This window comes from Tachypleus tridentatus, chromosome 1, assembly GCF_004210375.1.
Source record: "Tachypleus tridentatus isolate NWPU-2018 chromosome 1, ASM421037v1, whole genome shotgun sequence".
Lineage (NCBI taxonomy): Eukaryota > Metazoa > Arthropoda > Merostomata > Xiphosura > Limulidae > Tachypleus > Tachypleus tridentatus.
This window is the reverse complement of record NC_134825.1, coordinates 19790861-19862949: the sequence shown is the minus strand read 5'-3', so window position 1 is coordinate 19862949 and position 72089 is coordinate 19790861. Positions and strand designations below refer to the sequence as shown.

The 72089-nt window shown below is 33.3% G+C and overlaps 1 protein-coding gene across 3 annotated transcripts; it reads right to left on the bottom strand.

Moving 5' to 3' along the window:
* Positions 1-19744: 19744 nt before the first annotated feature.
* Positions 19745-67104, bottom strand: LOC143244171 (uncharacterized). 3 transcript variants are annotated; one of them, XM_076488367.1, is made up of 5 exons: positions 66854-67104; positions 45708-45794; positions 40430-40582; positions 29092-29258; positions 19745-22495 (listed from the first exon to the last, which is right to left on the bottom strand). In XM_076488367.1, the coding sequence occupies exons 2-5, from the start codon at positions 45772-45774 to the stop codon at positions 22415-22417; spliced, it is 468 nt and encodes a 155-aa protein (XP_076344482.1). In that variant the 5' UTR covers positions 45775-45794; positions 66854-67104; the 3' UTR covers positions 19745-22414. The 3 variants fall into 3 exon arrangements, with proteins under 3 accessions (XP_076344482.1, XP_076344502.1, XP_076344491.1); XM_076488387.1 differs by having other exon boundaries at positions 19745-20723; positions 66854-67101; XM_076488376.1 differs by lacking the exon at positions 66854-67104 and adding an exon at positions 50550-50685.
* Between the last annotated feature and the right edge of the window lie 4985 nt (positions 67105-72089).

Here is a 72089-nt window from a genome sequence, read left to right as displayed (position 1 = left end):
TACACATGAGTGTCTCTGCTTATATAATGTTTTATTTTTATTAATGTTTATTTCTCTGTCTAACAGACGTGTACATCTGTTTGTATGCTTTTGTTTTTCCTGTTTAATATACACATATGTTTTCTTGCTCTGTTTGACAGGCATATTCTTGTGGATGTACAGTACACGTGTATTCATTGTGTGAGGTAAAGGATGTGAATTTTCAACCTGTCTACATGTATATGCATTTTATGAATTTCTGGAAGTTAGTGCTAATATACACAAATGGCTATTTGCACATAACAATCTAAAACTTTGAACTAATAGATTAGGGGGAAATCAACTGGTAAACAGCACTCGCCGCCAACTTTTGGGCTCATTTTCTTTCACTGAATTGTGATTGTTACTCTTGTAGAACACTGAAGGTTCTAGGATGCGAAGCCTGTTTTTAGAGTCACAAACTACAAACTACAAACCCTTCATGTTCAGAGTCTGAACAATGAAAACGCTAGACCACTTCTGCAACACCTTATCTTTTTTAATAACGAATGATTGATTGAATGATTGTTTTGAATTTCGCTTAAAGCTACACGAGGGCTATCTGCGCTAGTCGTCCCTTATTTAACAGTGTAAGGCTAGAGAGAAGGCAGCTAGTCATCACCACCCACCGCCAACTCTTGGGCTACTCTTTTACCAACGAATAGTGGGATTGACCGTCACATTATAACGCCCCCACGGCTTAAAGGGCGAGCATGTTTGGTGCGACCGGGATTCGAATCCACGACCCTCAGATTACGAGTCGAACGCCTTAACCCACCTGGTTATGCTTGGTCCGCCTACATCTAGAATTGTTGAATTCGACAATTATCAAATAAGCTCACAATTAGTATAATTCACAATATAAATCTAACGTGTTGCTAAAGCCTAAATTTTTGTATTATCCACAGATAAAACGTTTGCTTATATACATGGGGAAGATATATTTATTTACTATCACAAGATAACTAAAGTTCGAACTGTTTGAAATTATATAATAAAGTGACATAAACGAGTTTCTTATTAATCACAAAATTCAAAGCTGCTTTCACAATATCTTTTAAAATGATGAGTTAACTTTATTAAATTATTCTTATCGACACTCATGACCACCTTTGACTTCAATATAAACGTTCATAAACTGTATAATGGAACGAGGTTCGCAGTTAAAATCGATTAGTACAGTGGCCATAAACAGATGGCTAATCTTAAACTGATTAGTCTTGAATTTATTAGCACAGAGACCACACCCAGATTGATAGTTTTAAACAGAGTAGTTTAGAGGTCATAGCCAAACTATTAATCTTAAAATGATTAACAGAGAGACCTTAGAGAGACTGCTAGTCTTTAATAGATTATATATCACAGCCAGACTGATATATAGAGGCTATAGCGAGACTGCTATAGAGACCGTCGCTGGAATGGCATTTTAAAATCGATTAGAGACAACAGCAGTTTGACCATGGTTCCTATGCTAAGACCAACAGTCTTAAAACGGTTAATTTAAAGGCCTCGGATTGCTGTAGAGACTACAAGTCTCGAATCGATTAGTATATATACTTTAGATATGCTACTCGTCTTAAATAGATTAGACCATAGGGTACTATAGAGGCTATAGCCAGATTGCTGAACTTATATCAGTTGTTATAGATGTCACAGTCAAGGGTTTTTACTGTCAGGAATACAATAAAGAACATGAAAGATGTGGACATGCGTGACGTTTCACCTTTGGGTGAAATACCAAACATTTTTATAATTATTTTGTTTCTGGAGAGTTTTCAACAAAGTATTTAAAAGAAATTTTTATATTTAAAAGAAATTAAAATATTTTATTTAGTGCTCATTAGAAGGATTGCCAGATTTTATGAAACTTATTGTATATATTTTTACTTTGACGTCCCTGATTGGCTCGACTTTAATATTTATGTGAGTTTTGAGTTTGTTTTCAATTCGCCGTGTTATAATTTAAATTATTTTAAATATTCAACTAAGCCTAATTTATTTGTAAATAGTATACAGCTTATCAGTTGTTCAATGATTATATTATAGATTTAATTTCTTTACAACAGCGATAAAAAAGAAATTATAATGTGTGACGTAGAGATCTAACGCTTTCTTTAATTCTGTCTATCATCTGCTATGAATTATAGTTTCACCTATTTGAGTCTCTTTAGCATAGATTGGGTTAGTTTGTGTGTGTGCTTTTTTTATAGCAAAGCCACTTCGGGCTATATGCTGAGTCCACCGAGGGGAATGGAACCCCTGATTTTAGCGTTGTAAATTTGCTGCCACACTGGGAGTCCAGACTTACTGTTTCTGTATATGGACTTGGTAGTTCGATATGGACTTTATATGAAATATAACATATATACAATAAGTGTAAGGGTTTATGAAAATGAAACTTAGATTTCGATACCCGCAATGACTACAGCACTGCGTAGTCATTGCTATCACAATGATACAAACATTGTATTAAACACACTATCATCACGTGCATTATCGGTTTCAATATCCCTTGGATACTGCGATTGTGTTCGCATTGTCAGCTGGTACATATAACTAAAATTATAAACTTTTAAATATATCTTCTTAATTAGTTGTTTGTAATTACAAGTTTCTTTTTATTACGAGTATGTAAATATAATAAAGATGTTTAAGACAAATATAAATATGCCATTAGTTTTTAAGTTTTCAGCTTTTCAATGTACCAAGTAGACGTATCAAAATGGAAGCTGAAATTTAGGCCTAGCGCAGCTGCGCTAATAAACCTCTATTGCTTATCCCCCAAGGATATAACTACTAAATATTCGTGTCTGGACCGCTCGAAGCACGAGGTCTTACCCCTTTCTGTGTAGCGGATTTCCCCCTATTTCTATGTAGAAACATCTATTGATTTTATTTAGCTAAACATGGATTTTTCAGTGGCAGTCCTTCCGATAATATAACAATTTTCTCGAGTATTTACATCCTGCAAGTCGTAAATTGTAATTTACTGGAGTTTAAACACTCTTGGAAAGTTCGTAGGATTATAATAATTTACTTGATCATCTGCAGGGTGGCCCGTAAGTCCCTACCCATCCGTATGTTATTATGTTATATTCAATTACGCATGTATTATAAATTTGTTTCTTTTTTTTTGTCATATAAATATGGCCGATGTAAGACCATTTACACTTGAAGATCGTATTGTGACAAGTACGTGGGTACATGAGCGCAAGAATACATGTGATAACTCTCTTTAGGGAAACATAAAGGACATTGTGTATAAACAACGTTATAATAAGAGCGAACAACGTGCTGGTCATCGTCAGGTTCACAAAGAAAGCTGACCGGAAGCTGACCACATGTTTGACTGTGTGTCGTTCGCTCTTCCATGCATTTGAACAAGTGGGTTTCAATATACATTGTGTCCAACGTTATAATACTGATGCTGAGTTGAAGGCAGCTTGATTTGAAACAATAACCCCTGCTATGTTGAGGAAAATGTCTCACAGAACATGGCGTCGCATAATATTATGCAGCGAGAATGAGGGACAGCACACAGATACACTGGATACATAAGATATGTGGATGGGCTGAGACTTACGGGCCAACAGCCTGCAGTACATAAGCGATCAAAAAAGAGGTAATCAGTGATGACGAGAAACCCACTTGTTGAGAAAAGTATAATCAGTTAAAAAAACAAAGAAACCTTTTTGTGAACCTGACGATACCGTCAAGGTCGAAACGTTGTTCGCCTGCGATCAAAAAGAGGTAAGTTGTTCAACAAAGATACAACTACAGTCAATAACGATAACATACTTTGAGTTCGCATTGTATCTACACTAGGACTATCAAATCTTACGGGAAAAACTAAAAAGAACGAACCGAATGAAATAAGTAATGAGCCGCGAACTACAACACGGTTCGTTCCTTCCGATCGGTATTAACAGCTTCCAGGCATTTAGTGAACGTTCTGTGTGTGGGCTCAATTTAAAGGAAGCGATTGGGCCTATAGCAACTCTTCCCATGCACATGAATTGTGTAGGTGGTTTAGTAGACTAAGCTGCTAGCTACACTTCTATTATTTTAATTCATTTTAGATTCTTGTTTATTGGGGAGAGAATTTTGCAGGATGTCAGTTTTCTCTTCGTCAGCAAAATTACTATAAACACAAGAGAGAGAGAACGCTCTTGAGGGTTACATAGCTTTAAATAGGCGTTTCGAGCCAAACGTCAACAACAACTAGATAACACAAGTCTTGTTAAATAATTCAGTAAGTAATAACCAATAAAGTGATGGCATGCTTAGGGTAAACATGACTATTTATATCGGAAACTGATACTTGTTTTTTCTCTCTTATTTAAGTTTTAATTTTTGTCATTTACGCAGGATTAACTTTTTTTTTGCACTTGATCTGTTTTTGCGGTATAATATGGCAGATACTAATATTGGAATCGACTAATGTAATATTATTGAAACCGATAATGCACGTGATGATAGTGTGTTTAATACAAACTGTCGGAACAGTATAACTATTAGGGGGTGTTCGCAGAAATTCAACGTTACGAGGTGACTATTGTTTATTCGACAAATATTAAATTGACTTTTCAAGGTAGTTTGAAGGTAGCAAGTAAGAACCTGTTTGTTTCTTTGAATTTCGGACACGAGGGCTATCTGCGCTAACCGTTTCTAAGTTAGCAGTGTAAGACTAGAAGGAACGCAGCTGGTCTTCACCCTCCACTGCCAACTCTTGGGATACTCTTTTATTAACGAATAGTGGGATTGACCGCACATTATAACGCTCTCACGGTTGAAAGAGCGAGCATGTTTGGTGCGACCGAGATTCGAACCCGCGACCCTCATATTATGAGTCGAGCGCCATAACCACTTACCTGGCAATGCTGAGCCGTGTAAGAACAAACAACTTTGATAACCGTGTAAAACAGTAGCGGTTTCTTTTAGCGGGGCTTGAGAACATTTTTCCAACAAAGTTTTGACTTCAAAATTGGAAAGTTTCAAAGCTAAAGTGAATGACATTAAGTTTGAAAAATAATCGAAGGAATTCTGTAGGAACTCAATCGTGCAAGAGTCAGGCTTCCGTCGTTGGTGTTGTCTTTCTTCATATATTTTGAAAAACGTGAAGACTATTTCTTAAACGTAATTATCATTACGAGATTTGTAATTTGTTGTTCCTGAAATACACCGATAGGGGCATGTCGCCCTCTGTCGTCAGGAAAGGAATGTGTATAGGTGTGTGTGTGTTTTTTTCTTATAGCAAAGCCACAAAGGGCTATCTGCTCAGCCCACCGAGGGAATCGAACCCCTGATTTTGGCGTTGTAAATCCGGAGACATACCGCTGTACTAGCGGGGGCTAATGTGTATAGGATTTGTTCTAATACTGCGATAGAATTAGAAATCACCAAGTAGGAAAAGATAAAGAAAATAGTTAATTTGTAGCAACGAAAAGAAGACGTCTAAGTTTTCGTATGCCTGTGTGAAAGAGACTGAGTTCTTTTAGGTTATTGGAGACTCAACCTGGAAAATCAACATGTATTTAAAATAATTCGCGAGGTGGGGGAGAATTAGTCACTAAATGTGTAACTATGGCTGATTCTCTGAACTGTGATGTTTGTTAATGATGGACTGTCTGGACCATGCTCACTGAGATTATTTAAACCCAGATTTTAGCATATGATCTCTTAAAAGGTACCTCTGAGCCACTGGTGGGTGTAATGAACATGGTTTAAACATATAGGTTTTAAGACTGGAAACACAAAAACAGGGTGGATAAATAAAAGTCAAAATTAAAGTAAAGCCTAGAAAAATATCTGTATATATTTTTTGAGTAAATTGCTAAAAAAATTAATACAACATATTGTTGTTGTTTTTTTTATTTCGCGCAAAGCTACTCGAAGGCTATCTGCGCTAGCCGTCCCTAATTTAGCAGTGTAAAACTACAGGGAAGGCAGCTATTCATCACCACCCACCGCCAACTCTTGGGCTACTCTTTTACTAACGAATAGCAGGATTGACCGTCACTTTATAACGCCATTACGGCTGAAAGGGCGATCATGTTTGGTGCAACTGGTATTCGAACCCGCAACCCTCAGATTACGAGTCGAACGCCTTAGCCCACCTGGCCATGCCGTATTAATACAACATATAGTTCAATTAAAGGAAAAATATATGGAACAAGTTTGTTATTACACTGTTAAAAATGTATTGAATAAAGATATTTATAACAACAAATCAAACGAAAACGGAAACTGAGAATTTAGAATTTTGATATTTTTACGAACTGTTCAATCAGTTTTTTCAAACAGTAATGGGAGGATTGGGTGTCTAGTTTGGAATGAAAAGTTTTTCTCTTGAAATATATGCGAATAAATAATACTAATGTTCGTTGAGAAAGATTATTATTATTTTATGATTTGTTATTTTTATACCAATATATCAGGGTTTGAATACTGTTATTTTATGAGTTGTTATTATTATCCCAAATGATCAGGGTTTGAATACTGCTATTTTATGATTTGTTATTATTGTACCAAATGATCAGGGTTTGAATATTATTATTTCATGATTTGTTATTTTTATACTAAAGGCTCAGGGATTTGATTTAGCCATACTGCTATTATAAGTTGGACAGATTCCATTACGTCACTATCTGGGTGTTTATTGTGGAATTTTATTTGAAGTGTTAGGTTTGAGTTATTTCTGGAATGTTTTCCTTTTTTTTATTCATGGTGAAAAAAAATAGTTTATTTGATCTTTATTTTGCGGAAAGAGTGAGTCGAGACTGTAATTTATGATGTTTTGTTGAAGTATAATGACTCCTTATGTTTCACAGTTTGGTTATGTGATGATGTTGTGTTGAAGTATAATGACTCCTTATGTTTCACAGTTTGGTTATGTGATGATGTTGTGTTGAAGTATAATGGCTCCTTATGTTTCACAGTTTGGTTATGTGATGATGTTGTGTTGAAGTATAATGGCTCCTTATGTTTCACAGTTTGGTTATGTGATGATGTTGTGTTGAAGTATAATGACTCCTTATGTTTCACAGTTTGGTTACGTGATGATGTTGTGTTGAAGTATAATGACTCCTTATGATTCACAGTTTGGTTACGTGATGATGTTGTGTTGAAGTATAATGACTCCTTATGTTTCCCAGTTTGGTTACGTGATGATGTTGTGTTGAAGTATAATGACTCCTTATGTTTCACAGTTTGGTTATGTGATGATGTTGTGTTGAAGTATAATGACTCCTTATGTTTCACAGTTTAGTTATGTGATGATGTTGTGTTGAAGTATAATGACTCCTTATGTTTCACAGTTTGGCTATGTGATGATGTTGTGTTGAAGTATAATGACTCCTTATGTTTCACAGTTTGGTTACGTGATGATGTTGTGTTGAAGTATAATGACTCCTTATGATTCACAGTTTGGTTACGTGATGATGTTGTGTTGAAGTATAATGACTCCTTATGTTTCCCAGTTTGGTTACGTGATGACGTTGTGTTGAAGTATAATGACTCCTTATGTTTCCCAGTTTGGTTACGTGATGATGTTGTGTTGAAGTATAATGACTCCTTATGTTTCCCAGTTTGGTTACGTGATGACGTTGTGTTGAAGTATAATGACTCCTTATGTTTCCCAGTTTGGTTACGTGATGACGTTGTGTTGAAGTATAATGACTCCTTATGTTTCCCAGTTTGGTTACGTGATGATTTTGTGTTGAAGTATAATGACTCCTTATGTTTCACAGTTTGGTTATGTGATGATGTTATGTTGAAGTATAATGACTCCTTATGTTTCACAGTTTGGTTATGTGATGATGTTGTGTTGAAGTATAATGACTCCTTATGTTTCACAGTTTGGTTATGTGATGATGTTGTGTTGAAGTATAATGACTCCTTATGTTTCACAGTTTGGTTATGTGATGATGTTGTGTTGAAGTATAATGACTCCTTATGTTTCACAGTTTGGTTACGTGATGATGTTGTGTTGAAGTATAATGACTCCTTATGTTTCACAGTTTGGTTATGTGATGATGTTGTGTTGAAGTATAATGACTCCTTATGTTTCACAGTTTGGTTATGTGATGATTTTGTGTTGAAGTATAATGACTCCTTATGTTTCACAGTTTGGTTATGTGATGATGTTATGTTGAAGTATAATGACTCCTTATGTTTCACAGTTTGGTTATGTGATGATGTTGTGTTGAAGTATAATGACTCCTTATGTTTCACAGTTTGGTTATGTGATGATGTTGTGTTGAAGTATAATGACTCCTTATGTTTCACAGTTTGGTTACGTGATGATGTTGTGTTGAAGTATAATGACTCCTTATGTTTCACAGTTTGGTTATGTGATGATGTTGTGTTGAAGTATAATGACTCCTTATGTTTCACAGTTTGGTTACGTGATGATGTTTTGTTGAAGTATAATGACTCCTTATGTTTCACACTTTGGTTATGTGATGATGTTGTGTTGAAGTATAATGACTCCTTATGTTTCACAGTTTGGTTATGTGATGATGTTGTGTTGAAGTATAATGACTCCTTATGTTTCACAGTTTGGTTATGTGATGATGTTGTGTTGAAGTATAATGGCTCCTTATGTTTCACAGTTTGGTTATGTGATGATGTTGTGTTGAAGTATAATGACTCTTTATGTTTCACAGTTTGGTTACGTGATGATGTTGTGTTGAAGTATAATGACTCCTTATGTTTCACAGTTTGGTTATGTGATGATGTTGTGTTGAAGTATAATGACTCCTTATGTTTCACAGTTTGGTTATGTGATGATGTTGTGTTGAAGTATAATGACTCCTTATGTTTCACAGTTTGGTTATGTGATGATGTTGTGTTGAAGTACAATGACTCCTTATGTTTCACAGTTTGGTTATGTGATGATGTTGTGTTGAAGTATAATGACTCCTTATGTTTCACAGTTTGGTTACGTGATGATGTTTTGTTGAAGTATAATGACTCCTTATGTTTCACAGTTTGGTTACGTGATGATGTTGTGTTGAAGTATAATGACTCCTTATGTTTTACAGTTTGGTTATGTGATGATGTTGTGTTGAAGTATAATGACTCCTTATGTTTCACAGTTTGGTTACGTGATGATGTTGTGTTGAAGTATAATGACTCTTTATGTTTCACAGTATGGTTATGTGATGATGTTGTGTTGAAGTATAATGACTCCTTATGTTTCACAGTTTGGTTACGTGATGATGTTTTGTTGAAGTATAATGACTCCTTATGTTTCACACTTTGGTTATGTGATGATGTTGTGTTGAAGTATAATGGCTCCTTATGTTTCACAGTTTGGTTATGTGATGATGTTGTGTTGAAGTATAATGACTCCTTATGTTTCACAGTTTGGTTATGTGATGATGTTGTGTTGAAGTATAATGACTCCTTATGTTTCACAGTTTGGTTACGTGATGATGTTTTGTTGAAGTATAATGACTCCTTATGTTTCACACTTTGGTTATGTGATGATGTTGTGTTGAAGTATAATGACTCCTTATGTTTCACAGTTTGGTTATGTGATGATGTTGTGTTGAAGTATAATGACTCCTTATGTTTCACAGTTTGGTTATGTGATGATGTTGTGTTGAAGTATAATGACTCCTTATGTTTCACAGTTTGGTTATGTGGTTATTTTTTACAGATTATAAGAAGGCATCCTTTTCATTTTTCTAAAGAACATCCATGTTTCTGTTTACTGAAATTTTAATAATATTTTACTTCAGAAGGGGCGTGTGTGTTTTTTTTTTACAGCAAAGCTACATCGGGCTAGGTACTGAGTCTACCGAGAGTCATCGAACCCCCCTGATTTTAGTGTTGCCAATCCACAAACTTACCACTGTACCAGCGGGAGACTATTTCAGAAGCAACTAATTAAACAGTTACCTCATCGATGTGAAGACGAAGAAAACTATTTGTTTGTACTTAAGTAAAAAACTATACAATGTGTGTCGTTACGGGTATTGAACAATATGTGTCGTGGCTGTTACGGGTATTGAAACCTGTTACGGGTATCGAAACCTGCTACGGGTATTGAACAATATGTGTCGTGGCTGTTACGGGTATCGAAACCTGTTATGGGTATTGAACAATATGTGTCGTGGCTGTTACGGGTATTGAAACCTGTTACGGGTATCGAAACCAAGTTTCTAGCATTGTAAATCTGCACTGAGCTATGGGGGAGAGTATGTGTGAGAAAGTCTAATCAGATATAACTGGGGTTCTCTAACCTTCACATAAGATGAAAGCTCGTCAGTTTTATGAACTTAGAAACAACATGTAGGAACCTTTATGTATGTTTCGCGATAGACGGTCTCAAAGTTGTGGTATTTGAAATGTTAGTAATAAGTAAGTCGTTCATTTATTATATTTAATTGTAGGGCGAGTGTTGGTTATTTATAATTTGTGAAATGATTAGTGTTCCTCAGAACGTTGTCTGAAAGAAGCTATGAACAGATTAGAAATGTATTCCATACTTTCGCGAGTTTTCTGTACGTTTACCATTGCTCAATAGTTACATGCAAAACTGACGGATACAGTAAGTCAACAACTTATTATTGTTTTATTGCAGATAATGAATTTTAACATAATTAAATATAGACATTAATAACTTGTAGAAGTACTGCCACATTATATCTGTTAAAATCATACGTTAATAATAGTGATTAAGTACATGTGATACTCTCTCTTCCTTTGTAAAACGTGTAAATTATTTTATCACAGATTAGCAAAACTATTATTGTATAATATACGTTTTATTGACGATGTAAATTGTTGTATAAAATCAAAGTACAAGCTTTAATTATTGTATGATATTTTTATAGCGATCTAAACATAGAGTCATGAACTGTTTGCGTCAGAGTGAGTACGATATAGTCCTTTAAGACATGTAAATGGTAAGGAAATGTAATGTCCTCGTCATATTTGATGGCAACTTCCACTCCTTCGGCCCCCTAGTGGCTCAGCGGTATGTCTGTGGACTTACAACACTAAAACCTGGGTTTCGATACCTGTGGTGGGCAGAGCACAGATAGCCCATTGTGTTGCTTTGTGCTTAATTCAAAACAACAACCACTCCTTCGACACGCATGTGGCGTCCTCTTATGACATTATTTGGACCTATTATCTTCTCATCTTTCCCTCCTTCAGGCAGTCAATTAGCGTGAGACGAAGTCCTTTGAGCAGTAAAGTGCAGGCTTGTAACTTACAATGTACTTCTCATGTGGTGTGACTGTCGTGTAACACGTACGTGTGCCAATCATGAACTCCAAAACTTTTGAAAACTAGTTTAACCTCACATCTGAAAAATAAATATGAACAGATTAGAAATGTATTCTGTACTTTTGCGAGTTTTGTGTGCACTTACTAGTGATAAATGGTTATTTAGAAAATGGACGAAGTAAATGAATAATTTATTATTTTTATTGCAGTACATTTTTATAAATATGGTGGTGTGACAGTCGTGTACATGTATGTCCTGCTCACCAACTGTGAAACTTTTCGAAAACAGTCTAACCTCATTGCGTTTTCAAATGAGGTGTATCCCTATTATAGACTGTCATTTGATATAAATTGCCAACAGATTAAAGCGTATGGAAATGTTTCCTAATGGGACCATGACGTCTAGATTTCAAGATCTCTTGCTGTTTATATCAATCAGTACAATTGTTTTGTCACTAAAGACGTTCAATACCAGACTGTGTTGATTAATGGTGATTGTAGAACCAGAGTCAATCAACATGTTGCAAAACTTCCCCCTCACTGAATAAATTCACACGTGGACACTGTTTTTTAAATTGTTTGAACCAGAGCTGATTAATTTTCTAATTTTCATATTTTCTCTCTAGTTTATTATGAGTGGTTGACCCATCGGTCTCCATTATACATTTAGTGGTTTCTACTCTTATATCAGTTTCTTCTTTCTGTTCACCTTTGGAAACAATTTCCATTTCTTAAAGACCATTGTCTGCAGTTCCTTATTGTTAGATATACATGACTGTTTAAATGGTAGCTTAATGCAAATATTATTTGATTTACATATGATTTATATTTATTTTCAGAAGCGATAGTTTATTGCAAGTTTGTTTACGTAACTGTTTAAGAATTATACATTGTGTAGCTCAATAGCTATGAATTGGTGATTGTTATATAATTGTGTCATTTTATTAGAACCTCCTGAGTGTTCTCGTTGTTTCAACTGGGTATTACTGCATCTTAATATTATGCAGTGTTTGGAATGTTTTAGATCTCTGTCGGGGTATATATGCGCGTTGAACATTTAATTCTAGACCTAGACTGAGTGATTTTGCGTCTGACCATAAGGAGCGTATTGTGTCAATTGTTAAGGTAAAATTATCACAGATTGTAATGTAATAACAGAGCAAAAAAGAATAATTCGTCTTGTACATTGCGTTATAAAGTAATTGAACCAGGCTGTGTGGACTTTGACAAAAAAAAGACAATTATTTAAAGCTTTGGATATAGATGTCCCAGCAAAGAGTTATAGTGATTATTTTAAATTGAAATTACAACAAACAGTATTGTAATAACAGAGAGAGAGAAGAAGAATTCCTCTTGTCAAATTGTGTTTAAAGTAACTGAACCGGTCAGTTTGGACGTTTATTAAAAAGAGACAATTATTTAAAACGTTGGATGGATTTATGATAACCAACAGTATAACGAATACTTGTATAGACGTTTGATTTGTTTTAATATATTATTTTAGAATATCTAAACTACATACTGTTTGTTTATTGATGAAATATATCACCAAGAAGTCGCAGATTCCTAAGGAAAAATCCAGGCAATAACTAAAATCAGATACTTATCTCTTTATTTGATACTTTAATTCATACTTTGATTCATCATCAAACAGAGATGTACAAGATTCCTCAAGAGATGTACAAATACCTTGATTTAGCCTATTTAATATTTATTCATCCATTATGACATATATGATTTTAACACGTGTTTAAGGATCCATCACTTGATATGGATTCTTTTCTAGTAAATAATTCTGCAAGTTTCATTTTTTCTCAAAGCTTAACCAACTTTGGTTAAGGCCTCATACATTCTTGTTGCTCTGCTCCTAAACGTTGCTTTGAAACTTCCAGAATGACAATACAAATATTTTTTAAGGCAACCACCAATAATTGAGAGTTGTGATGGCTCTCTTTGGAACTTTTTAATATTGTAAAACTGTTCCTTTTAAATAGTAACAATACGAATAGCTCAGTGTTCATTATTCTACCCATTCATCTTAACATGAGTTCAAAACATGCTTGACATGCCTGATGTGCTTTTCATAATACCTTTCCTTAATATTTTGTTATTTTCTCAGCTGGTTATTGCACTGTCCTGATAAATTTTATAGTGATATGAGGTAAAAGACAACAGTGACAGGTAGTACAGTGTTAGTTGTGGCATATGAAAACTAAATAGGTTTTCTATTTATAGAGCACAGTTAATAATATACGAGAATGGAATTTTTGAGTCTATGGAGAAAAAAAGAAATGGGGTTGATTTTATCTCTACACTTGCAACTGAGCGTTCAGACATTTTATCCTGCTGTTAATGTTCTTTTGTGCATCATTAATGTTCTTATTGATGTTGTTATAAACATTTTGTGACATCATTGATGTTCTTATTGATGTTGTTATAAACCTTTTGTGCATCATTAATGTTCTTATTGATGTTGTTATAAACATTTTGTGCATCATTAATGTTCTTATTGATGTTGTTACAAACATTTTGTGCACCATCAATGTTTTTGTTGATGTTGTTATAAACCTTTTGTGCATCATTAATGCTCTCATTGATGTTGTTATAAACATTTTGTGCACCATTAATGTTTTTATTGATGTTGTTATAAACCTTTTGTGCTCCATTAATGTTCTTATTGATGTTTTTATAAACATTTTGTGCATCATTAATGTTCTTATTGATGTTTTTATAAACATTTTGTGCATCATTAAAGTTCTTATTGATGTTGTTATAAACCTTTTGTGCATCATTAGTGTTCTTATTGATGTTGTTATAAACATTTTGTGCATCATTAATGTTCTTATTGATGTTGTTATAAACATTTTGGGTACCATTAATGTTTTTGTTGATGTTGTTATAAACCTTTTGTGCATCATTAATGCTCTCATTGATGTTGTTATAAACATTTTGTGCACCATTAATGTTTTTATTGATGTTGTTATAAACCTTTTGTGCACCATTAATGTTCTTATTGTTGTTTTTATAAACATTTTGTGCATCATTAATGTTCTTATTGATGTTGTTATGAACATTTTGTGCACCATTAATGTTCTTATTGATGCTGTTATAATCCTTTTGTACTCCAGTGATGTCAGTTTAAAGTTCAAGCAATAACTTAGTTGAATTAACCATTTGGTTCAGCTCAGACTTATTTATATTCATTATAAAATCTTTAATCCACGGTTACTTACTCTCGTAAATATCCTGAACTGTTATTTAGTCATCACTAGAATGATTGCTGTTCTTGAGGGTATGAAACGTATAGTAGTTTAATTTACGGGTAGCTTTATAGTGAATCAAACTGATGGCGCTACTGAGCTGCAGCTGGAAGTTTAGTATGGGTTTATTAAACTGAACTCTTTGTTATCTTTTGTTATTTATATCGTATTGTATTTGCTTTGTTTATGTCTTTTTATATTTCCGTTTTGTTATTATAATCTGTACATCTTGTATGGTGTCATCGACACTGTCTTTGATCAAATTGGTTTTTGTTTTCGTTCCTCTCTTAATCATTTTAAACCATTTTTTAATTTTGTGTCTCTTTCTTCCCATCATCTTCTCATTATTTCTATAAAACTTTCCAAAAACATTCAGACGTTAAACTTAACACTCATGTGACCAACATTAATAAAAACATGTTAAATTAGAGAAATACTCAGTAAATCACGTCCATCCGCCACACAGCGCAGATCATATATGGTCCTCAAAAATACAAAAATTTGGGACACGTGGACAGATTTTGGCAGGACAATGAACAATGACAATCTACTTACTTCCACTAAATTTCATCAAAATCTGATCGTTTCTGATTGAATTATAGAGCAAAAACTGTATGAAAAGTCGATACCCATTTCAACAAGTAGGATTTTCAATGACCTTACTGTGACCTTTTCCTTTAACCTTGACTCCCAAAACTAACCACTTCGTAGCTGCGTTATAGTCCTAATGTATATTAACTTTGTCACAAATCCAATTGCCTAGTTCAATATCCGTAGTTTCTTAGTTAATAAGCGTTTATCACAATTATTGTTTCAGAGGATTACAGTATACTGATTGTCGCGACCCAACAATATGTTACAATATATTCCCGCATGTTACGATGGCTACCTTTTATACTCATTAGACAAGATTCTTGAAATTTCAGCTGGCAATTGTACTGACAATCATTAATATTTTACATATACATATCGTATGTTATTGATTCTTACGCTCGAGAATCTTTTACAAATTTAGAGAATAAGCGGGAATTTCGCAATACAGATTTAACCATAGACATTACATGAATTAAACTGAAACAAACGTAGATATTAAAATTAATGTATAATAGTAAATCCGTTACACCTTCCTTCTTAGAGAATAAAAAAAATGGCGTAAGACGTTTTGTAACTAAGATATTATATATATATATATATATATATACCCACTGATAACCATACACTGAAAACATACACATGAAAATAAATCTATAAGAGTAAACCCGTAATTAAAATTCATATAAAAATCTATAGTTTACTACATTAACTTGTATGTGGGTGTGTTTTCTTACAGCAGAGCTACATCGTGCTATCTGCTGAGTCCACCGAGGGGAATCGAACCGCTGATTTTAGCGTTGTAAATCCGTAGGCTTAGCGCTGTACCAACGGGAGACAGTAAGCTGTTGTTACTGTTAGTAAACAGTATCTTTATTTGTGTGTTTGTGGTCGTCAGTGTTTTAAACAAATATCATAAACCTCGTGATTTCTGTTAACCTTATGATGTTTTTAAAATAAATTGTTTATCACGATGTTTGTCATAACTAATATGTATTAAAACAGGATAAAAATTAAATAGAACAAATACATTTTTAACTTTTTCAAGATATGACGATATTTTAAGGGTTATTTTATAATATACTTTAAATTAAAAAGAAAGTTAACCGCCTGATTTTTACATAACTTTTTTTAAATAAATGTAATTAAATATTTTTAAACAGACAAACACTGACTGCATGAAACTCGTGATGCATTATTAAAAAGTTCTAGGATTATATTTATAAGCTTTTATGTAGGAGAAAAAAAAAAAAAAAGAGAGGGCACCACAAAGTTGAAAACACGAAATCCCTTTACATGACCTCCTAGTAGCGTCATCTAGTCATAGTACTGGACATTAATTAAACATAAAATGCTTGGTACTCAAAAGGTATTGAAAAGGCCCGGCATGGCTAAGCGTGTTAAGGCGTGCGACTCGTAATCTGAGGGTCGCAGGTTCGCATCCCCGTCGCGCCAAATATGCTCGCCCTTTCAGCCGTGGGGGCGTTATAATGTGAGGGTAAATCCCACTATTCGTTGGTAAAAGAGTAGACGGTGGGTGGTGATGACTGTCTTCCTTGTAGTCTTACACTGCTAAATTAGGGACGGCTAGCGCAGATAGCCCTCGAGTAGCTTTGTGCGAAATTCAAAAACAACCAGGTATTGAAAAAACAAATCAATTTACTGTTAATACTGCAACCATTCTATTGGAAGCATTTCAAAGTTAGATTTATTATAGCTACTTAATGTGGATTTTCCACTGATTTATTAATATGCATATTCATACAAATTTATATAAATTATATCTTTTATTGCATAGTGAAGAATTGTTGCGATCAGTTCAAGTAATGTTTCTTCCATTCTCTTTCGGTATGTATCTCTTCATTCTTTTTCAGTTAATATAATAGCTGAGTTATCCTTACATTTTGTTAGACACTTATTTATTAAAGCGGTTTGTCACTATAACAATGATTAGAACACTTTCCCACTGTTTCTTGATAAGTAATCTCTTTGTTTGTTTGTTTGTTTACTGAATTTTGGGCAAAGCTAGTCGAGAGGTATCTGCGCTAACCGTCCCTAATTTAGCAGTGTAAGACTAGAGGGAAGGCAGCTATTCATCTCCATCCACAGCCAACTCTTAGACTACCCTTTTACCGACGAATAGTAGGATTGACGGTTACATTATAACGCCCCCACGACTGAAGGGGCGAGCATGTTTAGTGCGACCGGGATTCGGATTAGGAGTCGAGTACCTAATCACCTATTAGGTAAAATCCAAACACAGATGAAAAATCGCTACGACCTTAATCTGTTTGTTTGTTTGTTTTTAATTTCGCACAAAGCTACTCTGTGCTAGCCGTCCCTAATTTAGCAGTGTAAGCCTAGAGGGAAGGCAGCTAGTCATCACCACCCACCGCCAACTCTTGGGTTACTCTTTTACCAACGAATAGTGGGATTGACCATCATATTATAACGCCCCCACGGCTGAAAGGGCGAGCATGTTTGGCGCAACGGGGATGCAAACCCGCGACCCTCAGATTACGAGTCGCATGGCCATGTCGGGCCTTACATTGTACTAATGCACCATCTTTGTAATCGCTGAGTTGCAAACTCATCCTGCAGTCTCAGTCGAGATGATAAATAAGGACATTCTTTGTGATCTGTACTTAATTTATTTCTTAATTTAATTGATTCTTTTTAATAGAACCGGAAAAATTAAAACAATTTCCAAGGACTTTTCGAACAAGACAAAATTTGGATTTTTTTTTATAATCTTTAATTTCTGAATGTTTTCTGTTTTTGATTTATGAAATTTACTTCCATAATTTTCTTTTCACATCTTCGTTTTCTCTGTTCCTCTTTGTTCCAGGGAATCTGCTTTTGTTTTAGTACATTATTAAATACTTCTGGTTTCGGTTTTCTTCAAGCGTAATTGTATGATAAAATAACGAATCTCCCGTTTAATCAACATGTCCAGCAGGTGTCTCTTGTAGTTTGTGCCAACTTTTCTTCATATCTAATTCTCTGCTGAAGTAACACGTTTTCAGTTTAATAAGGATGTCCAGCAGGTGTCTCTTTGTCATTGTATGTATTAAAATAGTTACCCATTTGCATTTTTTTACGAAATTTATCCTCATCATACGGAGTATTTTATGGACTATCCATGCGTATATGAATGTATTTCAGAGTACTCTTGTTGTTTCTTGAGGAAATGTTTATTAAAGTAGGGTTAATATCTTAAAATGATCAATTTTTTAGCCTAAAAAATATAAATAAATTAAATCCTCACATATACGATTGATTATATGAAGCCTAGTTTTGTTCTTTCAAATTATCCTTGGTCAGAGTTATAGATGACAGATGGAATTACCCGAAACATATATAACTCAGTGACCAGTGGTTAATCGAATGATACATTGGGCTTCATTCTAATTTTTTAGTATGCACAAACAATGTTAGAAAACGTACTTAACTCTTACTATGAATTACATGAAATATATAGCACGCGTGACTTGTTTGACAAATCAAGTACGATATGTTAGCACACGTGACTTGTTTGACAACTAACACGCCTCTACTTATAATCCCACAAAGTTTGGCTCGGCGACATAGTAATAGTTAGATAACGGACAGACAGACGAAGATACACAGATTTTTGTGCTTTATGTAGTTATAGTATTAGCAAAGTTTGATCAAAGTTTCGAGTTTTATTCACGGGTGAAAAAACGTATTTTGTAATGTAACGTTATTGTTACCTTTCCTGAATTACACACTGAAATTTACATTAATCTGTGAGATCAGGTATAAATAGATAAAGTTCAAAAAGTGAACCTTTGAAAAATCAGGGGTTATTTTAATTTTTTTCTTTCAAAATGAAAAGCCAGTTGGTTAAAGAGTTAAAAAAAATCGTCATAGAAAACTGATTTTATCAGTGTCTTGGGCTATAGCTTGCTTAACAGAGATAACGTTAGCATTAATTAAATAATAATATTAAATTATAATTTAAGAATATATATTTACTCAATATTCAGAGGTTAAAACAATGAAAATAAAGTAGCAGTGTTGAAAAAATGTGTTTCCTTTAACATAAACAGAGATGCCAACTATTTCTAATGACTGAGCGTAATGTTTGTAGACAGATCGTGATTATGAATGATCGCATTGGTGTTTCTGTGCCGCTTAGAAAACGAGAAATACCCATCTACGCGAGCGCTGATTGGCTGACAAGCACTGATGACGTAACTATGGATTCTCCCACGTACCCAGTATGGAGAAGCACCGCACTCAAACTATTGGTAGACGTCGAAGAGACAAATATTTTTTATTATTTCAAGCACAAACATGATTATCGCAAGTAGCCATTTGGACTATCTCTGTTATTTATTATCAAAATTTATTTGTATCTCACTAGAAATTTTCTTTTCACCCCTTTCAAGCCCTGGGGGAACAATTTATCACTTTATTGTATAGGTCTATGTAATATATAATAATTTTGGAGTTGCAACAAGTCGTAATATTTGTCTATATGAGCGTATAGTTGCAATGTATACACCAAAATTGTAATGATTACGCTCAAATCGTAATGGTTGGCATCTCTGTAAAATATTTGGCTGCAAAAACATTTATAGACAAACAGTGAGACAGAGAACCCAATGAAACATAAAATCATATCAATTTATTACATTTCAGCTTCAAGGAAACATATCACGACTTGACAACAGCGTCTTTTTACTACACACATAAAAGATATATAATTATAGGTAAGTACACAACAACATTGAAATCAGTAGCAATTCTTCACTAATGGTACATATCATATGAAAGGCAAAGCAAAAGGAGGATGACATATAAATAGAAAACGTTCATCGCTACACAGAATGAAATACCAGAGAATGTAATTCGTATACAACAGTGTTAAAATATGATACGGATTTCAACTAATGACATAACCAAAGACCACATCTTCAAAGCCAAAAAACAACAACATTGTAAGGATATCACTTACGACAAATACTAAATGATCTTTAGTCGAAATAAATATTTTTATGAACTAATTCAATATTTCGAATGTTCGCGCAGAGATAAACAAGGGCTTATCTACGCTAGATATCTATTACTTTGAACTAATAAATAAGAGGAAAAGTACCTTGTCAACAACGCCCACCAACATCTCTTAGGCAAAGTACCTTGTCAACAACGCCCACCAACATCTCTTAGGCAAAGTATCTTGTCAACAATGCCCACCAACATCTCTTAGGCAAAGTATCTTGTCAACAACGCCTACCAACATCTCTTAGGCAAAGTATCTTGTCAACAACGCCCACAACATCTCGTAGGCAACTCTAAGCTATTGGTTAGTTTTCAACGTCACTTTTTTAACGCATCAAGACTCCAAAGTGTCATGAGCGATTGTTGTTGTGGTAACGAGACGCGAACAGGGAACCCTTGAATCTACAGCTAGACATGCTAACAACTAAGCCCAATCAGGTCCTATTTATTTAAGACATCCTCACCCCGCACCCCACACCAACAGTGGTATAATGGTATATCTGCGGACTTCCAACGCTAGAAACCGGGTTTCGATAGCAGTAGTGGGCAGTAAACAGATAGTCCATCATGTAGTTTTTTGCTTAGCTACAAACAAACATTTAAAACATTTTAATTCCATTTTGAATACATATTTATAATAATTTGAACATTAAGTTTCTTTATAATAATAATAATAATAATAATAACAATTTGTAAATAACACCAGTTATAATTTCTATACATGTTTTACAAATTCTATAGCATTTAAAGCACGCATACTAATAGAAAGCTCCAAAGCGCATGATAGTACACTTAAATTATTATCAACAACGTATGATAAACTTGTGATACAACACTATAAACTCCATCAATAAATAATCTTGCCATATTTTCTTTAGTAAAGAAACATATTCTGAGGAAGGAGATACTGAAATTATGTTCTTAAGAACATGCCTTCCTCATAATAAAGATCCAATGTATCTCTCTCGCATTGTCAGAATAATGCGTTAAAATACTTTATAAGCAAATGTAATAATATTTGAAAATTTAAACAACCAATACGAAGTGTTAGTATGTTTTAACTTTGTCATACAAAATTGTTTGTACATTCATTAGCGATTTTTTGGTTATCAGCTGAAGTGTATAATAATTATTAAATTCAACATATATATATATATAATGAAGGTATAAGTCATTTGTGGAGTCAAAATTACACGTCTTATTAAGGCTCTATAAAACTGGATATCATAAAAGGTACAAGGTTTAATACTTCTGCGGTCTTTATGGAAACAAAAATCTACGTATATCTCTTTTTATACGTGTATGTTATAAGGCATTAAATATAGTAATGTATAGCTTGATAATATAAAAACACCTTTTTATTGAACGCCTATTAAAAAAGCTAAAAGGATGAAATGGTTTTAAGCTACTGTTAAAAAGAGTTATACATAATGCTAACACCTCTTCAATGTTCAAAACTAATAGTAAAATGTATTACGCACAATAATAACATCTCTTCAATGACCAAAACTAATGATAAAGTGTATTACTCACAATAAAAACATTTCTTCAGTGTTCAAAACTAATGGTAAAATGTATTACGCACAATAATATCATCTCTTCAATGTCCAAAACTAATGGTAAAATGTATTACGCACAATAATAATATCTCTTCAGTGACCAAAACTAATGGTAAAATGTATTACGCACAATAATAATATCTCTTCAATGTCCAAAACTAATGATAAAATGTATTACGCACAATAATAATATCTCTTCAATGACCAAAACTAATGGTAAAATGTATTACGCACAATAATAATATCTCTTCAATGTTCAAAACTAATGGTAAAATGTATTACGCACAATAATAATATCTCTTCAGTGACCAAAACTAATGGTAAAATGTATTACGCACAATAATAATATCTCTTCAATGTCCAAAACTAATGATAAAATGTATTACGCACAATAATAATATCTCTTCAATGACCAAAACTAATGGTAAAATGTATTACGCACAATAATAATATCTCTTCAATGTCCAAAACTAATGATAAAATGTATTACGCACAATAATATCATCTCTTCAATGTCCAAAACTAATGGTAAAATGTATTACGCACAATAATAATATCTCTTCAGTGACCAAAACTAATGGTAAAATGTATTACGCACAATAATAATATCTCTTCAATGTCCAAAACTAATGATAAAATGTATTACGCACAATAATAATATCTCTTCAATGACCAAAACTAATGGTAAAATGTATTACGCACAATAATAATATCTCTTCAATGTCCAAAGTTAATGGTAAAATGTTTTACCCACAATGATAATACTTCTTCAACGCTCTTTATTTCTTGAAGTGACAACTATGAATTATAAAAAAACTGTTTTTGTTAATAACAACCAAAGTTAACAAAAAAGAAGATAAAAAAGTTCAAAAATACAAGTCAAAGAAAATGATATATTTAAAAATGGCGTATCCTTATGAGGAACTCCACAAATCAATGGTTGTCGCAAAGATATTTGACAATGAAAATGTTAAATTTCCTACAGAACAGCAAAACTTCATGTATATATAACTGTATTCACATTAAAAGTACAAACTTTAACATCATGTTTTCATAGCATTATTTAAGAAATGTAGTTGAAAAATATAGACTATATAAATATATCCTTTGGGCGATTGCATGTTTAACCCTAATGGCCAAGTCAGCACAGATTTAATGCTATTTATACATATACACACATAGAGCGTACGATCAGCCTTCATGAATCGTTTAATATGTTATAGCCATAAATTCAACTTGTAGAGTACAGAGACATTTACTGAATGTTGTTAAACTTTGTAATTACGTTCAAAATATATTTGAACACACGCCTAGGTAACTTGAAGCTGTAAATAAACATTATGTACTAGTTTCATATACTACATTTACTAAAGTATAAAAATAGAATATTGTATAATATTTTTAGGTGACTCAATCTATTTATGGTCTTAACACTTGCCCTTAAAAACAGGGACCATATTCTGTTACATTTATAGCAGTACGTCTGTGAGTACTGAAAATTGACGAATGAAAACAGCTATGTTCGGTATTCTACTGTGTTAATATGTGCATATACAAGTCTATACATTTTGGAGGGCTGTTATATTAAATACATACCAGTACTTGAAGCATAACAATTGAAGAAAGGACGCCAGAAGGTTTAGACAGAAGTTCGACTTAGAATAAATGCCAGTAACAAAACAAAAGATTCTGATGTTCTATGTTAAAAATAAAGTCTGCATCAAAATATAATTTTTTAAGCTAAAATAAAATTTTAAAAAAATATAAAAGAAAATAACTTTGAATAGTTTAATACTGGAATAACATTTGGAAATACGAATAGAGCAATTATATAACACAAATGAAAAATAGTGATTTCTTATTGTACATATAAATAGTTTTCTTGTACATACAAGGTAAGAAATACGTGTTTTTTCCTTTTTTTTCTATCCAATCAACAATATTGTAAACGTATGAACTATATTAGCTCAATATTGTAAACGTATGAACTATATTAGCTCAATATTGTAAACGTATGAACTATATTAGCTCATTTTACAAAATAAATATTGCAAGTTTGTTATGCTTACGAAACACTAATGCGTATGTAAGTATTGCGATTATCATAAAAATACAGCCACGATTTATAGAATGAAGGCTATTATGGGAAAATAATTTATGAATATCGAGGTTTTATTTTAATTAAAAGTAGGACTAAACCTTATAGGTTGAGGGTATGTTGTGCTAAAAAACTAGTGTAAAAATATTTAAGTTTTTTTATAATTAAAGTACAGCCAACTTCTATAAATTAAGTGTTTGTTACACAAAGAAAGACAAACTAGTCTATAGATTTCAAGTTATAAATTTGAAATATATATCATACTTAAAAGATTTCAGGAATTATCTTCTCGACTTGTAATCTGGTATTCATTATAATGTTATTTTGATCAAAAAAGATAAAAACGGTGACATTACAAGTCCAGAATTTTCACTTACGTATTGTTGTCCAGACAACACGGTTTTGAATTATTTGTTGGGTTACTATTATCTGGAGAATATTAGACCTATAACTGAAATTCTCTTTACAATGGTTTTTAAGATTAATAAAAGAAACAAGCTGTTGAAATATCAAAGCCGTTGGGTTTTGATTGGCTGCGAAATCGGAAATTTCATTTCATCATAAAACGATTCTGAGGCCACACACAAATTTATTGAAATATCTCATTTAACATATAAATTAAAATATTAATATTTGTGTCTTATTACTAAGTTTTACAATAACAATGTATGTATTAAGTATTCTAACACGTTTAATGTGTAAATGATGAAATTTTAAGATAAATTGTTCACAATGTACGTTCGAAATATTTGAAGTATTATAAAGAAGAAGAGATTTGGTTTCAAGATACTGTATGTTAATCTAAAGTTATAAGTGATCATACAAGTACATATAACGAGAACAAAAAATACATTTTCACTTGTTAATTTTCACGACAGATCGCATTTATAAACTCTGGAATTTCTCATACAAGATATAATTAACGAAAATTCTTAAATTAAGTTTTGTAAGTAATGTAAATATTTATTTGCTGAGTTATCAGAATGAGTAAACTTAAAAATAAATAAATCGAAAGATCAAACTCAGGTTCATGCAGTTTTTTCTTCCCCACAAAATAACCTTTGAAGTTTAGATGTTATAAATACCAACCAGCATAAATAAAATATTTAACTCTTAGTGTAAAGCTATTCTTAAAACTTTAGAAGACTGGATTCTCTTTCTTAAGCAGTAAGAACTGAGTCCACAGTTTAGTTAAATTATTTAATACGACGATTGAGAAATATCCAATAATAATGGAGGTGAGACATCGTAGGTTCATTTAACGACAATGCATAGAACTAACAAAAAAATACAGTTTCATTTAACAAAAACCACTTCCATTAGTAAATTAAAAGTAATAAAAAGCACCTATTATATTGTATTTAGTATTATATTATATGTATTAGTATTATTATATTGTATTTAGTATTATATTATATGGTATTTAGTATTATATTATATTGTATTAGTATTATTATATTGTATTTAGTATTATATTATATTGTATTAGTATTATTATATTGTATTTAGTATTATATTACATTGTATTAGTATTATTATATTGTATTTAGTATTATTATATTGTATTTAGTATTATATTATATTGTATTAGTATTATTATATTGTATTTAGTATTATATTATATTGTATTAGTATTATTATATTGTATTTAGTATTATATTATATTGTATTAGTAGTATTATATTGTATTTAGTATTATTATATTGTATTTGGTATTATATTATATTGTATTAGTATTATTATATTGTATTTAGTATTATATTATATTATATTAGTAGTATTATATTGTATTTAGTATTATTATATTGTATTTAGTATTATATTATATTGTATTAGTATTATTATATTGTATTTAGTATTATATTATATTGTATTAGTGTTATTATATTGTATTTAGTATTATATTATATTGTATTTAGTATTATATTATATTGTATTTAGTATTATTATATTGTATTTAGTATTATATTATATTGTATTAGTATTATTATATTGTATTTAGTATTATATTATATTGTATTTAGTATTATATTATATTGTATTTAGTATTATTATATTGTATTCAGTATTATATTATATTGTATTTAGTATTATTATATTGTATTTAGTATTATATTATATTGTATTTAGTATTATTATATTGTATTTAGTATTATATTATATTGTATTAGTATTATTATATTGTATTTAGTATTATATTATATTGTATTAGTGTTATTATATTGTATTTAGTATTATATTATATTGTATTTAGTATTATATTATATTGTATTTATATAGTATTATATTATATTGTATTTAGTATTATTATATTGTATTTAGTATTATATTATATTGTATTAGTATTATTATATTGTATTTAGTATTATATTATATTGTATTTAGTATTATATTATATATTGTATTTAGTATTATTATATTGTATTCAGTATTATATTATATTGTATTTAGTATTATTATATTGTATTTAGTATTATATTATATTGTATTTAGTATTATTATATTGTATTTAGTATTATATTATATTGTATTTAGTATTATATTATATTGTATTTAGTATTATTATATTGTATTTAGTATTATATTATATTGTATTTAGTATTATATTATATTGTATTTAGTATTATATATATTGTATTTAGTATTATTATATTGTATTTAGTATTATATTATATTGTATTTAGTATTATTATATTGTATTTAGTATTATATTATATTGTATTTAGTATTATATATATTGTATTTAGTATTATATTATATTGTATTTAGTATTATATTATATTGTATTTAGTATTATTATATTGTATTTAGTATTATATTATATTGTATTTAGTATTATATTATATTGTATTTAGTATTATTATATTGTATTTAGTATTATATTATATTGTATTTAGTATTATATTATATTGTATTTAGTATTATTATATTGTATTTAGTATTATATTATATTGTATTTAGTATTATATTATATTGTATTTAGTATTATATTATATTGTATTTAGTATTATATATTGTATTTAGTATTATATTATATTGTATTTAGTATTATATTATATTGTATTTAGTAGATCTAATTTGTTCATAGCCCCGTTTCTTTAGAAGAAAAATAGAAAACCAACATTCAATACAAACGATTTTCAGGAAAAGTAACTCACGAACGAGTTAATAGAATAATTACTGTAATGCCTAATGTAATGGACCACATTCATTTTAATAATCAAATCATGTTACACTGGTGGATCAAAGTAACTGCGGCTCTCTCTGAGTTTTTGTTCAATTTCTTGAATACAAATAATTTTAAATACATTGATTTTCGGTGCAGCAAATTCAGAGGTCAAATGTTATTAATGTAACTATTGGGAACATATTTCGGAATCTATTGGAGCTATAACACATATATTTTGGAAGAAAAGTTATATTTTGGTCATTAAAGATGCCCACATTCACGTATTCATTTAACTAATACAGTTGTATAAAGGCTCAAAAACTAACATTCACAGGCTTGTAAAGGCAGTATCTAAATATGATTTTTACAACAACAAATGTTTACTGTTCTTTCTTCTATACTGTGTACATGTGTAGTACTCATATACAAATTCATCCAAATTATCTCATCGTGTGTCTTACCTGAAACAATTTACCTTTGGAATAAGGCTACACAAATTGAAAGACAACTTTGTTTGTGTATAAACTGTTTAGGTTCAATCAAGGTGTAACACAGTATAACTAATAGTTTTATGTTTTCTGAACTACAGAAAACGAATTTCAAGCTAACACATTTGTCCTTTTAAAAAATCTATCTTTTGTTTATCTTTATTTCTTATTTTGAGTCAAAATATATATAAAAAAGTGACTAATGATATATATCTGTCGAAAAGATTTACTTTGAATATATTCTTGAAACTATTGCATACAAACTTAAGATATTAACTACCAGAAATATTATGACAATTTCTCAAACATCAGATGAGCTGCTCCAAACAATGTTACAAGAGAGGTAAACGTTCCGTTTTCTTCAGACACATCCTGCCTGTAACATTAAGGGGTTTCCAAAGTGTTGATCCTTTAACCTGTTCAGTGCAGTAGACGAGATAACTTGTCCAAGCCGATCAGTAACACAGTGCCACGGACTAGTTAATTCTTTCTCAATAATACCTAACTTCAACACTAGATGTCAGCACCATACGTACATTTGACCTACTTACATATTGTTTCACTTTCGATCCAAAATGGCGTCACGAAAAAGGTTACAAAATGAAGAAGCATTAGAGTTGTATTTTGAACTTGGTTCAAAGTTGCCGTAGCAGCTGAAATACTTGGCAGTCAACAGGTTAAAATCAAAACTTTCGTTATGATATTTTTATGATTATTATTGTAGTCTCAGTACGTTTCTTATCATAACCTTCTTTATTTTGTTGTTGCTCGAAATATCATTCCCAACTCTAGTGTTACCGGAACGTTTGGTATTAAAACATAAATTACTTTTGTCCCGTAAAGTAAGTCATGTTTACAACAAAATAGCATTCCAAGACAATAAGAAGACAATATTTCGGTATTAAGAAACAAATTAAGCAACATAATATCAGACTAATTTACAGCAACAATACTTTACGTAAGGGAATCTTCTAAGAGATGATCTACGACACCTCGTGGTTAAATTTGAAAATCAAAATCAAACGTAACAGAAATAATATTTTTCAGAGAGTTCATTCTTTAACAATACTAGTTAATTTCGGAGAGTTATAATATTCAAGCCTTATGGTGTTAATGGGAAATTTCACCTTTTTATAATCTATTTTAAAAGTGTTTATAATTTCATCTATAGCTGCTTTATCAAGTAAGGAAAACGTGCCAAATTTCCTGCTAAGGATACTTCCGTTTGTTTGAATAACAATATTAGACACAAATATCGTACCTGAATAATTAAGCAACCTTCACAATAAACGTAATGAAGGATCAATTGTAAAGACAGATAGCCCCATCTGAGTTTTATTTTCTGATTTATCCAGTCGTTTATTTCAATGTACTTTGAATTGAAATAAGAAAGAGTATTTAAAATATTGACTGGTAAAAGGCTCTTATTCAATATTTTGTAAAAAAAACAACACATAATTTGAAATGAAATGAACGACAACCAGAAGAGGGCACTAGTAAACATTAGATCTTGATCGAGTACAAAACGCCAACACTTGACATTCAAGGGCTATTTAACTTTTTTCCATACTAGTTTGCCGTAGTGAAAGGCTCTGGAAAATTAATATCTTTTGAGAAATTCCAATACAATTATACTGACCACTGAATAATACGTTGTTGACAGCTGACCTTCAGCTGCTGTGTTACAAAAATCAGAGTCACACGTGCAGCGTTTGGAGCTCCAGCCCTGCTTGGTGTCGTTCGTACACGAATGTGTAATAGCAACACCATTCTGCACGCAGTTCCTTCTCGAGTGTTCCAAAATCCCTAAAATAAAAACAAGCCAAGAAATAAAACATTAGCACGATAATTTCTGTCTGACCTTTTATAATGACAGCTATAAACACTTAGGGAGAAAGTGGTGGGAACAGTCTTTTTTTTTAGCCTACTTAATGTGAGTACTCACGCTTATTTATCGCAGAAGGGCAAACTCAATTGGTATATTGCAATACGTGTAACAATTATCAGCAGCTTAACCAGGATAATCTGTTATAATAACAGCAGAAATACTTGCTAGTCAGGCAGGTGTAGCCACTAGTACCTGGAAAGGCTACTGGTCATGCGGTCTTTTCTGGGAGTGTTTCATAGTTGTACAACAATGTAGTCATACTTGACATTCAGTAACGTTCACTTTTCGTGAGAAAAGATATTAAAATTTGAGTTTAAAAATGAAACATTGTCACAACATTACATCACAGAATACACTGTATTAAAGTATTTCTTTGTATACACAGTTATCAATAGACCTGTCTTGCTTTCCTGTTACAACACTCATGATATTTTCAGTAAAGAAAAACAATTTTTTAAGTTTTTTTTATTGTTTTATAATTGAAACTTCCTCCTTTTTTGTAATTTTTATCGGTTAAATCTGAAACATGTCATTTGTATTAAAATTTTAATTGTTTCGTTTATTTCTCAGCGATAAAAATATTACTTAGTTATGACTGGTGCGGTAGTTTCCGAGATCCGAGTTTTGAATGTATGCGTTGCAAGCTCCATAAAAATATGTTCTGTTGTTTTTTTTAATTTCGCGCAAAGCTACTCGAGGGCTATCTGTGCTAGCCGTCCATAATTTAGCAGTGTAAGACTAGAGGGAAGGCAGCTAGTCATCACCACCCACCGCCAACTCTTGGGCTACTCTTTTACCAACGAATAGTGGGATTGATCGTAATGTTATAATGCCCCCACGGCTGAAAAGGCGACCATGTTTGGTGTTATGGAAATTCAAACCCGCGACCCTCAGATTATGAGTCGAGCGCCTTATCCACCTAGCCGAATTTATTACGTTATTTACGTTGCGTATTAATATTTCAAATAACCAGAAATTTAAATTTAGCAGTTAATTAAATGTTAATGTAATGTCACACACAATTTTATTTCTTAATACAAATAACTTTTAATATACAAAGCACGATACAATGTACAATAACGGTTATTACAAATAATGGTTTATATACAACAGTTTTACAAACTTGCAAACAATATTGGATCTTATATCTGGTCTGGAATTGAATCTTTTATCGACGTTCACGAATAGCAAATTAAGTCTTTGTTAAAATACCTATACATTTCATTTAACGGCTGGTAAAGCTTTTAGCGCCCGTAAGTTTTCACCAGCAACATTATCAAATGTTCTCGTCGGAATTCTAACGTCCGGAGTAGTCCACTGAAGTTAAAACAGTTTGTAATTATCGAAATCTATAAGCGTTCCTGGTCAAATTTTGTACTTTTCCAATTAATAGTCCTTTATCTCAATTACAGCTCCCAAGGTATATAATACACTTACTGTAACTGACTAATAATATTCTTCTGTTAATATCTGTCGGCTTTCATAAAATCACACGATGCTCCAGAACGTTCAACATTGTTCGAACACGCTTGGGTTTTCGTAAAACAACAATCGTTAATTGGCAGAAATCATTTCACTACCCAATTAGTTGACCTTTTGACCTTTGGCCACCAAGCCACGCTTATTTTTGCTATTTATTAGCTAATAGAAGTATGTATTCAAATACATATCTCTATATATCCTTGGAAGGTAATATAATTTTAAAATACAACAAGCCACTTCGGGTTTGACAGACACTTAGGGGCGCTCAGAAATTTTTGTTTCTGTTCACTCTTCAAATCCTTTCACTTTGAACTATAATAGAAAAGTCATATTGTTGCACTAGCCCCATCTGGTGATCTTAATCATTAATTCACCGCCTAAAATCCTAACCACTACATAGATTACAAGTCAGCCTAAAAGGCAAAGTTGTAAACTTAAACTTAAAAAATACAGGGAAGAAACATCAGAAGGAATACGTCTTTTTTTTTCTTCAGTATTTTAATAATCACACGTGACAACACTTTTATTGCAGAAGACTTTAAGGTCAAACTACTTGTGTATTACTGTGAACATGAACGAACAACGTTATACTGTTAATTGTTACTCCCAATGACACAAGGATGAATAAAATGTTTTTATACACAAAATAGAGCTTTATTATTATTTTATACATATGATACTGGGCTCGGCATGGCCAGGTGGTTAAGGAACTCGACTCGTAATCCCTGTCACACCAAACATACTCGCCCTTTCAGCCGTGGGGGCGTTATAATGTACGGTCAATCCCACTATTCTTGGTCCAACAGTCTTACATGAGAAGCAGAGCTGTTGAAAAGTACCCACCGATCTTCAAGCAAATCTGTTCGGCAAGCAGCCTGTGAGACAGGAATCCCAAAATCGAGCCTCCATCGCATGTTGAAGCACGTTCATTGGAAAAGTTTTATTTCGGTATAAGTCAACGCTCTCATTGAAGATGATCCTGACCAGATAGTTGAAGTTGGTGGCTGGTACCTGGCAAAATCTGCAGAGGATGCACAGTTTCCAAACAAGATTGTCTGGAGCGATGAAGCCACATTTAAGTTAAATGGCTCAGTTAATCGCCACAATTACACCTACTGGGCACCTCAGAACCCGCATGTTACGTTTGAACACCACATAAACTTATTAGGGGTTGCAGTGTGGTGTGCTTTATCAGCGCTGATCTCGTTTATCTGAACTGGCTGCAAGAATCCCTCGTGCCACGCGTTGAGAAGGAGTTAAAGATGAGGGGTTTTATTACCAGCAAGATGAAGCACCTCCCCACTACCATCGTTATGTGAGGACCTATCTTGACGAAAATTTGCCGAACAGATCGATTGGGCGAAGAGGTGGCACTGAGTTTCCCCTACATTTATCTTGTTTGTTTGTTTGTTTTTGAATTTCGCACAAAGCTAGTCGAGGGCTATCTGTGCTAGCCGTCCCTAATTTAGCAGTATAAGACTAGAGGGAAGGCAGCTAGTCATCACCACCCACCGCCAACTCTTGGGCTACTCTTTTACTAACGAATAGTGGGATTGACCGTAACATTATAACGCCCCCACGGCTGGGAGGGCGAGCATGTTTGACGCGACTCTCAGATTACGAGTCGCACGCCTTAATGCGCTTGGCCATGCCGGGCCAAAAGTGTGTTTGTGTGTTTTTCTTATAGCAAAGCCACATCGGGCTATCTGCTCAGCCCACCGAGGGGAATCGAAACCCTGATTGTAGCGTTGTAAATCCGGAGACATACCGGTGTACTAGCGGGGGGCCCACATTTATCAGACCTCACGCATCTGGACTTTTTTTTATGATGATACATCAGAGATAAGATTTATAGCACAAAACCTTTCAACGATCAATGAACTGAGAGCAGCAACTGAAAGAGAATGAATCCAAATACCAAATGAAATGATTCGTGAAGTTTACAATTCCATCTGTCCGCGTTATCAGCAGTGCCTGGATCAGAACGGTCATCAGTTTGAAGACCTGCGATAACTCAAAAGGTTCTACACTTGTCTTCTTAAACTTGGATTATAAAACCAAGATATATCTTAATAAACGTTGTATTTATAATCATTTAAAGTGTGTAGGTATTTTTTGCGACACCCTGTATTTCTTATAGTTTTATACACATGATATTACCATATTTCTTATGGTTTCACATAATACTACGAATTTCGGCTGAATGAGTTGTTGTTAACAAATAACGGAGAAATAGTCGTACTGAGTGGCTAAAAATATATATTTTGTGTTTGTTTCCGTGCCTGATTGGTGGAGAAGTGGTTCTGTCATAGTAATATAATACTAATGAACGTATGTGAGGAAAATCTAAAACAGTTGCTTATTAACTTAAAATTAAATTAAGGCATAGCAAAATAACTTATTTACGTGTTGAACAAACCTATCGAACAAACATAATATACTTTTATAACTCAAATTCCACTTTTTGTGAATATTATCTTTCACACAATAATTCACACAATTCCCTTAAACCTTTTAAATTATCAAAAAATATTGTCCGGCATCGACAGGTGGTTAAGGCACTCGACTCGCAATCTGAGGGTCGCCCTTTCAGCCATGGGGGCGTTATAATGTTACAATCAATCCCACTATTCGATGGTAAAAGAGTAGCCCAACGGTTGGCGATTGGTGGTGATGACTAGCTGCCTTCCCTCTTCTCTTACACTACTAAATTAGGGACGGCTAGCGCAGATAGCCCTCGTGTAACTTTGCGCGAAATTCAGACCAACCAAAAATATTTGTTTTTTAAACTACAAGTTTTGAAGCTTTCTCTATTTTACAGTGCTAATGCTATATTAAGCTTATAAAACTTGGCTTTTGGGTGTTCAGTATTTAATAATGCCTAAAGTACAAATATGTTTAGGTGTACTGTAATATTAGTTACAAGAAATATAAGGTTTAATATTCCATTCAATATAAGAAAAAGGTTTAGAGTGTTCTGCATTTTAGTACTGCTTTGAAAAATTTCTGGAGCAAACAATTTAGAATCCAGAAATTACTATGGTGAATCGATTCAAGAATAAGTGAAGAATATCATGCTGTATAACATTAAATGTTAGTTCTATCAGTATACTGGGAATTATAAATAATTTACTGGTATAGAGAGATAAAAATGGAGATTGAATATGTTGAACTTGTAAGAAAACAGTGAGATCATTTAAAGTATGCACGTCTTATCGTTATCGTCAGTTGGGTTGGTGTGGATCCCAGTGTAATGGTAAATATTGTAAATGTTGCTGTTTTTGAATTAAGCACAAAGCTACACAATGTGCTATCTGTGCTCTGCCCACCACGGGTATCGAAACCCGGTTTTTAGCATTATAAGTCCACAGACATACCGCTGAACCACTGGGGGGGGGCGATATTGTAAGTAGTTTAGTTTGAATAAATCCCACGCCACAAAAAAATTCTACAGGTCAAAAATTGTAAATAAAATTCACCATTCTAGTTTGTTTCCATTAGTAACTAAAGGTTACGACGCGCAAAACGAATTATCTGAGTATTGTTTGGTCATCTGACCGGAGAGCATCAAGTGCACTTTGATCTTTACTTATGTCCTAGACTGTTGCTTTGATTCTTGACTGTAGTTGATGAATACAACATTAATTTTCTTATAATGGTCGTTCCGGAAAATCCGTTTTAACATTATGCAGTCACCGCAAGCCCACCACAATTGTTCGTTGGTTATCGAACATCCGAGTGGCCTTGTTTAGGCCACGTCTATGGTTGTACAAACATAGATTTTTTTGTTAATTTCTGATAAATATTTCGCTTCCTCTGGTTCGTTATAAACATTGAATCTTATCCGTACAAACAGCTCCCTTGATACGACAGAAAAAATATACAGCATGAATCTTATTTTCAAATAACAGAAGCTTTAAAATAAAAGGTTACCGGTTTGCCAAGAAGTATGTGGCCATAGGTTCCATAACGAACCAACTAGAGTTAGTGGTGAAGGGCACTTAGGTTTATATTCATCATGTGTGATAAATGTGTGTTCTTAGTGAGGCATTTTTATTTCTGGAAGTGGTCAATTGACCTGCTTTAAAGTTCGTTTCACAAAATGAAGATATTTGTATGTGTGTCTTCTTATAGCAAAGCCACATCGGGCTATCTGCCGAGTCCACTGAGGGGAATCGACCCCCTGATTTTAGCGTTGTAAATCCGTAGACTTACCGCTGTACCAGCGAGGGACAATTGTATAGGAAGGTTGCGTATATGTAATGTATACTTTAATGATTATTGAATTTTGGATTCTCTATGGTTTGTTTATTTGTGATTTGATTGCATTGAACCATCCTGGTAAGGCATACACTACCATTGAACGTATGTAGGTTTTATGGGTTTTGGGTATGTTTTCATTTGTTGCACCTATGTTGTTTTTTTTTTCAGTCAGCCGTCGTATATTTGTCATGTTTCATTTATAACTATATTTATATGGTTGATTTAATTGAGACATGAATCGTACGTTAGGCTTAGTTCCATTGTTGTCTAAAATGTTTGGAGACTGCTTGTCTTGGTTGATTTTATGGTTAATATGATTTGTGTTTTGGGAGCAGTTACTTCAATTATCCATTTGTTACAACTGTTTTTCTATTTGAATTGATTGCGGTTGTAAATTCGTCGCTAGCATGGTTGGAATATTAGAGTTCTTACCTGTAACTACATCCTCGGAAAACTGGAAACAGAAATAGAAATTTGGATCTGACAGAGGCGGTTCACTCACATACATGATGAATAGTATACGACTATCCATCCCCTACTTGGAGGACACCTGCCTCTGGGGTAAAATAATCTGAGAAGGTACCCGAGACATTAATTTTAGCTTTTCTGTTGTCTAAAATGTTAGAAGGCCAGCGAATAATTTCTGACGGTAGTTTTATTTTGAACATTTTAACTTGTTGTGCCATACACTCTCGAAAACTTTCTTAATTCTTAAAGCGATCGAAAATGATTCGTGAGAATCTTATCAGGTGGTTTTAGGTTTCTTTCTATTTCTATCCGGAATCGTGGCCCGGCATGGCCAAGCGTGTTAAGGCGTGCAATTCGTAATCTGAGGGTCGCAGGTTTGCATCTCGGTCGCGCCAAACGTGCTCGCCCTTTCAGCCGTGGGGGCGTTATAAAGTTACGGTCAATCCCACTATTCATTGGTAAAAGAGTAGCCCAAGAGTTGGCGGTGGGTGGTGATGACTAGCTGCCTTCCTTCTAGTCTTACACTGCTAAATTAGGGACGGCTAGCGCAGATAGCCCTCGAGTAGCTTTGTGCGAAATTCAAAAACAAAACAATCTAGAATCCATTGTACATTTCCTGTAATTTTGATGTTAGTTCTGAATAAACCAAAAATGTGGAACTGGCGATATTTTTTTTACCAATTTTCCAATACAGCTGATTAGGCTGAGTTTCTGTAGCTTTCTGGTCCATTTGCTGACTTTCCTTCCTTCTGAAACACCATGACGTCCGCTAGCTTCCAAGTAGCTGATATGTATCCTGATTTAATGTTTGGTGCGACAGGGACTAGAGGAAGGCAGCTTCAAACCCCACGACCAACGAATAGTGGGATTGATTTTACGAGGCTCGGACGCCTTAACCCACCTGGCCATGCCGGGCCCTGATTTAAAGGATAGATTGAATATTGCTGCTAGATGCTTGTACAATCACGGTGTGCCTTTTAAAATCAGTATGTATTGTATTTTACCTTCTCCTGAACCTTGCTTCATGCTTGTATTTCTTTTACTAGCATTGGTTAGTAAAGTTGTTGTGCCATGTTTCCTTAAGCTTTTCGGTTTAGCCGCTAGAGGTGCGATAAGAGATATAGAGTGTGAGGCTTCATTTATGTTAATGTAGTTGTTAATTTTATTGTGTAATGACGTGTTAATTATTAGTCATTTAGTGTTTTGTAAGTGTTTTCAAGGTGGCTTGCAAGGTGGTGTATTTTAGTGTGGGTTAAATATGTTTGTTTTTATCGTTTTCAAAATATTTATTCTGGGTAGTATTCACATTTGTGTTTTATGTGATGGCTGTATCCATGTTTTGTGTGTGATATTTTGGGAATATATATGTCAGATGCACGTATAATGCATTCTGTGATTGTACTGTAGTTATTATCAATTACAGAATGATTTTCAGATCTGTTGATAGCCTGTTTAGGCAGATTAGTTCTTAATATTTCTTGTTATCTTGGCCAGTTTGCTTTTTCGTAATTAAATTTAAGGATATTTGTTTGTTGATTTGGACGGAGGTCGAGGTCACATCAAAATGAACAACTTTAGTATTGAGCCAGACCTCATAAAAAGTCCTTACAGTTATATTCAAAACTGATGTGAGTCAGAGTGTTGTAATTAAGTTAGATTTTCTTGGTATCTTCCAGAAATTCCAGTAGTTTTATGCCATTGGTTTTGCCACATCTAAATACTTCGTTTCGCTATTCGGATCTTTTATTATTATGCGATTTCGGTTGTAAAAGTTTTATATCAAAGTTATTGTTCCAAGAGTAATACAGACCAGTGACAATGAAATTATTGTTATTTTCTGGATTTATTTATAATAATATACTTTCATTTTCGGATGCGATAATAATGTTAACCGATAATATGCTACTATAGAGGGCTAACAGAGTCGTCAGTTTTTCTGTCATGTCTTACAGTAATGTAATTATTTAAATTAAATCTCTTTAGAATTATGCATAAGTACAAAGCTACACAATGAGCTGTACCCACCACGGGTATCGAAGCCCGGTTTCTAGCGGTGTGTATCCGCTGGTATGGGGACATTAAATGTGTTATGTTTATATATCAGTGTTTCTGTGTCTGATGTGGTGCGAGTTGTTAGAGTTTCGAACTTGTGCTGTTTGAGATCCAGGTCATTTTGGACATCAGTATGGACAACTGTGAGTTTATATACCGTGAGTGAATCAGTATGCTGTTAGTTTTGATATTTTAAGTGCTATTAATACTGTCAGAAATGTTTATTGGCGATTTTTTATCACCTATTGTGATAAAATATTTATTTCTTCAGGGTTGGTGATTTCTGTAAGAGATTTAATAAATTCCAAAATCTTCATAAAGTGATTGGTTTGTACTTTTTGGCTGTCTTTATGTACAAAATACTTAATTGGATCTGGAAAGGTCAAGTACTATTTTGACTTCTTCTTTCTGTCTTTTTCATTGAAATTCGAACCATGTTTTGGACCATGGATGGTTGGGTTCAGCGTCGGGCCTCTTCCTCTCCGCCTGGAATCGTTATATTGGTTTCAAAATTTAAAAAAATACTGCTGCTGTTTAAGTTTCCCACTCTTTTACGATTCACACTGTTTAATATTTTTTCATATAGACGAATGCTTCAGTTTAAATTTAATGAGAATGTTATGATTTAGATAGTTCATATATTGCGAGTTTAAAATTTAGTTATTTATAATTTATCGCAACTTTGTTTACGTAAATGTTTACGAATCATTCGTTGTGTAGTTCAATAGTTATGAATTAGTAATTATTACGTTATTGTGTCATATTACTAGAACCTTCTGAAGTTCTAGTTGTTTTAACTAAATGTTATTGTACCATGATATCTAGTAAGGAGTGGAATGTTCTGGATTTCTGTCAGGTTATGAATTCTCGTCGAAAGTTAGATCTAGACTGCATGATTGTGAGTTTAACCATAAAAAGCGTATAGTGGCAATTTTAGAACTGAAATTATCACAGACTGTATCGTAATAACGAAGAAGAGAAGAAGAAATTATCTTGTCAAATTGCATTCTAAAGTAACCGAATCAGCCTGTGTGAACTTTGACGAAATAAGACAATCATTTAAAGCTCCAGATACAATTGTGATAACCAACAGTATAACTAACATTTGAGTATACGTTTGAATTGGTTTACTACATTATTTTAAAACAAGTAAACTGTGTACTGTTTGTGTGTTGTTGAAATTTATCGCTAACGAGTCACAGACACCTATTGTAAAGAATCTGGCACACACATAAAACCTGACAAACGTCCGACTTCTATGAAGATTAAAATAAATGATAATGCCTGACATAAAAGTATTTTATAATTATAACATTGAATATTTTTTTATTTCTTGATGTAGAATATAGTTTTACTTATAAGAAAAATTCAAGATTATTATTAGGTTGCTCAGAAATAAATGTCGGAATTCTCACGATGACATTTAGAAGCTGAATATTGAGTAACTTATCATTGGTTGGTTGATTCAATACAACGTTTGTCACTTACAAGGTGCCTTAATTGTCTGCTGTTTCAACTCGACTCATAGTAAGTTTCGCAACCCCTAAGGCAGCATGGACAAGAAGGACTTTCGTCTGATCTTCCTCTACGACTTCAAACTTGGACGAAAAGCTACCGTAACTACACGGAACATCAACTAGGTATTTTGCTATGGTTCTGTTACTGAACGTACAGTTCATCATTGGTTCCAAAGGTTTCGACATGGAGATGAAATTCTTGAAGACCACGAGAGTCGTGGAAGGAAGCCATTCTTAGATGGAAACACAGTAAGGGAAGCAGTTGAGATAGCTCTTCACACAACAGTACGTGAGCTTACAGAAAAGCTAGGCACAAGCAAATCAAGCACTGCCAACTACCTGAGTGCGACTGGAAAAACTAAAACTAGAAACTAAAACCATAAGTGAGTTCAGCATGAGCTGACTGAAGATCAACAAAATCGGCATTATAAGACCTGTCAAGGATGACGCTCCAAATATTGAACAAATTGGGAATAGAGGTTCTACTTCATCCACTTTACTCCCCAGACCTATCACTTTTTCAAGCACTTTGATAACTTTTTGAACAATAAACGCTTTCAAAACCAGACAGCTGCAGAAGAAGCTTTCAGGGAGTTCATTGACCATAGAAACTCTGATTTCTACAGCAGGGGCATAAGCAGCATCGTTACACGTTAGAAAAAGTGTGTTGAAGCAAAAGGTGCTTACTTTAATTAAAGCATGTTTTACAACACTGGTTTATATTTTTACAAACTTCGAAGTTCTAAAACGACATTTATTTCTGGACAAACTAACATTAACATTACTGCATGAAATGTATCAAATTCAAACAATATAAATCTTGACCACATCTCTATTGTAAAACAGGTTGCTTTGAACAAGAAATGACGTAGCTGCTTTGCAATTTTTGCCACATTTCTCGACTCAACGCATCACGTTCCTACTTCCGATCAGCCTACCATGTCTTTCAACAAAATTTGTGGAGAATGAACGCTATTGAAAATCTTCGCAGAGATTTTATTCATTTTTACCAAATCTGAAGAGGGCAGTTTTCTTAAAACATCCTGCAAAACGTTCAAGGTGAGACATCTAGAGTTTATTGCAAGAACTTCTAAGAGAAAATCTATTATGAACTGATAATTCGCTTTTACTTGTAGATTTCTATCAAATCGTTCGATCTTTCATCGAAGACAGAGTCAGGTATACAATTTCTCGCTCAGAACATAAGTCAACTTCCACATATATTTAATTCTTAGTTCTTCAGTTAAAGATTGTTTAAGAATGTTATAATAGCACTTAGTACAAAGAAATAATTCATTAAATCCTACCATTACTGTCCCACTGAATGAAAGTCTCACATCCATGTTCGCAATCGAGGCTGTAAACTACGTTAGGTTTAAAGTTGTGGTCACTGCAGGAATCGGTCTGGTTGTTCTTATCTTCAGGACTGTAGCTGCAGAGGTAACACTTGACTGCAAGACCTAAATTATAAATTTTGATTATCGAGGAAATTCTACCTACTTCGTATATATGTATTTCAATAACATGTTTCTAAATATCATTCGCATACACACACCACAGATAAGTCACCTCTTTTTCTGTCTTGATGGAAATATCTAAGATTACGTAACGGAAACTATGACCACTGTATTTCAACTTTAGTAACAGAAGACATACTTATCTTATTCCAACAACACTAAATCTTGATTCTCTTATAGTTTACACCCTGAGCTCAGCACACAGTGAAGTTTAGTCCAGAACGTAATGCACCGTGATGGGCCCGGCATTGCCAAGCGTGTTAAGGCGTTCGAATCATAATCCGAGGGTCGCGAGTTCGAATCCCGGTCACACCAAACATGCTCGCCATTTCAGCCGGGGTGGCGTTATAATGTGACGGTTAATCCCACTATTCGTTGGCAAAAGACTAGCCCAAGAGTTGGCGGTGGGTGGTGATGATTAGCTGCCTTCCCTCTAGTCTTACACTGCTAAATTAGGGACGGCTAGCACAGATAGCCCTCGAGTAGCTTTGCGTGAAAAACAAAAAACAAACAATGCACCGTGACTATTATTATGACTAAGTTATTTTGACTGGAAACTAAGGACTTATTAGAATATGACATATTCTAGCTGAGACTTTAAGCAGCATAATATGCTCTGTATCTCTGGCAGTTAAAGTTAGCCACTTTTGAAAAACTTATTTCAAATTTTTAATATAATTAAAAATGGCGGCCCGGCATGGCTAAGTGTGTTAAAGGCGTGCGACTCGTAATCTGAGGGTCGCGGGTTCGCATCCCCGTCGCGCCAAACATGCTCGCCCTTTCAGCCGTGGAAGCATTATAATGTGACGGTCAATCCCACTATTCGTTGGTAAAAGAGTAGCCCAAGAGTTGGCGGTGGGTGGTGGTGACTAGCTGCCTTCCCTCTAGTCTTACACTGCTAAATTAGGGACGGCTAGCACAGGTAGCCCTCGAGTAGCTTTCTGCGAAATTCAAAACAAACAAACAAACAAACAAAATTAAAAATGGTTAAAACAGCTACAGACGAGTTTTAGTCTCTAACGGCTACCATCACACTTTCCCACACAACTGAAGACTTATTAGATCGCGTTATGGATTATCTTTCTGATTCTTCTGTATTTAATTCATCTATGGAAGCTTATATAACTATATGAGATATAAACAGCTGTATAAGTGATAAAACGGTTTATCATATACCGTTATAGATCTGAACATAACATTCATGACACAAATGCCCAAATATAATATTTAAAAGTGTTTCTATATAGTTTTCTGGGCCCACCACAGGTATCGAAACCCCGTTGCTAGATATATGATTTACATACTTTGAAGTGGAAGTGTTAAACATACTGTTTTTAGAAGCGATAATTTATCGCAAGTTTGCTGACGTAACTGCATACTAATAATTTTTTTCTGTACTTGAATTGTTTTGAACTGATGTCATGTTACTCGAACCATTTAAATTTTTTTCATTCCTTTAGCTGAGTATTATTATATCATAACGTCTCATAGTTTGTAAAAACCTCTAGGCATCAGTCGAATAAGATATATATATATATGTATATGCATATAGCCGGTCAAGCTAGAGAAGTAAATTATTGAAAGTAAAAGTGAAGTTGGACAACATACAGCGATTTCACCGCTTGTATTGTAATAACAGCGATAGAGGAAGAAAATTTGTTTTATCGAAAATTGTTCTAAAGTAACTGGGCCCGAATGTATAGACTTTGACGAAACATAAACAATTATTTAAAGCCCAGGATACAACGGTGATAACCAATAGTTTAACGAAGTTGCGTACATACGTGTGACTTGTTTAGAATAAATTATCTCAAAACATATGTATTGTGTGCTGTCCACTCATTGTTGAAATTTATCTTCAACAAGTCACAGACATTTACTAACATTTACTATAAAGAATCCAGCCATATAACAACATGACACCCCTGTTTAGCGCTATAAGCCTTCAGACTTACCACTATACCTCTGGATAAAAGACAGACTGCACAGAATATTATATAACATATTCATTCTTACTTTTACATCTCTCACACCTTTTACAACAGTTTTTCCTAAACTCTTAAAACTATACACGAATTAATATTGATAAATTTTTTGACATTTCTTAAGTAATTCTTTACTAATATAAATGTGTAAGTATTGTGTCTATGTAACGTTTACTCTTAATTTTTAAACTTTGCTTGTCATGTTTACATGAAATCATTTACAGAAACACATTTAATTACAACAACTACTCAAATGAATTTCGTATATTTCTTTAATTAGACCTTCAACATTTTCCATAATTTTAGAGCTATTGTTTATTATCACACACACATTACAAGGGAACATTGTTTGATTGTTGAATTTCATATAATCGTACTCGAGTAATATCTGCGTTAGCCGTCCCTAATTTTGATGCGCTAAATTAAAGGGAAAAAGTTAGTTAACGATAGCCACTGCGGACTCTTGGCCTTTATGTAACTAGTAAGGTGACAGTCACATTTTAACATCCTCATGGCTAAAACTGAGAGCACGTTCAGTCACGGAATTCAAACCCATGACCTGCAGAATGGGAATTGTTGGCCCTAAAATGGTCCTAGAACTGAACTTCATAATTAAATGATAGACAGTCACTTCTATTCATTAACAACAGTTTCAGTGATGAGATTCGAACCCTTGAACCGCATAACTTGAGCATCCTAAAAACCAGACTTCGACATGCCCTCTCGTGTAGCTTTCAATAATAAACCAAACAAACTTTAAAGAAAGAGGCTTGTTTCTTCACTGGAAAAGTTAACAATAATTTACCTTTGTTAAAATGGCAGTAGTAGTTTAATGGTAAGTATAATTAAAGCTAAAATCCAGGGTTAGGTTCCCCGTAGTGGATAGAATACGGACAGCCCATTGCACTAAAAAACGATATTTAATATATATACATATGCATACTGTTAATAATAAATGAAGTAAATACTTTTATTTATTTCGCATCCGTTAAAGTTTACTAATTAATGACAACAATACACGCAATTCTTGGTCATTATTCGCTCGTGCGAGATTATTAGATTTCCCTTTTCTGATTAAGGCCACCTGGTTTTCATTATTGACGAAAAATTAAGAGAATGGTTCACTGAACACATGTAGAGTACATTTCAAAACACCCAGAGGTGAAGAGCTCTTCAGAACTTGACTTTTTGGGTTTTACTCTGATAGACGATTGCCTTGTTTGTAAGCTGATATTGTCGCAAACTTGCTAGTTTTAAGGTTTTTTGTAGCCATTAGGCCCGGCATGACCAGGTGGGTTAAAGCGTTCGACTCGTAATCTGAGGGTCACGGGTTCGAATCCCCGTCACACCAAACATGCTCGCTCTTTCACCCGTGGGGGCGTTATAATGTGACGATCAATCCCACTATTCGTTGGTAAAAGAGTAGCCCAAGAGTTAACGGTGGGTGGTGATGACTAAGCTGCCTTACATTGCTAAATTAGAGAAGGCTAACGCATATAGCCCTCGAGTAGCTTTGCGCGAAATTCAAAAACAAACAAACCATTGTAATCATTAGCCAGTCATGAGTATATTATCCAAAATAGTTCTCCCTGTTAACCAGAAATACAATAACTAAATGTATATAGAGTCTCCTGTAGTAATTTTGATATAGTATCTCTTTACTAACATAAAAACCTCTGAGTTGCATCCATTTATCAGTAAGATATTGATAAAATTTAGGAATCATATATTAGAGATTTCAGTGAAAATTATTTTAAAAATATCCAAAAGGGAGCATGCCCTTTGATCTCCCATTTATGGCTTTGTCACTCATTTATTCTCTCCTTCATACATCGCTGCGACAGCGATAGGTCTACGAACTTGTAATACTGAAATCCAGGGTTCATCGATTACCAGCAGTAGACACAATAAACAAACAACCTTTTTTCTTCCAAAAGTGGTGCCCACTTGTCCTTCATTGTTACAGCGGTAAGTTTACAGGTTTACAACGCTAAAATCAGGTGTTTGATTCCCCTTGTTGGATACAGCAGATAATCCGATGGGACTTTGCTCTAAGAAAACACTTACTGCCCACTTTTTGTACCTTTTTGCCTACACTCCTGTATTCTCCATGCTAATAAATTTTGCAACCAAAGAATGAAAGTTTCAATTTGAAAATAATCCGTATGATCAAGTAAATGGCTGAAGATCAAACCCACCACTTCTTAACTTGATCATTTGTTGTCATACAAAACGCTGGCTTTATTCTTCGTTTAAACCAATATTCTACAGAAGGTATTTCCATATGTTTCTAAACAGTAAACGTGTAGATAATGTTTTCAACTTAACACTAATAATAGTTTAACGAGTTAGATCTATTTACGTGTTTTAGCTTCACGCTTTCAGACATAATGTAAGCTATTTCATAAGAAAACCTGTTGCATGTTTTATTTTTAAGTGTATAATTGTATACCAGTTTGTTTTAAAAAGAACTTGGTGAAGATACTACATTATCAAGCTTATAAAACAACCAGTAAACATGATTTCTTCTAAAACATAGCAGGAAAGCTCTCAATTGAAAACGCTTTTTCAATTGTATTATAAACAAAAATGCTAACTTATCCCTGGACAGAAAAAAAATGAAATGTTATTAAACAGAAAAATGCTTTACTTCAGTTATATACAGAAAACAATGAACTTTAATAATAAATGGAACACTAAAGATTTGTTACTTAGAAAATGAGCAACATTAATTAATATCGTTAAACTTGAATGTAAATAACAAAACCTTTTTTATGTTTTAAGATCACATTGCTATAAGCTGGACTTACATATAAGTTGTATATAAATATAAACATCCTAAAAATCGGATTCACCAATACAAGTGGATTCAAATTTTAATACACAAACATGTAACTTTAAAATTAACATAATTTCTCACTATTAAGAACCTTGCTTTAAATTAAGGTAATAAACTTATAAGTAAACAATAGATATTATCCATACAATACAGAAAAAGTTAAATGAGTAAAACAGTTCAGTTCGTTTATTGTTAACTGTAAGAGTTTTTACTTCATGGTTTTGATATAATTACATATATATACCTTCCGATAATACAGTGAGGAACAAAGTTAGTGAAAGAAGCCATGACTCCACTGGTTGTTTGTGCATAGTTTTGCTTCTGTGGTTATCTGAAATAAAGAAAATTTGTGAAAAACCCATTTCCTTTTGTAAAAATATAAAATTTGTGAAAGAACCCATATCCTTTTGTAAAAATATAAAATTTGTCGAAGAACCCATATCCTTTTGTAAAAATATAAAATTTGTGAAAGAACCCATTTTCTTTTGTAAAAATATAAAATTTGTCGAAGAACCCATATCCTTTTGTAAAAATATAAAATTTGTGAAAGAACCCATTTTCTTTTGTAGAAGTATAAAATTTGTGAAAAAACCCATTTCCTTTTGTAAAAATATAAAATTTGTGAAAGAACCCATATCCTTTTGTAAAATATATAAAATTTGTGAAAGAACCCATTTCCTTTTGTAAAAAATATAAAATTTATGAAAGAACCCATATCCTTTTGTAAAAGTATAAAATTTGTGAAAGAACCCATTTTCTTTTGTAAAAAATATAAAATTTGTAAAAGAACCCATATCCTTTTGTAAAAATGTAAAATTTGTGGAAGAACCCATTTCCTTTTGTAAAAAATATAAAATTTGTAAAAGAACCCATATCCTTTTGTAAAAATATAAAATTTGTAAAAGAACCCATATCCTTTTTTAAAAATATAAAATTTGTGAAAGAACCCATTTCCTTTTGTAAAAGTATAAAATTTGTGAAAGAACCCATTTCCTTTTGTAAAAATGTAATTCGTTGGTTTTAAGATCTTCAAAACCTGAATAAATAAATGTATTACAATAAACGTACAACAATAAAGTTAATAGTTAACAGTATTGAGTTCTTGTCTAGTTACTTACATAAGTTATAGATCCAGAAATGGTTGTTCTGTTTTAAACATCTTACAACCACGAGTGGTTAACTTATAAGTACTACTGTCTGTACATTCATCGTAAGATTAAACTCGATGGATTTATCCTTGTAGTATTTGTTTAAATTGCTGCTGTAAAACAGAGAGCAATACGTGTATGTATACACGTTTTATCGTAACTGTAACATGTTTTACAGGATCTATCACAAAACTTACCTCCTACTAGAAGCTGTACTCTACGGTTGTATCATTCATTCTAGATGATAAATTAGATTAAGTATCACTGTGTGTAGTTTATTCATTCTTTGATAAATTAGATTAAGTACCACTGCATGTGGTATTTTTCATTCTAGTTGATAAATTAGATTAAGTACCACTGCATGTGGTATTTTTCAATCTAGTTAAAAATTACGTACCACTGCAAGTGGTACTGTTAGTTCTAGCAATAAAGTTAGATTATGTATCATTACGGGCGGTACCGTCTTCTCCAACATGCAAGTGGACTACATTACCATCACATTATATTGATATTCATTAAAACTTAGTTCCGGTTATGTTCTGAATTTCAAGTATGGAGCTCCGTTACATTTCTTGGTACTGTTAACTCTATGAAACTAGGCTCTAGCAGTAAATAACTGATACCTTTAAAGAGATTTGTTAACATGTGTAAAAAGTGTTGATTAAACAAATCATTGTTTATCGTTCGCGAAATATTATGTTCTTCCAGTTTTCAGGCCTAGTTAGTAATGTATTAAAATGCGTTCACAAAGCCTAAATACTTATTTGTGAATAGCCTTGTTTTTTGTGGTTTTTTTTTAACTGGCACACCAGACAAAAAGAAGTTTAAAACACGAAAGGTTAAAATAATTTCATTAAAACTAAATTAGAAAACAACTGCCATACGTTTCAGCACAGTCTAGCGTCTTTCTCAATCGTGACGTGCTATGAATCATTGCAGGTAATACACGTTTACGGTTGGAGCACGTGATACTCTTTCTGGCGGTACAGTTCTGCTGGTACTTATGTTCATGTGATTTTTGTTTCCTTGGTTTTGCCATGACTCATGTTGAGGGACTTACTAGGTTTGGCTGTAACTGGATTAAAAATGAAATAAACCTAACACTAATTTTTTTACGATTAAAAATTAGCACATGCAGAGTTGTTGATTTTTGATTGAAAATCATTACAAGTAACATCTTACGCTGAAGTTGTAATACACAACATTAAGGAAAGCTGTATTTTCTTGTCTGTGAATCAAAATATCTAAGAAGGGTAGTTTTCATTCTGATATTTTTTTCCGGTATGAATTAAATATAATTATTAATGATTTTGACATGAACCAAAAATTTTTGTTTCACTGTATTATCCACAGACCTTTATTACTTTTCATCTTGTTGATAACAAAATCTACTCTGGTAGATTATGTATAATCTATTAAGGTTGTTATTGCTACTTACTCAGACTTTTTAAACTCGTCTTTATATTAGGGTTTGGTTTGTTCGGTTTGTTTTGAATTTCGCGCAAAGCTACACGAGGGCTACCTGCGCTAGCCGTCCCTAATTTACCAATGTAAGACTAGAGGGAAGGCACCTACCGCTAACTCTTGGACTACGCTTTTACCAATGAATAGTGAGATTGATCGTCACTTATAACACCTCCATGACTGAAAGGGCGAGCATGTTTGGTTGACGGGATTCGAATCCTCCACCCTCAGACTGCAAGTCGAGTGCCTTAAATACCTGGCCATGCCGGGGACCCTAATTGTTTAGAATTTTATTTTAAACAATACCTTTAACTATTAACGAATTCACTCCTATGTTACAATAATTGTTCACACTTCTTTCGCATTTTAGGCGGACATACATATAAAACTCTAATGGTGTACCTTTTCATAATTAAACACATATAATTATTAACGATGTAATTTTCATCCCTGAACTTGAATAAATACTAATGGTGTAACACTGTGATTTTGACCCCTGAACACATATAAAATTCTAATAGTGTAAAGTTGACCTCTGAACACATAAAACTCTAATAGTGTAATTTTCACTTCTGAACACATATAAAACTCTAATAGTGTAATTTTGACTACTGAACACATATAAAACTCTAATAATGTAATTTTGACCCCTGAACACATATAAAACTCTAATAGTGTAATTTTGACCCCTGAACACATATAAAACTCTAATAGTGTAATTTTGACCCCTGAACACATATAAAACTCTAATAGTGTAATTTTCATCCATGAACACATATATAAAACTCCATTTGTGTAGTTTTGACCCCTGAACACATGTAAAATTCCACTGAATAGCAATCTTAATCATCCACCAACCCGAGCTGTCTTTTTTCAAAAGTCCAATTTTCAGCTGCTCATTAGGCGGACTATATTAGTTAACATGAACTCATATTTATATTTCACGATAAATTTACTATTTAAACTGAACTCACAGAAATTAGGGATTACTTAGTCATGTGCATTGCCTAGATGTTTTGTTAGCCCTCGGAAATTATTGCGTGTCCAGGATTTTTACGCGCAGAACACAACATTGAGAACTGAATAAAAGCTTACTACTGACACTTCACTGTCAGCTATAAACTGTGCGGATATTGCATTACGGTTCTTTCTCATATAACTGGTTAAAACATGTTTACACAAAAATAAATATTTTATGTGATTTGTATTGAATTTCTTTAACATGGCTTCCATGTTTGGTTTCCTGTAATAAAAAAAGAGGACTCTTACCTAAAACATTGTGACTCTATTTTAAAACTAATACCGAACCACGTGTTGCTATTAATGTTTAAGGTTCAACAGTATGTACAGTGCACCGTGAAAATGGTGTTAGGCGTTAAACAGGTTTTACTTAAGTGTACTTTGGCTCCAACTGTTAGTGTATGAGAAACCTAAACCTCACAGTTGAGTTCATGGTGTTGAATTTCAATTGGTTCGAGTTACTTGTATATTTTAAAATAGACCATTGCATTCCTGAAATGTATTTCTATAGTTGTAGAAGTTACAGCCGTTATGACATTTACATTAAATTACATTACATAACACTCGTAGAAGATAAATTTTGATGTTTGCAAGTCTTGTTTTATATAGTTTATGATACAAAGCATATTAATATTCTTATGAAATTTGAAGAGAGATTAATACAATTACTTTCAAATTCAATTTTACACAGCGCTGTTAAACAAGAGGTAGGAAAATTTCAACAAAGAATTATTTTATGTACACAAATTAATAATCATAATTATAAATTAATTTTCTGAGTCTACTGGCAATGACTTGCTGCTGTTTAATTATAAATATAGATCCAGCTGCTATACCACCTGTCACGTAGCTTACAACGACATCAACCTATAACTATACAACCATTCGCTGTTAGAACACCTTTTATTCGTCAACCTAAATGTGTTATTTCTCCGAGTAGCATATGTATTCAGGTGATATGTCTTCTCAAAGATAGACCCTCTTTTAATAACTACGGATAAAGTTACCTCTTTGTCTACCTTGTTCACTGAAAAGTAAATTTGTCCAAGTAAAGAGGTTTCTACAGCGTAGATGACGCACGCCAATATCGTAAGGAGTCTGTCAACAGTGGCGCCAGAGAAGTCTGCGTTTCGTATGGGTGCCGCAGTGGGTTTTTTTTCACGAGTCGTTTTCGACGCATTTCCGTCAGACAAGAATATCCACAAAATAGAACGATTATATTACTCCTAGATTAAATACTTAGTAATGCGATAGACACAAACAGAGATACGAAATAATAGTTTTATAAACAGACAAATAGAAACCGACACAAGCAGACAATATGCTTTAAATATTCCAATATTATTCAAGCATTCATTTCTAGCTCACGGTTAAAGTAAATCCGCATTTAACGAGTGAATAATTACCTTTAAGTTCACATTGTAACTTTCTATAAATTAAAGTAAAATACATACCTATACACTGTACGATGCATTACGTGTTTTATCATGAAACATTTGCATGCTTTCGTTGCTACGGAAAGAATGCGTCGCCTAATCCTAAATAATCGATCAGAACCGCCACGCCTTACACTTTTTAGATCTACAGAATAAAATGTTTATTATAAAAAAGAATTGTTTCACGTGTTTTGGGACTGCACTAACACATAAAGCTCCTGTGTTGAGTGTTTTCTACAGAAGATATGGGACTGCACTAACACATTAAGCTCCTGTGTTGAGTGTCTTCTACAGAAGATATGGGACTGTATTAACACAAAAAGCTCCTGTGTTGAGTGTCTTCTACAGAAGGTATGGGACTGCACTAACACAAAAAGCTCTTGTGTTGAGTGTTTTCTACAGAAGGTATGGGACTGTACTAACACAAAAAGTTCCTGTGTTGAGTGTTTTCCACAGAAGGTATGGGACTGTATTAACACAAAAAGCTCCCGTGTTAAGTGTTTTCTGCAGAAGGTATGGGACTGCACTAACACAAAAAGCTCTTGTGTTGAGTGCTTTCTACAGAAGGTATGGGACTGTACTAACACAAAAAGCTCCTGTGTTGCCTGTTTCAAAATGTCAAATATTATTTACTTCCATCGTGGAGTTCTTAAACTCGACGAAAGGTATAAACGTGAGGCTGGCTTTGAAAGTGGTGTTAGATCTACTTCTGTATACAAAATATACAATTGTAAAAGTAACGTTAGAACTACATCTGTATATAAAATATACTGTTGTAAAAGTAATGTTAGGACTACATCTGTATATAAAATATACTGTTGTAAAAGTGGTGTTAGAACTACATCTGTATATAAAATATACTGTTGTAAAAGTAATGTTAGAACTACATCTGTATATAAAATATACTGTTGTAAAAGTGGTGTTAGAACTACATCTGTATATAAAATATACAATTGTAAAAGTAACGTTAGAACTACATCTGTATATAAAATATACTGTTGTAAAAGTAACGTTAGAACTACATCTGTATATAAAATATACTGTTGTAAAAGTAATATTAGAACTACATCTGTATATAAAATATACTGTTGTAAAAGTAACGTTAGAACTACATCTGTATATAAAATATACTGTTGTAAAAGTAACGTTAGAACTACATCTGTATATAAAATATACAATTGTAAAAGTGGTGTTAGAACTACATCTGTATATAAAATATACAATTGTAAAAGTAACGTTAGAACTACATCTGTATATAAAATATACAATTGTAAAAGTGGTGTTAGAACTACATCTGTATATAAAATATACAATTGTAAAAGTAACGTTAGAACTACATCTGTATATAAAATATACTGTTGTAAAAGTAACGTTAGAACTACATCTGTATATAAAATATACAATTGTAAAAGTGGTGTTAGAACTACATCTGTATATAAAATATACAATTGTAAAAGTAACGTTAGAACTACATCTGTATATAAAATATACTGTTGTAACAGTGGTGTTAGAACTACATCTGTATATAAAATATACTGTTGTAAAAGTGGTGTTAGAAGTACATCTGTATATAAAATATACTGTTGTAAAAGTAACGTTAGAACTACATCTGTATATAAAATATACTGTTGTAACAGTGGTGTTAGAACTACATCTGTATATAAAATATACTGTTGTAAAAGTGGTGTTAGAAATACATCTGTATACAAAATATACTGTTGTAAAAGTGGTGTTAGAACTACATCTGTATATAAAATATACTGTTGTAAAAGTGGTGTTAGAAGTACATCTGTATATAAAATATACTGTTGTAACAGTGGTGTTAGAACTACATCTGTATATGAAATATACTGTTGTAAAAGTGGTGTTAGAAGTACATCTGTATACAAAATATACTGTTGTAAAAGTGGTGTTAGAACTACATCTGTATATAAAATATACAATTGTAAAAGTGGTGTTAGAACTACATCTGTATATAAAATATACTGTTGTAAAAGTAACGTTAGAACTACATCTGTATATAAAATATACTGTTGTAACAGTGGTGTTAGAACTACATCTGTATATAAAATATACTGTTGTAACAGTGGTGTTAGAACTACATCTGTATATAAAATATACTGTTGTAAAAGTGGTGTTAGAAGTACATCTGTATACAAAATATACTGTTGTAAAAGTGGTGTTAGAAGTACATCTGTATACAAAATATACTGTTGTAAAAGTGGTGTTAGAACTACATCTGTATATAAAATATACTGTTGTAAAAGTAACGTTAGAACTACATCTGTATATAAAATATACTGTTGTAAAAGTGGTGTTAGAACTACATCTGTATACAAAATATACAATTATAAAAGTAACGTTAGAACTACATCTGTATATAAAATATACTGTTGTAAAAGTGGTGTTAGAAGTACATCTGTATACAAAATATACTGTTGTAAAAGTGGTGTTAGAACTACATCTGTATATAAAATATACTGTTGTAAAAGTAACGTTAGAACTACATCTGTATATAAAATATACTGTTGTAAAAGTGGTGTTAGAACTACATCTGTATACAAAATATGCAATTATAAAAGTAACGCTAGAACTACATCTGTATATAAAATATACTGTTGTAAAAGTGGTGTTAGAAGTACATCTGTATATAAAATATACTGTTGTAAAAGTGGTGTTAGAACTACATCTGTATACAAAATATACTGTTGTAAAAGTGGTGTTAGAACTACATCTGTATATAAAATATACTGTTGTAAAAGTAACGTCAGAACTACATCTGTATATAAAATATACTGTTGTAAAAGTGGTGTTAGAACTACATCTGTATATAAAATATACTGTTGTAAAAGTAATGTTAGAACTACATCTGTATACAAAATATACTGTTGTGACAGTGGTGGTAGAACTACATCTGTATACAAAATATACTGTTGTAACAGTGGTGGTAGAACAGTCTTTATGTATAAAACATACCAGGCAGGTGGTACCACTGCCTAATTAGGGATGGCTTGGATTGTTCGTCGAATGGTATTATAAATATTTCTTCAACAGGTCATCAGAACTTTAGAGTACGATACAGTGTTTCCTTTTAAAACAATATCTATATAATGACATACGTTCTGAGAATGTCTGTAAACATCATAGTAAAAAGTTCTTGTTCTTCTTTTTTATTACATGTGAATTCAAAAACCAAAACAATAGTGTCAACCAGTTTCACCGAGATGACATACTTTCAAACGGAATATCCACTTTTCAAGTGTTGTTAACAACTAGCACTAATTTTTAAAAAATATAATTCCAGTGTGAACGATATTATAGTTACCTCTTGAAGTTAGCTTTCTAACAAAATTCTGGTGTTCCTTTAAAAATCTTAAGCACAAACTGAAATAGGAATTATCAGCCGATAAGAGATAAATAATAAATATTACATTTTGAACCGTATTGTATTTAAAACCTGTTTATAAACACAACCATTCTTTGTCTATTGAAACATTGTATAAAAAACAACATCAAGCAAACAACTAAATAAAAAACTTTTCAGAGAAGGAAATAAATGTTGGTATGACTAATATCATCTTCAAAATGAAAAATAAACTTTTCAAAAAGGAAGTAAATGTTGGTATGACTAATATCATCTTCAAAATGAAAAATAAACTTTTCAAAAAGGAAGTAAATGTTGGTATGACTAATACTATCTTTAAAATGAAAAAATAAACTTTACAAAAAAGGAAGTAAATGTTGGTATGGCTAATACCATCTTTAAAATGAAAAAATAAACTTTACAAAAAAGGAAGTAGATGTTGGTATGGCTTATACCATCTTTAAAATGAAAAAATAAACTTTACAAAAAAGGAAGTAAATGTAGGTATGGCTAATACCATATTTAAAATGAAAAATAAACTTTTCAAAAAGGGAAGTGAGTGTAGGTATCGCTAAGATCATCTTTAAAATGAAAAATAAAATAAACTTTACAAAAAAGGAAGTAAATGTAGATATGGCTAATTCCATCTTTCAAAAACGAATGGAAACAAAATAGTTGCCATATATGTAATGGTTAAATCGCAGTTGAACTGACTTTATTCTGTGTTTACCAGTTAACATTCTACAACACTGTACTGATGTTTACCAGTTAACATTCTACAACACTGTACTGATGTTTACCAGTTAACATTCTACAACACTGTACTGACACAAATGTCATCACAACATTAACTTTCTTTTTGTTTGTTTGTTTCCTTTCGAATTTCGCGCAAAGCTACACGAGGGATATCCACGCTAGCCGTCCCTAATTTAAGGCTGTAAGATTAGATGGAAGGCAGCTAATCATCACCACCCACCGCTAACTTTTGGCCGAGTCCAAAACCAACGAATAATGGGATTAATCGCAAATTATTATGCCCTCACGCTTGCAAGGACTAGCATGTTTGGTGTGATGGGGATTAGAACCCGCGACTCTCAGATTAAGCGCCCTAACCACCTGGCCATGGCGGATGTCTACTTCCTTTTCCAAAAAGTATTTGTTTTCTTGTTCAGATTCTACTTCCGTGGTTTTCAAATGAGGACAAAGGAAGGAAGTTTAAAAGCCAACGTATACAACGTGCTGCAAATGTATGCCTTTACTTCTGTATTTTAAACTTTTAGATCAAAAGACGTCCCCCCCCCGGTAGCCCAGCGGTGTGTTTGCGGACTCCACTAAAAACCGGGTTTCAATACTCGTGGTGAGCAGAGTATAGATAGCCCATCATGTAACTTTGTGCTTAATTCCAAGCACACAAAAAGATCAAAAGGCATACGGTTTTCCAACTGGAGAAGAAAACCTACCGTTTCGCTTCAGTTCTCTATAAATTCAGTCTTATACCTACAGAGTATATTGAAAATGTATGTTTATAATATATGGCATCATGCTTGTGCAGAACTCTGCACAGCTATATTTCTGGGTATTTTTCTGTTACACACCCGAAAATTGTGAGTTATTACTATAAGAATACAATACTCATTAATATATGTTTAGAAACTCATTATGAATATTTATTGTGCGACTAAATAGTATGTATGCACATTTATTAATATATATATATAAATTATTATTAATACGGGGTTTAACAGGCACGCCATTAAAATTGTACGGGTATAACAGAAATGTAATTATTTCTGGTACACTAACAAAGCCTATTAACAGATCTGAAAACCGAATGTATTTCAATTCTTCCATACATCATAATGATAGTCCAATTGTTTTTTGTTACTTCTTTGAATATATCAAAATTTAATAACAGGTAATCAAATGGGGTCAAGAAACGAGCACGGTTTACATTATATTCGGCAAGTTATAAATCTTTTTTAGTAAAACATGCTAAGAACTATTAGATAACTTAAAAGACTGGCCATACTTGACATAAACACTTAAACGAGCATTCCTTAGATGTGTTAAACAGTATTTATGTATTATAACTTGGTCAACTAGATGGAACTTATTCTGTATATTTCCGAAGACAAGAATAACTTTTGTTCAACACCTTCTCTACTCGGGTAAAGATTTCCATCCTTTTCACTTTCTGGACGCACCATATCACCAGACTATAATAACTTTCTGAACTGAGAATAAAACGATTATGGAGGTTAGCACTATGCATGCGCACGTCAGTTAGGAAATGAATGTCTTCAACATATCTCAGTTACAGAGAGCTGTTTCTTCAACACACCTTAGTTACAGAAAGCAGTGTCTTCAACACACCTTATTTATAGAAAACAGTGTCTTCGACACACCACAGATACAGAATGTTATGTCTTCAACACAGCTTAGTTACAGAAAGCAGTTTCTTCAACACAACTTAGTTACCAATAGCAGTGTCTTCAACACATCTTAGTCACATAAAGCAGTGTCTTCAACACACCTTAGTTACAGAAAGCAGTATCTCCAACACACCTAAGTTACAGAAAGCAGTGTATTTAACACACCTTAATTACAGAAAGCAGTGTCTTCAACACAACTTAGTAACAGAAAACAGTGTCTTCACAGCACCTTAGTTACAGAAAGCTGTGTCTTCAACACAACTTAGTTACCGATAGCAGTGTCTTCAACACATCTTTGTCACATAAAGCAGTGTCTTCAACACATCTTTGTCACATAAAGCAGTGTCTTCAACACACCTTACTTCAACACAACTTAGTTACAGATAGCAATTTTTAACACACCTGAGTTACAGAAAACAATGTCTTCAACACAACTTAGTTACAGAAAGATGTTACTTCACTACACATTAGTTATAGAAAGCAGTGTCTTCAACACAACTTACTTACAAAAGATGTGACTTCAACACAACTAAGTTACAGAAAGATGTGACTTCAACGCATCTTAGTTACAGAAAGATGTGACTTCACTAAACAACTTAGTTACAGAAAGATGTGACTTCAACGCATCTTAGTTACAGAAAGATGTGACTTCAACACAACTTAGTTACAGAAAGATGTGACTTCAACGCATCTTAGTTACAGAAAGATGTGACTTCACTACACATTAGTTATAGAAAGCAGTGTCTTCAACACAACTTAGTTACAGAGTGTTGTGTTTTCAACGCATCTTAGTGACAGAAAGCAGTGTCTTCAAAATGACACCATAAGAAAATTATGCTTCAAGAAAACGCTTACAGAATCATCTTTAAAAACATTTCAATGAAATTTGCAGATGAGGTTTGTAAGATTTATAATTTTGGTAAAGTAATATTATTTCCACTTCCTTTCATAGACCGTGAAATAGGCATCGTTTGACCATTGACATCTTTGGAAATATAGAAATCTCTGTGAAGTTTTAGCATCACTCATTGTATTCTTTGAAAAATCGATAAAAATGACTGAAACATTTAGAACTTAATGGCATATTTTATCAGTCGTAACAACACGGATAGACGTTGCGTGAATTGTCTGAAATTTTCATTCTCTGTTTATCAAGAGAATTTTCATTAACCGTCAGTCGTCAACATGCGTCAGCATTTTCCCAACAACAGAACGGTGTTCAAACCATTATCTGAATGTAACTAGTCGATATAATGTGTATCTTTTACAAGAATCCATAACATGAAGATAAACAGGTACTACTATTAATTCTGCTGTGAATTTTGTAAAAATGACAATGTGGATAAGGGCATTTCAGATCTTATAATTATGTTTTTGTCCACCACGGGTATCAAAACCCCGTTTCTAACGTTGTTAGTCCACAGATATGTCACTGTACACTGGACGGCTTTACTCTGTCAGTTAGCATTATATTTACGTATAAACGCGTCTGAATTACGAACAATCAAAGAAATATACTTGCTATATAAACTAGCCGATTACCTGTGGCGCCAGTGTATTAGATTCACGCGTGACGTATTCATGACGTCATATGTGCATGTGGATAATGGAGAAAAAGTTCTCCGTTACCGGAAGCGAAAAAATTGTGACTCCTATTGCAAATCTATATTCCCACAGGATGAAAATTTCGCGAAGTTGGGGGCTGGAAATTACGTAATAAAAAGTTTCTCCAGTATCATATAAGCAAGAGTTCCCTTATAATTATTATGTAAATACGAATAGGCGCCCGTCTGATATCTTGCCATTGCGATAACAATCGACTCGCAATTTGTACAAAACGACAGTGCTTTATGCCGTGACAAGCAAGTATTTTGAACTTGGTTCGGAGTTGCCGTAGCAGCCGAAATACTTGGCAGTCAACAGGTTAATGACAATGACACAAATCTGCACATGGCTGAAGTCTACAATCGTGAATTTGATTGAAGGCCTATTGTTAAATAATTATCGCGGTGGAAACTTCTGTAAAGACACAGGGTATCCAAATGACCCTCGCCGAACATTTCATCTAGCCCTTACGTTAACCCTGACTCTATTGTAGTGTACCTTGCACACGCGTCGTTAGATTCTTATTACGTGAATCACGAACGGTTTTAGGTTTTCGTTGAATAACGTATACAATTGCATACGTTGTCTTGTAGTGAATGCAGGGACTTCGATTACAGTATTTTTATCATATAATTAGCAATCGTTTAGAACGATTCATCATCGACTCTTACTCTAATACATGCTGTTTCTGTTCAACTGCGTTTCAAGAATTGAATTTCAAAATATTGTTTGGTCGTTTGATCGTGTACTGATAACGTTGTTAAATCCATGCTTAAGATATTTGTAGTGATAACGTCTCATTTAAAATGCATTTATTTTATTATTTTACCTTTTAAATAATGCTATCCTTTACAAGGTATTATCGACCACCACGCGTTTAAAACCACAGTTTAAAGTTTTAGGGTTCCAAAGTAGCTAATGACAAAAATATAGCTCTTTAAACAAATCCTATAACATGCTATACTTTCGTAGTACAATACAATGGAAGTTCCTTTCGCTGGTACAGTGGTAAGTCTATGGACTTATAACCCCAAAATTAGGGTTCCATTCCCCGTGATGGACTCAGCAGATAGCCCCACATGGTTTTGCTGTAAGAAAACACACCCATACAAGTAGCAAAAGTTGAGGTTATTATTAGTTCTCACAAACATAGATTTTGGTTTGTTTTTTGAATTTCGTGCAAAGCTACACGAGGGCTTTCTAACATTAGCCCTTAATTTATAAATGATATATTTCATGGAAAGCAACAAGTCAACACCACTCACAGCCATCTCCAGGTTTACTCTAATAGAATAGTGGGATTGACCGTAACAGGATAATGCAGATCACGTTTTATCCTTTTTTATGTTTGGTATTTTCAGTGTCACATTCCGGACATGATAACCACTTGTTCACGCCCGGCCCAATATTGTATTGAAAACAAATAAGGACAATATAAAAGTAATTAAATTGATGAATTAACAAAAAAGAAACCATAAAAATATATGGACCATAATAATTAATCCATACGGAACACGTAGGTAAGGCCTTTTACTGTATGTCTTAATAATAAAAATCATTTTTGCTGAAATGATCTAATCACGTAGGTAAGGCCTGTATGTCTTAATAATAAAAATTATTCTCGCTAAAATGATCTAATTCGTATGTACTTAAGAAACGTAGTAAGCAGAAAAGAAAGTGTATTTATTAAGATTTTGTAATTAATCAAGAATTATATTACACTATAAAATATATTTTGTAAACTTATCTGTGACTAATTTAAAAAAAAGACTTTATAAACAACAGAATAATTATAAGAAAATCATGTGTTGGAAGCTTTCAGGTAGTCTCTTGAGACAGATTTAGAAAGTCTCTAAACAAGTGTCAAATAATTAAAAGGATAGAATATTTAAAGAGATGTCATATTATTAAAATGATCGAATCTCTAGCAAGATGTTTCCTAGTGGTTGAGCGTTATGTTAAAAAGCTGATATTATTAGATACCAGCTTTCGAAACCAGTGGTAGGCGCAACAGATATAATAAATTATGTAGCTTCGTGGTTACCAACAAAGGAAAAAATAACTAGCGAGGCGAAAAATTATTACAATGGTTGAGTCTGTAAAGAGATGCTAAGTAAATTGCGTTTTGTCCTAAAATCAAGTTGAATTATCATGAAACGATCGGGATATTCCATATTTTCCGCTATATATACAGAGTAAACGTTGGTAAATTATGTCGATAAGAACAGAAGAGCGGGAATCTATAATCTCACACAGACTTTCATCGTAGTGTTCCATCTTAATCAGTTACCAGAAAGACATAAAACGCTATTTAACTTAAACATCATGAAACAAGTCAGAAGTAGGGGTGCCACCCAATGGCTCAGCGGTATTTTTGCGGACTTACAACGCTAAAACCGGGTTTCGATACCAGTGGTGGGCAGAGCACAGATAGCTCATTGTGTAGCTTTGTGCTTAATTCAAAACAATAACAACAATAGCAGAAGTATAGAAAATAAAAATGTAAGTAAACCAATAAAAACAGTCACGTATTATGTCTGTTTGTTTCGAATTTTGCGCAAAGGTACACGAGGGCTATCTGTGATAGTCGTCCCTAATTTAACAGTGTAAGACTACAGTGAAGGCAGCTAGTCATCACCACCAACCGCCAACTCTTGGGCAACTCTTTTACAAGCAATTAGTGGAATTGACCGTCACATTATAACGCTCCCATGACTGAAAGGGCGAGCATGTTTGGTGTGACGGGGATTCGATTCCGCGACCCTAAGATTACAAGTCAAGTGTCCAAACCACCTGGCCATGCTGTGCCTTTATTATATCTCCGCAAACGTTCTTCTCTTGTTTCGTCTTTGTCCAAACACTTTTCAATCAACCACCATTCCTTCTTTCATTAACTTGAAACTTGGAATAATTACATCTTGGTCCAATACGTCTAGACAACTTTGTTATTTTTTTATTCAGACCTTTTATATATTTTGCGTATTTGGTCTCCTTTACGGCCATATTTAATACAATCAAAGTGAAAATGGCACGTATATAAATTTTTATGCTCCCAATACAATGACACAAAAGAGACAGATGTGCCCATTTTGAGTCTTTCTAAGGGGCAGAATTCATTCATTTAAAAGCGTAATTTTGGGGTCAATTACTTGCCCGTATTTCGACTAATTTACATCGGATTTGGTACACAAATACTTTTCCTAAGGTGCCAAACACTGACTAACAGAAATGCTGGACTTGTCATCTTTACTAATTACACGGGGTCTAGAAGCCACCAAAACATAAATTTTGGAATGTTTCTTAATTTCTTCCTTGTACTTTTACATGGAAATTATTATAAAGATACTTCTTACAGATATCCCCTTAGATATACATATAAAAATGTTGTATATGCTCATTTTTTGGGTTAAAAGGTTAAATAAACCCATCATTTTAGGGGTTTTAGTCCATTTCTTGGTCTTGTTTCGGCCGGTTTACGTGATATTTAATATAAAGATATTATTTCCAGGTCATAAATAGAGATATAGCCAATTTTGTAATTTTATTTTTTGCTCATTTTTTTTTATCAAGGAAAGCACAGTTTTTTTAAAAAAACAATTCGTGTGTATGTCACACAACTTACAGTTACAAGAAATCAGCTCGTGTGTATGTCATACAACTTACAGTTACAAGAAATCAACTCGTGTGTGTCACACAACTTACAATTACAAGAAATCAACTCGTGTGTGTCACACAACTTACAATTACAAGAAATCAATTCGTGTGTATGTCACACAACTTACAATTACAAGAAATCTTCTTGCAGGTCCTAAGCAGTGATAAAGACAGTTTTCGAGTTTTCTGTTACCAAAATTGGCCGTATTGGAATTGCATGGCGGAGACATGTTGCATTCGCCTGTGTATGTTGGCCTATTTAATCTAACTAGTAACACGGTAGTTGAGAGTCAGCTTTAAGCTAAAGCAATTTTTAAACGATAAAATTACAAAACTATAACTAACGCACAAAAAAATGATTAAAAAAGGGAACATCAACCTGTTATAGGCTTTTCAAATTCAAGGTTACGAACATCTTATACATGGATTTCATGGGAAGCGGGCCCAGCATGGCCAGGTGGTTAAGGCGTTCGACTCGTAATATGAGGGTCGCAAGTTTAAGTCCCCGTCGCACTAAACTTGCTCGTCTTTTCAGCCGTAGGGGGTTATAATGTTACGGTCAATCCCACTATTCGTTGGTAAATGTTAGCCCAAGAGCTGGCAGTGGGTGGTGATGACTAGCTGTCTTCCCTCTGGTCTTACACTGCTAAATTAGGGACGGCTCGCGCAGATAGCTCTGGTGTAGCTTCGCGCGAAATTTAAGAAAAACAAAACAAAAAACACGGGAAGCGCTGTTCTACTTCTTATGCATTGATTCACTTATGTTCTTCTCTTACGATACTCAAACACATTACGAAAATAAACGAGTATCGTCGTATCATATATGGAAAGTGAAAGTACACTTGTACGATTATAAAACTTAGAAAACAAAGTGAAAATTGGTAAAAACGTTGACAGGACACTAGAACTGCTGAGGGAGTTGTTATGTAAATATATTCCCATGGAATGTTTAAACTCTTTTTTCTAAATTATATATCAAATTTCTCGTGAATCAATTACTTTTTAATAACAGCATCTTAATAGTAAGTAAGGTTGGTTTGAATTTCACACAAACCTGTTAGAGGGATGTTTGTGCAACCTGTCCCTAATTTAGCAAGCTATATCAGAGGGAAGACAGTCAACACCGCCCACAGTCTACTCCTTGGCTAATCTTGTACCAATAAATAGTGGGATTGACCTTCACATATTAACAAACATACAACTCTAAGGACAAGCATTTTCGGTGACAGGGATTGCGAGTCGCGAACCATAACCGTTGTTACATCTCAGGACAAATAATAAATGATACGAAATAGTGCAAAACAACACAAAAAACAACACCAAAATTACCATCAAATTTGTAATTATTTTGTGATTAGCCACACCAATTCACGTTGAGGTCAAAAATGTAATTTCCATAAAAAATAAGTGATTACATTAAAATTTAGGTCAATTCCTTTCAATAAACGATGTAACAAATAAAAACATGAAATTACTAGATGTGACGCAGTTTGTGGACCCAACCAATGGCGAACGATTACGTTTTACTGACTATTTAATTTCATTGTCATTGGACGATTGACAACATTGTTTTGTTTTTAATGGCAAAGTTATCTGTCTCTAATATCAGTTAGTAACTTGGTTAGATGATCCCATAATATTTAACATCAATGAGGGTCCCCATTAATTTTGTCCCCATTAATTTTGTGCTACGGGTCCCATGGGATTTATTTGCGACTCAGGTTGAAAGTCGATGAACAAAAACCAATTATTAATAAACATTACAAATAATTCGCTCCCGAGATACTCAGAACTAACTGTTAGTTTACATAAGGTGTAACTGATATTAACAGACTCGTGTAGAGCTGTTTTTAAACCTTTTTTGGATGGTATTCTAGAGTATTATTTTCGTAAATGTTTACATTCTGTACACGTTTCAAAGGGATCCTTTGTTCATTTCTAAGAAAAAGAAACAGCACCCTTTTGACAATTTATTTACTAGACTGTACAACCTATCGCTTCAATACAGCATGTGAAAATTAAATCAATATATATTCTAGTTATAGATATATAAAATTCGGATAGCATTATTTGTTAATGTCTTTATTATCTATTTCTATTCTGATTATTGAAAATCAATGTTAATTAGATGATATATTAGTTGTATAAGACATTATAGATAGAAATTAATAGAAATAGCATTCACTCCTGACTACAATTATATTACTGAGTCGTGCGTGGCATACTGGTCAGAAGGTCCAAGGTTGAAACCCGTATATGTCGCTGAAATCGCTTTACTCTTTTACCAGTGGACGCGCTATAAAAGTAGCAGTCATTTCCTATAGTTGAATAAGAGTAACAGATTAGACCGCAGATATTGGTTGGTTGCCTTTCTTGTTGTTTTCAGTTTGTATTGTATTTTCTTATAGCAAAGCCACAAAGGGCTATCTGCTCAGCCCACGGAGGGGAATCGAACCCCTGATTTTAGCGTTGTAAATCCGGAGACATACTGCTGTACTATCGGGGGGCTGTTGTTTTCAGATCTAAATCCTTAGTTTAAAACTGGTCCTATAACTCGCGTGCCTCCAAAGGAACTAAACAATAATATATGTAATTGTTTTGCACATGTGGATATATAAAGAAAGTACAGTTTAATCAATTAGAAATGAAATATCTTTATTGCGTTGAATGTAAGAAAAAATATTTTATTTCTCGCTAAACACACAGAGCTACACAAAGAGCTGTCTTCGCCCTGTAGATTGCAGGTCGTAAAATGGGATTTTAGTATTATAAGTTCACAGAGGTAAAAGTGAGACAGGGGTGAGGTGTGGTAGAGACAAAAAGTTACAAGACGCGAAATTTTGTACAAAATAACATAAACGATTAACTTACTGCTTGTTAAATATAATCGATAAGCAATAAATCATTTGTAATGAGACACCCTGAAAAATTAGACAACACCCAACTGTAGAGACCGAAATAAACAATACAAGCTCAGATTAGTTATTTCAGCTAAAACTATAAAGTACATAAAGTTGGATTTTCGATTCAGGATAACTAGGAGTAAAGAAAAAGTTAAAAATTCGTTTACGATTCATAATAATTTAATTTACGATTATCCAAGAAAGCAAAATTAATTAAAACTCTTTTACATTGATGGGAAACCAAGAAGAATAGTTCAGTTTATGGTTGATCAGGTACAAAGAAAAGCGAGTTAGAATTTAGCTTAGCTAAAGTGGGAACAAGTAAAAAACTAGTTATAATATAGTTTATTCATCAGAAATGAAGAAAAACGAATTAGAACTTAATTTACAATTGATCATGAACAAAGAAGAACAATCCAATATTACTATCCACACCTCACCCACGTAACATTTTGTATTGTATATTTTTAACTCATATATTATATTGTACATTTTAACTCTCATTTGGTATCGTATGTTTTTAACTCATATATTGTATTGTATATTTTAATTCCCATTTTGTATTGTATTTTTAATTCATATTTTGTATTGTATATTTTAACTCCCATTTTGTATTGCATATTTTAATTCCTATCTTGTATTGTATATTTTTAACTCATATATTGTATTGTATATTTTAACTCCCATTTTGTATTGTATTTTTAATTCATATTTTGTATTGTATATTTTAATTCCCTTTTGTATTGCATATTTTAATTCCTATCTTGTATTGTATATTTTAACTCCCATTTTGTATTGCATATTTTAATTCCTATCTTGTATTGTATATTTTTAACTCCTATTTTGCATTATATGTCTTTTAACTCTTATGATGTTTTATAAAATGCGAATGATTAAATATGAGTTTCACTAACGTAAGCTCATTTATTATTTTAGATAGGAAATTTTTTAGCTTTACATATTAACTGTTAACTTACGTTCAGTTCACTGTGGAAAGTAAACTTTTATGGCTTTCGCAGGAAGTAACTTTGAATACGGGTCTACTAGTTTATGAATTCTAATTTGAATTCACTGTAACCATTCTTCAAACAAAGGTTTGTTATAAAATATCTCTTTACAAAGAATACAACCAACTTTGACAAAGTAAAACCATCTAAGGTAATTAACATTTATCTATATTCAAATCAAATCGTAATTTTAAGATGAAAGCGTATAAGTGGCGAAACAAAACTTATATTTAAAGAAAATTATAACCAGAGCAAGTTTTTTAAGTTATTATTTGCTTAGTAATCTGATTGTATCTGAGGATATTTAATTACAAAAATAAAGTTTAGAATATTTAGTTTTTTTAACCAAGCTATATACACAATAAAATCAGAATAAATTCTTCCAAATAAAATCCCTCTTCAACATCCGATGTTCGATAACAGCAGATTAGAGATAATGCTTCAAGTCTCGCATAATTTTGATGGCTAACAAACTCTGAGGACGCAAACTCCCTCTGTGGTAGAACTCTGAAGTTTGGAAGAAGTGAGTCAAGTTTACAATGTGTGAGACAACACGTAACGTTCCCCGCTGTATGTGCGTTATAAGAGTCACAATCAATCTCTTAGCATGGAGGATAGATGGTAGGGTGCTTCTGAGCAGTTGCTTTTCCCTGGCCAGTAGTTCAAATTTACAACACATGTCAGAATACGGATTAGATATTTATGAAAGTTTTATTCGGAAATGTTTCATATGCGGTTAATCTTTGATGAAATTTTATTAACGATAATTATTTTTTAACTCTCATAAGATTATTGTGTTAAATTCAGTTTACAAATTGGCAAATAAGTTTCAAAAGACACGAGTTACAAGGGGTAAAACTGCAGAATTTATCTGAATCTCAAAACATGCTAACACCGTACGAATTTGTTGCTATAACCCGTTTTTACCAGGTATTTCATAAACGTTTATTAGATCTTTCGCTTTAGAATTATTGACACGTCCTTCAGTATTTTGTGTTTCTCTAATTTAAGGTGGTTATCTAAGCTGCTTACTGTTACTTAGATACGTCGCGGTAAAAAGACGGTATTAATCTTTAATCAAATATTCAGGGCGGGGCTGTGCAGTAGCTTTTATAGCACGTTTCTTTTCACTAGTTGTTGTTAGCTTCCAAAACGCTGCGTGAGCATTCTCGGCTGTTCTGACATTAAAAATACTCTCTGCTATTTACAGAGTTTTTTGAAGAAGTTGGCATATATGTGAGATTCATTTGCGACATGAAAATGAAACGTTGTCATGGAAACAAATTCGTGTTTCGTGGTAACCGTTCAGCGATCAAAATAGCATCTTTATATACCAACAGTTAGCAGGCAAGCTTACCTTTCTTCTCGTCCTATGCTTTTGTATCAAACCGATCTACAGTCTTCTGATGTTCTGTTGGTGAAAGCTTATGATGAACAAAATAGACCAAAACGAACTGTTAGCGTATTATCGTCTTACTTTTGAGTTCAAATAAATGAATCGGGAGTCTTCTTGTGAGAGATGCATGAAAGTCTACGTAGGAAAAACAAGCTACCAGTGACCCTCCTATCTCGCAAAGCCGTAACAGCCCACGTGATCTAATCGGTTGTTCTCATAGTTAAGCTAGGGGAGACGTAAAAGAGCAGTGTGTTACACGAGAATTTATGTTACGGCTACACAATACAAGTTCACGCAATGTACTTTTGTATTACCCGAAAACATAAATTATTTGTTCTGTAGTTAGTTTCTGTTAAACTAACCTACCTGAAAAACGATACTGAATGAAAACTATTTAATTGTCTTTGAATTTCGCACAAAGCTGCACGAGGGCTATCTGAGCTAACCGTCCCTAATTTAGCAGTGTAAGACTACATGGAAGGCAGCTAGTCATCATCATCCACCGTCAACACTCGGGCCATTCTTTTAACAATGAAAAGTGGAATTGAACGTCATATAATAACGCCCCCTCTGCTGAAAGGGCGAGCATGTTTGGTGCGAAAAAACTATTTAAACTAATTAAAAATTTAGTACTCGTTCTAAGCTAGTTTTTATTCAACAGCCTCTCCTGAACAAAGAATACTGTATGCAAACTAATTGGAAATTAAGACTGTTATTTGCTTATTAAGTTAAAATAATTTTAGTTACATATTATTATTATAATATTGACTTTACTTAGTAGTTAATGCTAAATAGGAGTTTTCGCGTGTATTTCTCACTAGGAGCCGCTAAGAACCACAGTTTTCACCTATAATATTTTTACATTTCCTTAAATTTATTTAAAACTTCGTGATATTATTAATCTTTATTGGTGATTACGTGGTTTCGTAACGAATTACAGAATTGTCTAATTGTCCTCTCCAATTGTTACAGTATTAATGGTACGGTCAATCGCACTTTTCGTTAGTAAAAGCGTAGTCCAAGAGTTAGCGGTGGGAGGGGACGAGCAGATGACTTCCCTCTAGTTTTACACTAATAAATTAGGGACGGCTAGTGCAAACAGCCTTCGCTTTGCTTTGCACGAAATTCTAAAAACAAATAAACGTTACATGTTGGTCTTATGCTTTAATTCTCAAGCAGTATTGCGCTCTTTACTTTTTTACAAAAAATAAATGGAACTATGTTCCCTAAAGTCTTGTCGTAACTTCGCCAACATCGTCATATTACTTTCAGTTTTCTTTCCTACTTTTAAATAACATAATTTTATATTCTTAAGACCCCGATATTTCATCTAACCAATATGTAGAATACGAACACATATCATTAATGGTCGGGTCCGTGAAGACTGTCTCCCGTTGGGATAGTAGAAAGTTGATAGGCTTACAATACTAAAATCTGTTGTTTAGTTCCCCGTGGACATAGTATATAACACAATGTGGCTTGGCTTTCCTTTAAAACAAACAAACATAACGTAAAGAACTTTCAAGGAGAGGCCTGGCATGACCAAGCGCGTTAAGGCGTGCGCTTCGTAATCTGAGAGTCGCGAGTTCGCGCCCGAGTCGCGCCAAACATGCTCGCCCTCCCAGCCGTGGGGGCGTTATAATGTGACGGTCAATCCCACTATTCGTTGGAAAAAAAGTAGCCCAAGAGTTGGCGGTGGGTGGTGATGACTAGCTGCCTTCCCTCTAGTCTTACACTGCTAAATTAGGGACGACTAGCAGAGATAGCCCTCGAGTAGCTTTGTGCGAAATTCCAAAAAACAAACAAACAAACTTTCAAGGACTTGAACATCAAGAGCTGTCATAATTAAGACAAAAACCACACCACGATATAGAATAGATATGTTACTAAATACAAAGTACGTTCCCTTGTGAAAATTAAAAATTAAAAATTCGTAACTGTTTTCATTTTAACAGCTTTTTGTTTCTGAAGATTGCTATAATATTTGTGACAGTTAAGACTGGTTTACATTGACTGAGACCTATTCCAAAGCCTGTCACTAGTAACATGAATAACAGTCGTTCTCATCATCGTGACGTAAAGATTGGTTTACATTGACTGAGACCTGTTCTCTTACCGTCACTAGTAACATGAATAACAGTCACTCTCATCATCGTGACGTAAAGATTGGTTTAAATTGACTGAGACCTGCTTTAAAGCTTGTCACTAGAAACAAGAATATCAGTCGCTCTCTTCATCGTGATATAAATATTGGTTTACATTGACTGAAACCTGTTCCAGAACCAGTCACTAGAAACATGAATAACAGTTGTTCTTATCATCGTAACGAAACGATTGGTTTACATTGACTGAGACCTGTTCAAGGGCATGTTACTAGTAACATGAATAGCACACACTCTCATAATCGTGACGTAAAATTGGTATAACTTGACTGAGACCTTTTTTAAAGCCTGTCACTAGTAACATAAATAGCAGTCGTTCTCATCATCGTGAAGTTATGATTGGTTTATATTGACCGAAACCTGTCCCAGGGCCTATCACTAGTAACATGAATAACACACACTCTCATAATCGTGACGTAAAGATTGGTTTACATTGACTGAGACCTGTCACTAGAAACATGAATAACAGTCGCTCTTATCATCGTGATGTAAATATTTGTTTACATTGACTAAAACCTGTTCCAGAGCCAGTCACTAGAAACATGAATAACAGTCGTTTTCATCTTCATGAAATTAAATTAGTTTATATCGACTGAGAACTGTTCTCTTGGCGTCACTAATAACATGAATAACTGTCGCGTACATCATCGTGACGTAAAGAGTGGTTTACACTGACTGAGACCTGTCTAAGGACCTATAACTAGTAACATGAATAAAACACACTCTCATAATCGTGACGTAAAGATTGGTTTACATTGACAGAGACCTGTTCCAGGGCCTGTCACTAGAAACATGAATAACAGTCGTTGTCATTATCGTGACGTTAAGATTGGTTTACATTGACTGAGTCCTGTTCCAGGGCCTGTCACTAGAAACATGAATAACAGTCGTACTCATCATCGTGATGTTAAGTTGGTTTAAATTGAATGAGACTTGTCCCATCGCCTATCACTAGTAACATGAATAACAGTCGCTCTAATCATCGTGACGTAAATATTGGTTTACATTGACTCAGACCTTTTTTAAAGCCTGTCACTAGTAACATGAATAGCAGTCATTCTCATCATCGTGAAGTTAAGATTGGTTTACATTGACTGAAACCTGTTTCAGGGCCTGTCACTAGAAACATGAATAATAGTCGTTCTAATCATCGTGACGTTAAGATTGGTATACATTGACTGAGACCTGTCCCAGGGCCCATTACTAGAAATATGGATAACAGTCGTTCTCATCATCGTGACGTAAAAATTGGTTTATATTGACGGAGACCTGCTTTAGGGCTTGTCACTAGAAACATGAATAACAATCATTCTGATCATAGTGACGTAAAGTTTGGTTTACATTGACTGAGAACTGTTCCAGGGACTGTCAATAGAAATATGAATAACAGTCGTTCTCATCATCGTGACGAAAGATTGGTTTACAGTGACTGAGACCTGTTTGAAAGACAGTCACTAGCAATATGAATAACAGTCGTTCTTATCATCGTGAGGTTAAAATTAGTTTAAATTGACTGAGACCTGTTCCAAAGCCAGTCACAAGAAACATGAATAGCAGTCGTTCTCAATATCGTGACGTTAAGATTGGTTTACATTGACTGAGACCTGTTCCAGGGCCTGTCACTAGTAACATGAATAACAGTCGTTCTCATCATCTTGACGTTTAGATTGGTTTACATTGACTGAGTCCTGTTCCAGGGCCTGTCACTAGAAACATGAATAACAGTCGTTGTCATTATCGTGACGTTAAGATTGGTTTACATTGACTGAGTCCTGTTCCAGGGCCTGTCACTAGAAACATGAATAACAGTCGTACTCATCATCGTGACGTTAAGATTAGCTTACTATGACTGAGACCTGTCCCAGGGCCTATAACTAGTAATATGAATAACAGTCGCTCTCATCATCGTGACGTAAAGATTGGTTTACACTGAATGAGACCTCTCTCAGGGTCTTTCAATAGTAACATGAATATCAGTCGCTTTTATAATCATGACGTAATTATTGGTTTACATTTATTGAGACATGTCACAGAGCCTGTCACTAGAAACATGAATAACAGTCGTTCTGATCATCGTGACGTTAAGATTGGTTTATATTAACAAAGACCTGTTATAAGGCCTCTCATTAGAAACGTATATAACAGTCGTTCTCATCATCGTGACGGTAAGATTGGTTTACTTTGACTGAGACCTGTTCAAGGGCCCGTCAGTAGAAACATGAATAACAGTCGTTCTCATCATCGTGACGTTAAGATTGGTTTACATTGACTCAGACCTTTTTTAAAGCCTGTCACTAGTATAATGAATAGCAGTCAATCTCATCATCGTGAAGTTAAGATTGGTTTACATTGACTGAGACCTGTTCCAGGGTCTGTCACTAGAAACATGAATAACAGTCGTTCACATCATCGTGACGTTAAGATTGGTTTATATTAACAAAGACCTGTTATAGGACCTCTCATTAGAAACGTATATAACAGTCGTTCTCATCATCGTGACGGTAAGATTGGTTTACTTTGACTGAGACCTGTTCAAGGGCACGTCAATAGAAACATGAATAACAGTCGTTCTCATCATCGTAACGTAAAATTTGGTTTACACTGACTGAGACCTGTCTCAGGGTCTTTCACTAGTGACATGAATATCAGTCGCTTTCATAATCGTGACGTAAATATTGGTTTACATTTACTGAGACATGTCACAGAGCCTGTCACAAAAAACATGAATAACAGTCGTTCTCATCATTTTGACGTTTAGATTGGTTTACATTGATTGATACCTTTTTAAAGACTTTCACTAGTAACATCAATAGAAGTCGTTCTCATCATCGTATAGTTAAGATTGGTTTACATAGACTGACACCAGTTCCAGAGCCTGTCACTAGAAACATGAATAATAGTCGTACTCATCATCGTGACGTTAAGATTAGTTTACAATGTCTGAGACCTGTTTCAAAGCAAGTCATAAGTAAAATAAATAACAGTCGTTCTCATCATCGTGACGTGAATATTGGTTGATATTGACTGAGACCTCT

What these genes read in the sequence shown, in the direction of transcription:
- LOC143244171 (XM_076488367.1), bottom strand. Translation starts at nt 45,774, where the DNA reads ATGCACAAACAACCAGTGGAGTCATGGCTTCTTTCACTAACTTTGTTC. An exon ending in CCTCACTGTATTATCGGAAG is followed by an intron (nt 40,583 to 45,707) that starts GTATATATATGT and finishes TTTATAATTTAG; the next exon opens with GTCTTGCAGTCAAGTGTTAC. An exon ending in CAACAACGTATTATTCAGTG is followed by an intron (nt 22,496 to 29,091) that starts GTCAGTATAATT and finishes TATAATTCATAG; the next exon opens with TTGTCACTTCAAGAAATAAA.